The following is a 72,089-nucleotide window of genomic DNA, read 5'->3' on the forward strand; positions in this document are numbered from 1 at the left end:
CTTCCCCGCAGGCCCTCGACAAAGAAATTTTAATTTTTTTTAAAAAAAAAGTCTTTGCCGAGGGCCTCCAACCATGGCCCTCGGCAAAGAAATGTTCAAGAATTTTTCCAATGAATCTTTGCCGAGGGCAATGGGACGGCCCTCGGCAAAGGACCCTTCTTTGCCGAGGGCCTTGGTCATTGCCCTCGGCAAAGAGGCAGAATTTTTTTTTGTTTTATTTTTTGCATTCCATCGACACAAGCATTTCATATATATACATATATATATCAACCATCACATATATATATCACACAGAACTCATTTTCTCACAATATATCACAACCATAATTGTGAACCACAAATCACAATATATTACAACGACAAGTCACATGTTCATCATCATTCACATGTTTATTACGACAAGTTCATGAAATCCAAGCACAAGTCAGAACCATAAACCACAAATATTACAATAAAGTCCAACCACATCACCTAGCACTAGTCCTCATCAAGGTAGCCTATGAGACGGTGGTGAAGGAAAGGCGGGATCACCCGGTGACGCACTACTAGGATGATTGGAACCCGCGGACGGAGGCTGCACAAAGAAGCAGAGATTGCATGTGTGAGTAATCCGGGAAAACAGTTTTGGAACTTAGAGATTGCATCTAGTAATCTAGGAATACAAAAAGATTAGACTCAATTGAAAATTTCGGCAGCACCTCCCCTGCACGGGGAGGTTTCCAAAACCTACAAGAAACAACGGCATGAACGCCGACATCCACCAACACGAACACCGACATCCACAACGGCACGAACATCGACATCCACAACGGTACGAAGGCCGACATACATGCAAAGCACAAACAAAAAGTCAACTTTCATACTTACAGGAGTAGTTGCAGGAGTAGGAGGTGGAGAAGCTGAAAACTGCACAGGTACACCCGATGCTTGCCCAAGACTTTGCATGATCATCATCATCTCCGCTATCTGCTTCTGCGTGGCCTCGAACGCGACCTGCTGGGCCTGCAGCTGTGCGGTCAGTTCCGCGTTCTGCTCTTGACTTTGCCTTTTTGTTTCTTGCAGCTCGGCCTACAATATTTCACTCCAATGTATCAGTAATGCAAATCTAATTTAGGTGTGTAAATATCAACGTACGACGAATAAAACAGGAATTACCTGGAGTGCATGGACCTGCTGCAGTGCTGGAGAAGACCGTGTGCGTATGGGCTAGCTGGAGCTCGTGCTCCGTGCTCGGATAGCGTCGAGGGAGGGAACAGTGGTGGAGTCGATGGCGATGTCTGCAATCCACAGCCACCCGTGCTTCTTGCCTCCTCTGAGCCTCATGATCGTCTCTGCATCAATGGGCTCAGTGCGCACATTGTAATCTTCCCCATAGATCTCCCTTACCGAGGACGTGTACTCTTAGACTTTAGTGTACACGTTCGGGTCGGAGTACACCTGGGGCGGGGCAGTCGGGTCGAAGGAGACAGAGGACGACGCCCTGCCCATGTGGGACATAGCCCACGCAGAGAACTCCGAGACCTCCTCGCCCGGGTGCGCAGCCTCCTGTGAGAAAGACGGAAAGATGGTGAGAAATCAAGCAGAATTGAGCATCAAAATAAATAAAAGAAATCACTTATGTATGCTTGTTTGTATCCAGGGGAGGCTGCGGCTGCCTTGATGGTGAGTTGGACCTTGCCTCATCAGACGCTGTTCCCGCTGCCTCTCATGCGTGTCAACAAAGTCCTGTGATAACCACTTGTCCATGATCATGGCCCAGCACTCGGGATACGATCGGCACCACCAGGGAATCACCTACAAGTCATCGAGTATTTGACATATAAGAAGATGAAATTGAACCTACTTAATATCAAAACGAATCATTATGAATGTTATTCAGCCTACCTCAAGGTACTGGTCCCGGGTCAGCGTAATCAGTCTTGCTTGAGGCTTGGGGAGGGACTGCTTAAGTACCAACCTGTAGTAGTCTATGTGGGCTTGGACGCGCCCATGGTAGTGCATCTCGTTGACGTACTTCCTACAAGCTGCGGCAGCCGCCCGATCCGCCTGGGCCTCAAGTCCTTCTTCGGCCTTGAAAAATATTCTGCATACAAAACCGATGTATCCATTCATTATTTTAATAAAACATTTAACCAATGAATGAGATATATTAAGCAATGTTGTGTGAGAGAAACTTACCCAAAACTCCGCCAATACCCGCTCCTGCTTGTTGTGGTAAGTGTCATCCGTGACCAGCGCGTACCTGTCCCAGTTGGAGGCCGGCTCCCGCACCACCGGCTCTTCGGACAGTTGCGCAATGCCGGGGTACCATTTCCTGCACAAAACACCAAGGATGCTCGCGGGGGTGCGTGCTGGAGTACCTGACAAAACCAAACAGGCCCTGCACAAGTGATTAAGAAAATTTATCAGTTTCTCTTATGATTTCCAACATATCTTATGAAGTAGTTGTGATAACATCTATAGTTACTTACCTCTTTGCCATAGGCCGAATCACTGGGTGGTTGTGAGGAAGCGGAACCGGAGGGAGGCTCGTGGGACCTCACTCGTAGGGAGTCTAGGTAGCGGTACCCCCTCCCTCGCCCTCGAGCCCCTCGCCTCCCTCACCCTCGAGCGCCTCACCTCCCTCGCCCATCTGCTGACGCCTCTCGTCCTCCGACGAGGACGTGGCCATGGTCGTCACGTGCTCCTCCTCCAGCACCTCATCACGTGGCGAGGGAGGAGACCGCTGCCTCATGTGGCTGCTGCCCCTGGTCCTCCTCTCATCACCTCCTACGGACGCTGCCTCAGACGATGACCCCTCACCTCGAAGGAGAGGGCGGTCTCTCCCGTAAACAGAGGGTGTGTCACGGCATGGACGTCTGCTCGTCATCTTTGTTCAATCACCTGCAATCATAAAGAATGAACAAGACTAATTAGTACATATATTAGAAATAGATTCAAAATATATAAACAAAACACAAATTAAAAAAAACATAGTATTACATGTATTACGAATAATCTTCATGATTGGGATCATAGGTCTCATTATCACTGTCAAAATTGTCCAAATGGGCAACACTATCCGAAGGTTCTATGTTGTCATCGTAGTCATTGCCTAGAAGTAATCGCTCAAGCATTGCTATGTCCTTGCCATTTACCACCACATCTCCATCGACCTCGCCATCAACCATTTCGTTGTCTACTTCCATTTTGATTGCTTTGGGTAAGACTATCTCAAACATGCCTGGTAGCCCATCTTCTTGATAAACTATCCATCATATGTGTTTGCGTTGAAGTTGTAATCATCATCGTTTGGGGCAGGTAGTTTACCATGTGGAGATACCTGGTGCACAATAGCCCAACCCTTAAGATCCTCTTTGTCTTGTGGCATATCGAGTATAATACACCTGCACGGCCTGTTGAGCCACAATGTAGACATCTTTTCCAGGATAGATGGAATCTTCTCGAATCTCGACTAGCCCAAGATGAGGGGTTCGTCTCGTTGATCAAGGATTAAACCAGTGGCATTTGAACATGATAGGTTTAAGAGGTTTGTCTCCATGAAATGAGAGTTCATAGATTTCCTCAACTCTACCATGATAGTCGAGGCCATCAGTGCCGGGCGTACAAACTCCGCTATTTGTGGTTTTTTGTTTGGGCCGAATCTGCTCGTAACTTGTTGTGTGGAAGCGATATCCGTTCACGTCATAGCTGGTAAATGACTTCACCCTAACATCACAGTCGTTTGCAACCTGTTTCAACTCATCACTCATGGATGAACCGGTCTGGGCCTGCAAGGTGAAGCATGATAGATCGTTATATTAATCAAACGTACGATCACCTTGGATGATCGAACATACGAGCTAAATTGGACATTACCTTTTGTTTGAACCAAGAAATGAAATCAGGCCTCCTCGCTCCCGCACCCCGCAAAACAAGGGTGTCTTGTTCATGCGAGGTAGGATCCCTTGATTGATGCCAGAATTCACGAACAAATTCCCTGTCCAAACGAGAATCAATGGGGTTGGATGCAGAATAGTGATGGCGTATTGAAACAAGTTCGTTGCGAACTTACTTGATGAACGGTTGCACCTCGGTAAGGTTATTCAACACATATAGCACGATATTGCGCCACTCTTCATTTCCTAATAGCTTCGGGGTTGATCCACTTGCACTGCCGAGTTGGCCTTGGAAAAGGCTGAGGGTCGATTCATTTTCGCCAGCATTGTAACGAGGGAGTGGATTATGATTGCTAGGAAGGTTCGGCTTGTAGTATTGTGTTGTGAAGTTTGCCACCTCCTCCCGAAGGCATGCCTCTACAATGGAAGCCTCAATTCTGGCTTTATTTGTACATTTTTTGCGAAGAGTCTTTAGACATCTCTCGATTGGATAGCACCAACGGGCCTGCACGCCCCCCCCCCAAACATGCCTCGGACGGGAGGTGCACAATCAGATGCTGCATCAGCAAGAAGAAGCTGGGTGGAAAGATCTTCTCTCAGCTTACAGAGCAACACATGTGCCGCTTTTTCCAAGTCCTGAGTGACGGTCCAAGATATCTCCTTGGCACAAAGCTGGCAGAAGAAAAAGCTCAACTCTGCCAGCACTAGCCAAACATGCTCAGGGACATAGCCTCAGACCATCGCTAGAAGAAGCCGCTCAATCCATATGTGGTAGTCATGACTCTTCATCCTGTTGACTTGCAGAGTGCCTAAGTTCACTCCCCTACTAAGATTCACTGCATATCCATCTGGGAACATTAACGTCTGGATCCATTTTAGTACTTCCCTCCTTTGATCGATTTGCAAGACAAAATTGACCTTAGGCCTTTTCCAGTTCTTATTTCGGCCACTAGGAGGCTGCATCGCTTGATTCGGTCTATCGCACAACGTCGCTAGGTCCACTCTAGCCTTAACATTGTCCTTAGACTTGTCAGTGTCCTATGAGAGTTCCCCAAAGTGCCTCGACGATATTCTTTTCAGTGTGCATTACATCAATATTATGTGGCAGAAGAAGGTCATCGAAAATAGGGGAGCCTCGTCAAGCCAGACTTATGAGTCCACATATGTTCCTCACCATATCCCACAAAACCACCTTCTTCATTGGGCATGAGAGCATCTATCTGATCACGAACCTCGGCACCAGTCCTCAAGTGCGGTTTAGGGTCTGTCACTTTGACACCTTTCGTAAAGCTCTTGATGTCTTCTCTGAATTCATGGTCTAGAGGGAGGAACTGATGATGCTGGTCGAACGATGAATACTTGACACCCTTCTTCAACCAAATGAACCTCACAGCTTCCTTGCATATTGGGCATGGGAACTTCCCATGAACACACCAGGCGGCAAATAACCCATACGCCAGGAAGTCATGCAGGGAGTAGTGGTACCAAACGTGCATTTTGAAGCTTGTCTTTGTAGCTCGGTCGTATGTCCATACCCCCTTCTCCCAAGCGTGGATCAATTCATCAATCGCAGGCTCTATGAACACACCCATATTACTCCCCGGATGTCCAGGAATTATCAACGACAAGAATACGTTATGCCATTGAAAGGAGATGCCGGGAGGGAGATTGAGGGGTATAACAAAAACGGGCCAGCATGTGTATGGGGCAGCCATCATTCCATAAGGATTGAACCCATCTATTGCCAGCACGACACATACATTACGGGCCTCAGCTGCTTTGTCACGATGTTTGTCATTGAAGTACGTCCATGCTTCAGTGTCAAACGGATGTACCATCTTCCTAGGATTGTACCATTTGCCATCTTTGTGCCATGTCATCTATTTCGCGGATTCCTCGATAATGAATAGCCATTGGATCCTCGACAGGAAAGGAAGGTGCCGTAGCACTCTCGCGGGGATCGGAAGCTGCTTTTTCTGACCATCACCAGAGTCTACCTCTAGGTACCTGGAGGATTTATACTTCGGACAGTAATTTGCATCCTTGTGTTCTTTCCTAAATAGGACGCACCCCTTCGGACAAACATGTACCTTGTCATACGGCATCTTAAGCATACGAAGGAGTTTCTCTGCCTCGTACAAGTTCGTCGGCAAAGTGTGCTTCTCCGGTAGCATGGTGCCAAACACGGCCAACATCTTATTGAAGCCTTCTTGACTCAGGTTTAACTTGACCTTCAACCCCATTACGCGTCCAACCGCATCCAGCTGAGAAATCGTTGTACGCTCGTGAAGGGGATTTCTATGCCGAGTGCAACATTTTGTAGAAGTCCTTTGCGGATTCCTCCATCTCCTCCTTCTCACCTCGTTCAGCGAAGTGAGCTTGGTGAGTGTCATCTAGCATGTCTGCTACCCCGGACATCATCATCAAAAGCCTCGAGGCGTGCTCTCACCACCTCCGCTCTTATATGATCTGCTTCACCATGGTAGATCCACTGCTGGTAGCCAGGCGTATAACCATTGAACACAAGATGTCTACCCATGGTCTTCTCGTCTACCTTTCTCCTGTTGTCACATTTGCTGCAGGGATACCAAACTAGAGAATGTCCTCCTGCTCCTAGGCCAAATGCATGTTTCAAGAAACGATCTGTCCCCTTCACCCATTCATAGTCGTAGTCACTCCCGCTTCTCTAGCCCATGTACATCCACTGACGGTCCTCCATCCTTTAACATTTACATCACAGAGTATTGTGACCATCAATTGCATCTATGCGGTGTTCCTAATGTCTAATAGGTGAGGATAGGTCCTAATCCCACCCGCGGATGCGTAGATGAGGTCAGTTTCCAGGCTCCGCTCCTCTCCGAGACAGAATTTTGGTAGCACCTCCCCGCTGTTCTCCCAATACACGTCCTGCAAGGGAGAGTGTGTATCCGGAGAACAACAGGGAGGTGATGCCGAAACTCCGTCTCGGACCAGAGTGGACCATGGAAACTAACCCATCTATGCATCCATGGACTGTCCAAAAAACGTGGACAATCCAAAACAGATACAGTCGCAGATATGCAAAGATCCGCATACCTACGACCGTATCTCTTTCAGACGGGAGACGCCTAACTGGGTTACGCGCGGGCTACGATAGACATGTGGAAAAAGAGGTTATTTATACCTAGGGTGTCGGTGAAGTCAGGCTAGCGGGGCAGTGGTGAGTCGACGCAGTGGCGAGGCGACGCAGTGCAGGCAGAACCGCGATGCCGATGAAGACGATCGGGGTCCTCCGGGTCCCCTCCGATGTGCTTTTCTCTGGCATAAAAAGGCAATAGGTTATTGTTTGTTCAAAATTTCGGCAGCACCCCTCCTGCATGGGGAGGTTTCCAAAACCTGCAAAAAATAGATAGGATGGCCGACATTCACAACGGCATGAAGGCCGACAACCACAACGGCACGAAGGCCCTCATATCAATTTACGGCACGAAGGCCCACACAACCACATACGGCACGAAGGCCGACAATGAGAGTTTTACCTAGGGTTGCGGTGGAGTCGGGCGTCGCGGTGCAGGGGTCACTTTCTTCTCCGGCGAGGTCGAGCGGCGTCGGAGTACTCCTCTCCCGCTCTTCCCTTCTCTCTTCTCCGCTTCTCCTATTTCCTTCTTCTCTTTCTCCTCCTCCTCCTCTCCTTCTTCCCCTTCTTCTCCTCCTCCTCTCCTTCTTCCCCTTCCTCCTTCTCCTCTTCTTCTCCTTCTCTTCCCCTTCCTCCGTCTCCTCTTCTCCTTCTCTTCTTCCTCCTACTTCACCCTCTGCCTCCTCCCCTCCAACAGCAGCCGGCGACGGGGGTGGCCTAGGGGCTGGTGTCGGGGCGGGGAGGCCGGCGCGGGGGGCCGTCGGAGGGCCGGCCGGGGCGGCGGGAAGGCCGGCGCGGGGGGCCGCCGGAGGGCCGGCCAGGGCAGCGAGGGTGGGGCGGGAAGGCCGGCGCGGGGGGCGGCCGAGCTCCCCTTGCTCGACTGAGATGGGGAGGGGAGGCAGGGCACGCCCCCGGGGCGGCTCTGGGGCGGTGGGGCGGCGTCGGCGGGGCAGCGCGGTGGTGGGCGGCGGGGTGCGCGGCGGCGGTGGGCCGTGCGGGGCGGCGAGGCACGGCGCGGTGGCGGGGCGAGCAGTGACGGCGGCGTATGAAATGTGGGTGGCGATTTTGGGCCAGGCCGCTGGCCGATTTAGGGTTGGGCCCTTTGCCGAGGGCCCAGATCCAGGGCCCTCGGCAAAGATTTTTATTTTTTTTAAAAAAAATCTTTGCCGAGGGCCATTGGTCAGGCCCTCGGCAAAGATCCGGCGTCATAACTTGCTGGAAACCTTCTCAATTTTTTACCACGGCCTACACATGCGATAATATGACACCTCGACAAGTTTCGTGATTTTCGGACTTTCGTATGGATTTTATATAATTTAAAAACACTTTTTCGACAAGTTTCTCGTCATGTTACGTGAAGATGCCCGAAATATGATGCAAGTTCGTGGATAGGGACTCAACATACACCAAATGCCATGAATAACATTTTTCAAATCACTAAATTGCATTATTCCATCCACCTGCAGTTCAAATTTGAAATATTCGAAAAAAATCAACGAAAAGAAATAAATTAGGGAAATATATAAAAAAAGTCAAAATTGGCCCAAATTTTAAAATTGAGTTTTAAATAATGTATTATAGTATCACAAAAAACTGGGTTCAAAAAACCAAAAAAAGATCTTTGCCGAGGGCCTAGCCTGGCCCTCGACAAACTCTTGGCAAAGAAAATTTAAAAACAAAATAAAAAATCTTTGCCAAGGGTCTAGCCTGGCCCTCGGCAAAGGGGATCTTTGCCGAGGGCTTGACCAATGGCCCTCGGCAAATAAAATTTAAAAAAAATCTTTGCCGAGTGCCAGTGGCCGCCGTGACCTATTCGGCCATATTTGCCGAGGGCCAATTTGTCGAGGGCTAGGCCCTCGGCAAAGATTTATTTTGCCGAGGGCCGTTTCTTTGCCGAGGGCCTATCTTTGCCGAGGGCTCCTGGGGCTGGCCCTCGGTAAATAGAGCCTTTGCCAAGTGCCCGATATCTAGTCCTCGGCAAACCCAGAAGCCCTCGGTAAAGGATGGGTTTCCAGTAGTGGACGGAATTTGTAGCGCGGAAACGGTGGTGTTACAGGACAGGAGAATCTACTAGCCTGCGGTTTAGGGGCCAGCAGGATAGCCTGCAGAGTTGCACTGATGCTGCGCGCCACTGCATGGAGGGCCGGCGATTATGCGGGCAGCCGGACAATCATGAACAACTCAATACTATTAGAGCAAAGTTCTTCTGTCAAGACGGACGCACTTGAAAAGTTCAAACTCTATATGCTTTCTATAAAAGCCGGTAAGGTTTACCTCGGCCAAAAAATGAGAGCCGGCGATATGCATGTGTAGCAACTGACAGCTAAGTCTAAGGCTCAGAGAGTTCCACTGCCTATTTGCTCAGTGTGTCTTTGAGTTTGCTGTGGTAATCTTATGATTACTTGCGGGTCCTTGTATCTTGTCAAACTCTACTTTCTCTTAATGAAAAACATACCTCATAGTACGGCCAAGAAAAAGAAGAAACTTTCCTTTGTTAAGCCAATCCATGTATGCATTTTGATCGTGAACGATGGAAATAACGAAATTTGACCGGTGCACATATCTGTTAAGCAACGACGATACTTGCGTGGATGATTAGGGAGGAAATAAAGGGTAGCCTTATTCACGTTAACCCTTAGCGCGGTTGACATGCATGTATGTTCAAGATGTAGCTAGCTGACTAAGCATCGTTGGTACATTTAACGATCAGGGACGAATCTAGCGGGGGGCAGGGGGAGCCCCCCTACCACTACTGATCCTATGAAGGCCCCTAGATCCCCTTCAAGAATTTTTGTCATGGTTTTTTTTTTTTGAGGAAGCGAGGCTGGAGATTGAAGATGAACTTTTAGCTCTCTGAATTTTCATCTAATCCGTCCATGTTAATGACTACCGTCTACTACACTGATTCCAATTAAGTCGTCGCAAGGGGAAAAATACCAGCGACATTTGTTGTTCGTGCATGTTGGTAGCGTAGTGAGTGGTTTAGTTAAGTTTTTTATTGTTTCATGTTTAGAGTTTTGACCAAGTTGGCCTTTTTATATCCTGAGGGTGTAGGGGTGTGGATTTTGTTAGGTGGTTTTAGTCATTGTTCTGAAGTTGTAGCGCGGTTTTCGGACTTAGTTTTTACTAAGAAAAACTCAGTCAACATTCATCTTTGTTTTTTCTTCTTCTAATCTAACTAATATCTATATCTATACCTAATAATAAAGAGGTAAAATTTTTCTCCACCCATTTTTTTGTCCATCCATTGTTTTTTTAGTACGTCTCCCTCTAACTACCGAACAATGAAGGGCTTCTTCCATCCGGAGTTGATTTTGTGTGTGTGTGTATATATATATATATATATATGTGTGTGTGTGTGTGTCCGAATCCAAAACGTATTAGATCGCATATGTGACCCGAACTCATAAGCGGTCGGCTCTCCTATAATCTATATGATATATGCAGAGATCCGTATGATCTATAACTAACTTAAATAGGAATCCGAATCCTAATACAATGATCACCGTTACCACATCTGTTTCTTTCTGGGTCGAATCTTTCTTCCTTTTTCTTTAGTGCTTTCCGTCCGTGTGCTAATTTCTCGTTTTTTTTTTGTCTCCGTTTCCTCTTTCGATAGGTTTTGGTTTCGTGACTCTTTTTTTTTTTTGTCCTTTCTAATCTCCTTTTTCTTCTTACACAAACAGAAAAAATAAATGATAATTATACTGCTGTTGCGAGTCATTAAATCATTAACCCTCTCTCATAAATAAATATTTTAATTACTAATTGGCGATTTAATTTTGGTTAAAAATAAAATTTATCTATATATATTGCCCTGTTTGCTTGGCTGATAAGCCATAGCTGAAAGTACTGTTAACTAATTTATTGTGAGAGAAAAATATTGTTCGTTGACTGAAAAAAAGTACGGCTTATAAGCCAAGCGAACAGGGCGTATAGGGCCTGTTCGCTTGAACTTATCAGCTAGAATCTACAGTATTTTTCTCTCACAACAAAACAGCTTCAGTCGGCTTATCAGCCGGCTTTAATACCAGCCGGCTTATCCCTAATAATAAATAATTACAGCCTCAAATTTCGTTTGGAGTGAAATTTTGTCTAGCCTCCCCCAATAGTGATTATACCCAAAAGCCCCACCTCCGTGATGAACTCTCTTACGAAATCTAATACGACAAATCGAATAGAATACAAATATGGATCATGCGATTTTCCGAAACATCGGAGTCTCCTCGTCGTGGACTAGACAGAGAACCAAATAGACCGAGGCACAAGAGGAGTAGAAAACCAATCAAGGCCATCACGATTTAGATCGAGACCAAATAGAGTACAATACCAAATTAAGACCATCAGATATGTATACAAACCAAATTGAGACCAAATACACAGCAAATCGAGGCCACCAACTATGTAGCCAAAAAAAGAGCACAAACGGCCAGGCCTCACCCGACGTTCCTACCACAATCACCAAGTAGTCGCCGCCGCTCGCGCTCGTGCTGCCTCCCCTGCCACTCCGGGTTGGGGAAGATGAATAGCCGAGATGGGGAAGACAAACAACAGGAGTGTGTTGTTGTTGTTGTTGCCTCTGCCAACGCTTGCACTGCACACTGCCGCCAACGCTCGTGCTGGACACCGCCGCCGCCACTTATCCAGGGACTGCGCCGCACCGGAGTCCAGCGAAGAAGGAGAGGCGCAGGCAGCGGTCGCTGCTTGGGAGTTTGGCCTGGCCGCGAGGCCGTCTCCGGCCAGCCGCCGCGGCTGCCTGCTCTTTTTTTTCGAGATCAGGAGAGACCAATGCTCGTGGAAGTGGAATGAGCGGCCCAATGCTAGGTTAGTAGGTTACGAGATGAGGGTGGGTTGGGACTAAAACTAGGCTGCGCTAGGTCAGTTTTGTGGGCCGGCAAAATTTTAGCTATACCTACTTGGTTGGTCTGATCTGATCTCTCGCTTGGTTTCAATTTTTTATGGGTTTCGGATTTTTTTCGCTTATTATGTTTCTGATTTTTCTACTCAGTTTTGATGGCTCGTTGGGGTTTTTTATCTATCTTTTTTGGAAATGCTATACGTCAACCGTACGATTTATTTGCCACTGTCAACCGAATTTTCAAGCGTTGGATCTGACTCCGACCCGAGAGCTACCGCCTGCGTCACGCCGCCCCCGCCCTTCGAGCGTTGGATCTGATCGATCACGTTTTTGTCTTGTCTCTGGGTAGACTTGCAGATGCCACGACACGTGTGCAGCCTGGGGTATGGCCCACGCGTCGGCCTCCCCGCCACGACCTCGTCGGCGATGATGATAAAGCAGCAGCAACAGCAGATGTGGCAGTACCATATCTCGTAGTGCCAGACGAGGCCGGACGCTACGCCTTCCCCGGTGTCGGCGTCGGTGGCGGCAGCGTGGCACGGCATTTCGAAATTTTGTGAAGATTTTGTTTGTTTTTTTTTGAAATTTGTGAAGAATTTGGCATATATTTCTTTGATGTCTGGAATCCATAGAAATAATTTGTAATTTTTTTGAAAAATTTAACATATATTTGTGTTATTCCTAACTTACATCACTATGTCCAATAAATTACACTGAAGAAATCATTGTAAATATAGTAATAAGACTGTGTAAATATAGCTAGAAGACAGTGTAAGTGTATGTGAAAAATTCAGTTGACAGGAGAGACCAAAACAACTAAATGTCAGCTAGACAGATCCATCTTTTTCCGTCTGCTATTACTCACTCTTGTGGGTTTTCCATATAAACATGAAGAACTAATAATAGATACAAGTTTTACACCATCTGATATAGTTTTGATTAGAAACAAAACTTATTTTATTAAAATATGGATTATTCAATGGTATAACCAATTATTTTGTGAACTAGAATCTTGGACAGATTTTGCCTAATCAAGTTTAAAAAATGAATTTATGCAATTCCTGACGAGGGTTGCTGCGTGGAAATCGACATGGTCATAATCATATTTATGTGCTTTGCAACAAAAGAAAAAATATACCAAGGTGTATTTTAATTTTTGATACATGTTAAATAGGACATTGTTATATTATTGTCAACATTGCTATATTATGGATATCATTATCATCATAAAATAAATTATACAAGGATAAAACATAAATAGATATGTACCATTCACGTCATGAAGGTTTGATAGTTTTTTCTCCCGTTGCAAAGCACGGGCATATTTGCTATTAATAAAAAAAATTTGCAGCAAAGCTTTTGCAGTTGTTAAAAGAAAGTACCAGCGTTCAAAACAAGGTGACAATCAAGTCCGTGCACATTTAATTACTATGCAATAATCGAGAAAACAAAATACTAAGGTGCTGTTTGGTTCGGTCTTTTCAAGCCCGCAGCGATTCACAGCGCTAAGAGATTACTTGTATCCCTTTTGGTTGGGATGGTCCGTAATAGGTCACGCCGTGATCAGTTCCAGTCCTATAGAAGACCGTTGCCCCTCCTCTTCCGCCGGTATCTGTTCCCAACTCACGAAAAGAAATTAACGCGGCCGCCGCCGCGCGCCGCACCGCCCAGCAGTCTCGCATGCGCCGCCCATCCCCGTAGCCCCGCCTCCCGTACGCCGTCTAACCTATGGTGCGGAGGCTTTAGCATCGACGATTCATCGATCCACACGCGCCATCGTTCATGTTAGGTTGATCTCCACCAATTTGGCCCAACGGCCAATTGGTTCCTTGACTCGTGCCCTGATCGGGAGCGCCCAGCCGCTCTCCTGGCTGGTGGATCCCTGTCGCGCAGCGCTATAAATAGGAGGTGAGGGGTGGGGCTCAAGATACAAGGTTCACCGCAGCCACTAGCCCCTCACCGAGTTTCTTAACCCTGGTCCGATCTAGAGGGCGCGCTGTGAGCGGCGAGAAGCTCCACTGCTTCACCAGACCACGCTACTAAGCTCCACCACCTTCACCGCCGTCACCAGACCACGCCTGCACGACTGCTGCTACCTTCGACAACCATGCGGGTGCGTTAAGCTACGCTGGGCGCCATGGCCGCGACACCGCTCGATGAGACAAGGTATTGTCTAAGTCCAGTTCTACACCCTGATCTATGCCTAGATGAATCAAGATAACTATCAATGGTATCAGAGCAAGGTTTTCAAGTGTGTGGATCTAGATCAGGGCAGAAAAGAGAGAAGCAAATAGAAGGACAAGATTAACGCTAGCAAAGAAGAAAAGAAACAGGTGGGCTCACCTTGAACCTGCCACACCACTACCGCCGCCTCGCCGACGCGTGGGAAGAAAACTAGAAAGGAAAGGAAGGGGGTTTTCCTATCTGGGAACTACCCACACCATCACCACCGCCGGCCATCGCCTCGACGCCGCATGGGAAGACACCCCGAGCCGCCACGGGCGTGAGGAGAAACCCCTAACCCTAACCCTAACCCTAACCCTAGAAGAAAGGTCAGCGAGGGTGAAAGGTCCTAATGGCTAGAGGGGGTGAATAGCCTATTAAAAATTTCTACAACAACACTAAGATGAATGATTAGTCAATAAGATGACGAAGTGAATTTTGTGCTAGCACTATACTTGGGGTTGCAAGCCACCTACCCAATTCTATTTTATGTAATCTCTATCCACACAATGGCTATGTTGCTACACTAAGTTAGTGTGCTCTCAAAGGCTAACTAAAGAGCCACACTAACCAAACTAACAAGCTCTCACGACTAGCTACACTAAAGAGCTTGACAACTAGTTTGCGGTAATATAAAAAGATAGAGCAAGATGGATATACCGCCGAGTCGAGGAATGAACCAATCAATCACAAGGATGAATACTAATAAATACCAATCACTTCGGAATCAAGTGATGACATAATGATTTTTTACCGAGGTTCACTTGCTTGCCGGCAAGCTAGTCCTTGTTGTGGCAATACACTCACATGGAGGTTCACGTGCTAATTGGCATCACACGCTAAACCCTCAGTAGGGTGCCGCACAACCAACACAAGATGAGGCTCACACAAGCCATGAGAAATTTACTAGAGTACCTTTTGGCTCTTCATCGGGGAAAGGTCAAGAACCCCTCACAATCACCATGATCGGAGCCAGAGACAATCACCAATCTCCACTCGACGATCCTCACTGCTCCAAGTCATCTAGGTGGCGGCAACCACCAAGAGTAACAAGCGAATCCCACAGTGAAACACGAACACCAAGTGCCTCTAGATGCAAACACTCAAGCAATGCACTTTGATTCACTACCAATCTCACAAAGATGTTGAATCTATGATGGAGATGAGTGGACAGGCTTTGACCAAGATCACGAGGTTGCTATATCAATGTAAATGGCCAAGAGGGTGAGCTTGAGCCAGTCATGGGGCTTAAATAGAAGCCCCCATAAAATAGTGTCGTTGTACCCCTTCACTGGGCACTACTCGGGGTGAGCGGATGCTCTGGTCAGATCGACCGGACACACCCTGCCAGCATCAGGTCAACGGATGGCTGCCACATCATCCCTCTCTTCAAATACTAAGCGCCCGATTCCAACAGTCAAGTGATGACCGGACGTAGCACAGTGCCACGACCGAACACAAGGACCCCAGCGTCCGGTCACTTCCAGTAAGGTTGTAGCTGTGACCGGATGCGTTAGTTGGATCATGACCGGACGTAGGACCCCAGCGTCCAATAACTTCCTGTAAGCCTCCACTCATGACCAAACATATCCGGTCATGCCCGACCGGACTCACCCAACGTCCGGTTACTCACTATCTCCTCTATGCGCTACCACGTCAGCAGGACCGAACGTAGCCAGCCAGCGTCTGGTCACGAAGTGACCCAGCGTCCAATCAAAGACCGACGTCAGCGTCTTCACTGCTTCTACTAACCGGACACGCCAATCCAGTTGAGGCCAACATCCGGTCCACTCTGTGAAACCCTATCTTTTCTGTACAGGGTGCCGGTGGCACCGCCGGTGAAGTTCCGAACCCTTGCTCCCAAGTGCTAAACACAATGTGTATCACCTTTGTGCATGTGTGTTAGCATATTTTTATAATCATCTTCATGGGTGTTAGCACTCCACTAGATCCTAAATGCATATGCAATGAGTTAGAGCATCTAGTGGCACTTTGATAACCGCACTTTGATACGAGTTTCACTCCTCTTAATAGTACGGTTATCGATCCTAAATGTGATCACACTCTCTAAGTGTCTCGGTCGCTAAACCAAAAAGGCTCCTACCATTTATACCTTTGCCTTGAGCCTTTTGTATTTCTTTCTTCTTTTCCAAGTCCAAGCACTTGATCATCACCATGGAATTACCATCATCATGTCATGATCTTCATTTGCTTTACCACTTGGAGTAGTGCTACCTATCTCATAATCACTTTGATAAACTAGGTTGGCACTTAGGGTTTCATCAATTCACCAAAACCAAACTAGAGCTTTCAATCTTTCCCTTTTTGGTAATTGATGACACCCCTTACACAAAGATATGAATTGAAATTAAATTAAATCCATGTTGCTTGCCCAAGCATATTTATTATGTGTAAAAGAATATGGACAAGTTTCATGAACCCCAAATGGTAGCAATTGCTCCCCCTACATATGTGCTAAGAGTTTGGATTGTAGCTTACACATATGCTTAGATAGAAAATGTAGGAGACAATGTCTACCAAATGATGCTAAGGTATAAAAGATGGACCTTTGAAGCGTGATACCAATCGGAGTGCACCAATATACCATCCTTAGCACCAATAGTAACTACACATACACAAAAAAAAACTAGAATACCCCATGAGATCAACATTAGAAGTAAGGGTCTAGTTTTCATAATATGAGCATGAGTCTAGTTACTTAACTTATGTATGCTAGTTTTTTATTTTATCATTCAAAACTACAACTAGTATACACCACACAAGCATGGATATTGAAATTTAAAACTTGTGCCATGCAAGAAAAACATATGAAATGCATATTCAAATGCACCATACAAGTTCATAAGCTTGCTCCCCCTACTTGTGTGCTCAAAATTTTATTTGATCCCTTCCTTTGTCATCTCTCCCCCTATGTCAAATTCTCCTCCTTTGTTGTCTTTTCACTATCTTTGTACACTAATATCTTTGTTTTTCTCCCCATAGCACTAATATCTTTGTTTTTCTCCCCCTTTGTCATCAATGACCGCAAAGGTTCAGAATGTAGATAGGTTGAGATTTATCAATGTCAATCAATGGGGTGAGGATCATTTTCCCAAATTTGGTCCAATCTAGATCATTTGCCAAAGATATTTAACTCGGTTTGATCCAAGGACAAGCTTCTTCACACCTCCAAATAAGGGTTATCTTGTACCATATTGAGTTAAACACTTAGAGCTCATTTTCTAGATCAAACACTAGGTTTACAAGCCCACAAATATGTCATATGCTACCACTAGATCAAAATAAGCATAGAAACAGTAGTGGTACCATACAATCATCAAATTCATTTCATTTTCATGAATGGGCCTATTAAATATGAAAGATGTCTAGATGCACTAAACATGTCCTTAGCAAGGATGTATGCCATGCCAATCAACTTTTACCTTGGATTGCTCGAAGGAGAGGCATGTTATATAAGTGGGGGTGCATCAACACATATTTAAGAAATCCAATATATTCAACTCATTCCTTAGCTTGCAAAACCTTTTCTCATGCAATGGCTTGGTGAATATATCGGTAAGTTGATCTTCTATGCCCACACTCTCAATGCAAATGTCCCCTTTTTATTGGTAATCTCTTATGAAATGATGGCGGACATCAATGTGCTTTGTTCTTGCATGTTGAACCGGATTATTGGTTAACTTGATTTCACTCTCATTGTCACATAGCAATGGCACTTTCTTGAACTTGATTCCAAAGTCATTCAAGGTGGCCTTCATCTAAAGTATTTATGCACAACAACTACCGGCGGATATGTATTCGGCTTCAGTGGTTGATAATACAACACTATTTTGCTTCTTTGATGACCATAAAATAAGTCATCTTCCCAACAATTGACATGTGCCCGAGGTGCTCTTTCTTTCAACCTTGCATCCCGTATAATCCGAATCGGAGTAACCAACTAGCTCAAACTTTGCTCCTTTGGGATACCACAAACCAACATTTTGTGTATGCTTCAAGTACCTCAATATTCTCTTTGTAGTCTTCAAATGACCTTCTCTTGGTGAGGATTGAAATCTTGCACATATGCATACACTAAACATGACATCCAGCCTTGATGTGGTCACATAGAGTAGGCTTTCAATCATAGACCGATACAATTTTTGATCCATCATATTGCCACTTGCATCACTATCCAAGTTGCCATTTGTTCCCATTGGTGTGCTAATTGCTTTACTATCACTCATGCCAAACTTCTTGATCATGTCCTTGATATACTTGCCTTCACTCACAAAAGTATTATTCTTCAATTGCTTGATTTGAAGACCAAGGAAGTAACTTAACTCTCCAATCATGGACATCTCAAACTCATTAGCCATCATCTTTCCAAACTCTTCACAAAAGTCTTGATTGGTTGATCCAAATATGATGTCATTAACATAGATTTGCAACATAAATAAACTTTTTTCAATCTTCTTGATGAAAGAGTGGTGTTAACATTACCCATCATGAACCCTTTAGAGAGTAGGAAGTCCCTCAATCTCTCATACCATGCTCTAGGTGCTTGCTTCAAGCCATACAATGCCTTCTTCAACTTGTACACATGGTCGGATTTCTTGTCATCTTCAAAACCGGGAGGTTGCTCAACATATACTTCTTCATTGATGTAACCATTGAGAAATGCACTCTTAATATTCATTTGATAGAGTTTGATGTTGTGGGCACAAGCATAGGCTAGCAAGATTCTAATTGCTTCCAATCTAGCAACTAGGACATATGTTTCTCCAAAGTCAAGACCTTCAACTTGTATATATCCTTGTATTACCAATCTTGATTTATTTCTTACTACTATCCCATCTTGATCTTGCTTGTTTCTAAAGACCCATTTGGTTCTAATCACATTGTGTCCCTTTGATCTCTCTACTAATTCTCATACTTGATTTCTTATGAAGTTATTTAATTTTTCATGCATAGCATTCACCCAATCAACATCCTTTAATGCTTCATCTATCTTCTTTGGTTCAATGGATGATACAAATGAGAAATGCTCACAAAATGAAGCCAATCTTGATCCTGTTTGTACACCTCTAGAAATATCACCAATTATACTAGTCCAATGGATGATCCCTTGCAATATTTGTTGGTTGGAGCATTGAAACTTGATTGCTTGTATTTACTTGATCATTGGGTTGAGATGATGTACTAGCCACTTGATCTTGTTCATTGTCATGAGAGCCACTTGTACTAGCTTGAGTTGTATCATCTTGCACATTTGAGTTACAGAGCACTTATACTTGATCATCTTTATCATCATTCACTTGCCTAGGCCTTCAATTCACCAACATCTGTGTTCTTCATGGCATTTCAAAGTTGAATGCCTCTAACATCTTCCAAGTTCTCATTCTCTTCTTGTGAACCCTTGGTTTCATCAAATTCAACATCATGAACTTCCTCAAGAGTACCACTATCCAAATTCCAAACTCTATATGCATTGCCTGTAGTGGAGTAGCCAAGTAGGAATCCTTCATCACATTTCTTGTCAAACTTGCCCAACCTAGTGCCTTTCTTCAAAATATAGCATTTGCAACCAAAGATCTAAAAATATGCAATGTTGGGCTTTCTACTATTCAGGAGCTCATATGGTGTCTTCTCTTTCAGTGGATGACAATAGAGGCGGTTGCTACAATAACAAGCCGTGTTGATAGCTTCGGCCTAAAAAGATTGACTCACATTGTACTCACTAAGTGTAAACCTTGACATATCAATTAGTGTTCTATTCTTCCTCTCAACAAGGCCATTTGATTGTGGAGTGTACTTGGTCGAGAATTGATGTCTAATTCTAAATTTATCACACAACTCATCAATTCTAGTGTTCTTGAACTCACTATCATTGTCACTTCTAACTCTCTTGATGGTTGTTTCAAACTCATTGTGAATGCCATTGACAAATGATTTGAATGTTGCAAACACATCACTTTTGTCCACTAGAAAGAATACCCATGTGTATCTAGTATAATCATGCACTATCATAAAGCCATATTTATTTCCACCAATGCTAGTGTATTATGTTGTCCCAAACTAAATCCATGTGCAATAACCCAAATGCTTTACTAGTGCTCATCATGCTTTCTTAGGATGGGTGTTTCCAACTTGTTTGCTGGCTTGACAAGAGCAACAAAGCTTATCCTTTTCAAACACAACATCTTTCAAGCCTCTAACCAAGTCATGCTTAACCAATCTATTCAATTGTTTCATTCCAACATAACCAAGCCTTCTATGCCATAACCAACCCATGCTAGACTTGGTGAATAAACATGTAGATAATTTAGCTTCACTAGCATTAAAATCAACCAAGTATAGATTCTCATATCTAAAGCCTTTGAAGATCAAATTAGAGTCATCTACACTTATGATCTCTACATCATCTACCCCAAATATGCATTTGAATCCAAGATCACATAATTGAGCCATGTATAGCAAATTGAAGTTTAAGCTCTCTACTAGCAACACATTGGAAATGCTCATATCATTGGATATTGCAATCTTACCAAGCCCTTTGACCTTGCCTTTGCCATTGTCACCAAATGTGATACTATCATAACCATCATTGCCACTGGTGTTGATTGAGTTGAACATTCTTGCATCATCGGTCATGTGTTGAGTGCACCCACTATCAAGAACCCAATGCCTTCCTCTAGCTTTTTAATTTACCTACAAAAGAAGATCAATTCTTTTTAGGTACCCAAACTTGCTTGGGTCCTTGAAGGTTAGTCACTAAGCTCTTTGGTACCCAAATGGCTTTCTTCTTTGAGCCCATCTATGGTTTACCTAATGAACTTAGCCTTTATACCATTTGCACCCTTGGTAAGCATATAGAAAAAATCAAGCTTAATGGAGGATACATTAGCATGTGACTTCTTGTTCATGCACTTTTGCTCTACATGACCAACTTGCTTGCAATTAGTGCAAAACCGACCATTGTTCTTCACAAAACTAGTCTTGTGAGGAGCAAAGGCCTGCCTTGCCTTTCTTGGGGATATAGACCAATCCTTCTTTATAGAGAGAAGCTCTTTGGCTACCCAAGCACATAAGCAAGCAGTCCTCACCATCCATAAGCCTTAGCCAAGGTGTGAGTGAGCTTATTGACCTTCTTCTTGAGGTTCTCATTCTCAACAATTAGTGAGGCATCACAAGTGAAACCATCACTACTAGATGAGGTGGGAGTAGAAGTACTACAAGAAGGGTTAGCTGGAGGAACAATGATAGGCATAGATAATGATTCATCAATTATATCATAAGTTAAGCCTACATTGCAAGTCTCAACATGCTTCTTTTTATTTTACTCATCAAGCAAAGAGGAATGAGCCTTTTCAAGCTTTTTGTGAGCCTTGCCAAGCTTCTCATGGGCTTCCTGTAGCCTCTCATGAGTTGCTTTGAGCTCATCAAGAGCTTGCTTAAGGGCTTTTACTTCCTTATTCAAGCTCTTGCATTCCCTTCTCTTAATGTCAAAGTGTTTTTAGCATCTTCTAGCATATCAAATAATTCATCTTTAGTGGATTCATCATCATCACTATCACTATCATTTTCATTATCATGTTCCTCATCACTTCCATCATCATAAGTTTATACCTTAGTGGCCTTAGCCATGAAGCATGATGGAGTGTCGAAGAGAGAAGGCTTCTCATTGATAGCAATGCTTGCAAGTGCCTTCTTCTTGGTGGTCTTGTCATCATCACTTGAGGAAGCATCACTATCCAAAGTGACTACATATGAACCACCATTCTTCTTGAAGGTCATCTTGTCCTTCTTGTCTTTCTTTTTCTTCTTGTCTTTCTTCTTGTTCTTCTTGTCATCATCTTTATTACTATTGTATGGACATTGAAGCAACAAGATGATCTTTGCTTCTACAATTGAAGCACCTTCTTGACTCTTCCTTGTTCTTAGATGAAGATTTCTTTCTTCTAGCACAATAGCCTTTCTTCATCATGAACTTGCCAAATCTCTTGACAAAGAGAGTCATCTTCTCATCATCCATCTCATCAAAGCTCAAGTCTTCATCTTTACTTGATGATTCTTGCTTTACCTTGCCCTTTGATGATGTGGCCTTAAATGCCACACTCTTCTTCTTCTCATCCTTCTTCTCATCTTTCTTCTCCTTCTTTTCTTCCTTCTCATCATCATCTCTATATGTATCATCGGTCATTATATCTTCTAACACTTGGTTTGGTGTCATGGTGTCCAAACCACTCCTTCACTAGAATAGTGACCAATGTGCCAAATCTTGAGGGTAAGCATCTCAAGAACTTATGGGAGAAGTACTTGTCCTTCACCTCCTCTCCAAGTACTTTGAGATCATTGACAAGCACTTGAAGCCTATGGAACATCTCCGACACACTCTCATCCTCCTTCATCTTGAAGCTTGCAAACTTCTCTTTGAGAATGTATGCCTTTGCACCCTTCATGGCTTGAGTATCCTCAAATGATTCCTCCAACTTCTTCCTATGCTTCATGAGCTCTCTCAATGTTCTTGATTTGCTCAAATGTTCTCTCATCCAAAGCATCATGGATGACACTAAGAGCAATGTCATTGTTTTAGAGTAGCATCTCTTCGGCGGACGGTGGGAGCCTCTTCATCGTCAATCTCAATCTTGGTCTCCACCACCTTCCTAACCTTCCTATTGATTGACTTTATATATGCTTGTCATTTTAGCCTTCCAATAGGGATAATTTGTGCCATCAAATTGGGGTGGCTTCTTGGTGTCGTTGATTTGAGCCATTTTTATACCGAAGGTTGTTAAGCCTCAAATCACGGTGACCTCGGCTCTGATACCACTTGAAATGTCCTAATGGCTAGAGGGGGGTGAATAGCCTATTAAAAATTTCAACAACAACACTAAGACGAATGATTAGTCAATAAGATGGACGAAGCGAATTTTGCGCTAGCACTATACTTGGGGTTGCAAGCCACCTACCAAATTCTATTTTGTGTAATCTCTATCCACACAATGGCTATGTTGCTACACTAAGTTAGTGTGCTCTCAAAGGTTAACTAAAGAGCCACACTAACCAAACTAACAAGCTCTCACGACTAGCTACACTAAAGAGCTTGACAACTAGTTTGTGCTAATATAAAAAGATAGAGCAAGATGGATATACCGCCAAGTCGAGGAATGAACCAATCTATCACAAGGATGAATACCAATCAATACCAATCACATCAGAATCAAGTGATGACACAATAATTTTTTACCGAGGTTCACTTGCTTGCCGGCAAGCTAGTCCTCGTTATGGCGATACACTCATTTGGAGGTTCACGCGCTAATTGGCATCACACGCCAAACCCTCAATAGGGTGCCGCACAACCAACACAAGATAAGGATCACACAAGTCACGAGCAATTTACTAGAGTACCTTTCAGCTCTCCGCCAAAGAAAGGTCAAGAACCCCTCACAATCACCACGATCAGGAGCCGGAGACAATCACCAACCTCCGCTCGACTGATCCTCGCTGCTCTAAGCCATCTAGGTGGCGGCAACCACCAAGAGTAACAAGTGAATCCCATAGCGAAACACGAACACTAAGTGCCTCTAGATGCAAACACTCAAGCAATGCACTTGGATTCACTCTCAATCTCATAAAGATGTTGAATCTATGATGGAGATGAGTGGGAGGGCTTTAGCTAAGCTCAGTGAGGTTGCTATGTCAATGTAAATGGCCAAGAGGGTGAGCCTGAGCCGGTCATGGGGCTTAAATAGAAGGCCCCATGAAATAGAGTCGTTGTACCCTCTTCACTAGGCACTGCTCGGGGTGACCGGACTGCTCTGGTCAGATCGACCGGACGCACCCTGCCAGCGTCCGGTCAACGGATGGCTGCCATGTCATTCATCTCTTCAAATATTGAGCGTCCCGATCCCAACGGTTCAAGTGATGACCGGACGCAGCACAGTGCCACGACCAGACGCTGGACCCCAGCGTTCGGTCACTTCTAGTAAGGTTCCAGCTACGATCGAACGCGTCAGTTGGATCACAACCGGACGTAGGACCCCAACGTCTGGCCACTTCCAGTAAGCCTGCACTCGCGACCGAACGCGTCCAGGTCATGCCCAATCGGACTCACCCAGCGTCTAGTCACTCACTGTCTCCTCTATGCGCTGCCATGTCAGCAGGGACCAGACGCAGCCAGTCAGCATCTGGTCACGAAGTGACCCAGTGTTCGATCAAAGACCGACGCCAGCGTCTTCACTGCTTCTACTGACCGGACGCGCCGATCCAGTTGACGCCAGCGTCCGATCCACTCTGTGAAACCCTGTCTTTTCTGTACAGGGCGCCGGTGGCACCATCGATGAAGTTCCGAACCCTTGCTCCCAAGTGCTAAACACAATGTGTATCACCTTTGTGCATGTGTGTTAGCATATTTTCACAATCATCTTCAAGGGTGTTAGCACTCCACTAGATCCTAAATGCATATGCAATAAGTTAGAGCATCTAATGGCACTTTGATAACCGTATTTCGATACGAGTTTCACTCCTCTTAATAGTACGGCTATCGAACCTAAATGTGATCACACTCTCTAAGTGTCTCGATCACTAAACCGAAAAGGCTCCTACCATTTATACCTTTGCCTTGAGCCTTTTGCACTTCTTTCTTCTTTTTCAAGTCCAAGCACTTGATCATCACCATGGAATTACCATCATCATGTCATGATCTTCATTTGCTTCACCACTTGGAGTAGTGCTATATATCTCATAATCACTTTGATAAACTAGGATTAGCACTTAGGGTTTCATCAATTCACCAAAACCAAACTAGAGCTTTCAGAGGGGAGGGACCTACCCAGGTTTTGCCTCACCGCCGACGGTACCGCCGTCGTGCGGGAAGACCGCGCGCACTGGAAGAGAGCCACCGGCTCGCCGGCGCTCTGCGGCGCCGCGTACACGTGCGCAGGGCACAAAGAGCACCACCGCGGTGCCGCTCGACGGCGCCGCGCGCGGCTCTAGCCGCACGCGTGCACCGGCGAAGGGCGCCATGGCGGCGCCACCACTCTTCTCCAAAACAGCACGCCTCACCATCAAGCTGTACTAATTTTACAGCTCAACTCCAAAACAAACTTCACTACCAAATGTTAGCTAGCCATTAGCTCATGCAACAAATCAATTTTCTCTTTTGACAAGAACACCTCATCTCGATAGATACATGTAGATTGTAGATGCGCTTATTCATCTCTTATTACAAGATTATTTCTGACACCAACAAATCGCACTCTATATGTTGGCTCTCTTTGCAAAAAACAAAAGAAGAAAAAAAGAAAAATAATATGCACAGAGGTGCTATGAGACAGGGGGCTACTCGCTGCTTTGAACTTCAATTTCTAAGAAAATAATATGCACATTATGCGCTGTTGCAATGAAATTATAAGATGTAAGGCTACAGGTGTCTCATAAGTCAGAATTTGGAAGTGTTTAACAGGATTTGCTTCCACAATTGGGTTGGGTTTAGAAAGAGAGATGTCAAATTCTTTTATTAACAGAGAATATCAGCATAAATGCAAATTCAGTAGCCACAATTGGCAGAAAAATTCCTGATTCTCCAAATCCATAACAGAATCTTGGGGCTATAGTCATGAAATGCCTTCCTGTAATAAAAGAATTTCCATATAGTAGATGGTAACCTTTAACTGTTTGGGTGCATCCAGCCATCCCAGAGACCAAGACATCACTAATTAACAAAAGACCTCATAAACTCTTTTTTTTCAAACACGCAGGAGAGCCATACAACACACAGATTCACACTATACAATAAACTAGCATACACTGTCCTTTTGATACAAAGTAAACCCGACATCGACCAGGACACTAATGTTTATGCCATGCCAAAATATGGCAGAAGTTAAATAAGATGCACAAGTGCAAAATTAGTCAGATTCACAGCTTCCACCAAAAATTACTTTTCCCTGTGGAAAGGGCCTTTAGAAAGTTGGCATGACATAAACATTGAAGAGAAATACTGTTTACAGAGAGACTAGCCCAAGTCCACACATGGAGTTTGGGACCACTGTTTACAGAGAGACTGTAGAAATACTGAGATGACTAATGTGTGAAGATGTTAATTGACACAGGTAAGAAGATTTCAGCACAAGCATGTGGCTACCAGAATTCAGAACTCGGTCAACTCACTATCATCACAGAGACACAGAGAGCCGTGAAACTACCTACCTTCTCATGATGTCATCACTTCCTGAGCTCATAACCGTTCAGCAACTAATGGTAAACAACCAAACTTATCACAAGTCTGCTTTATGAGCCTGTGCAAGTCTCTGTAGCTGTGTATTTCTTTAGAAAGCAAGCTCCCCAACTACCCAAGACTTAGAACCACGGGTAAACTCTCACTGGATCCACGGGGGGCTGCGGCCCCCCCTCGTACCTTGATTTCAGCACTAAATCACTGTAGCAACAGCTTCAAATCACTATTAAATCTTCATTACAAATCAACATCCTTATTATTTAGCTCCCCTTGTCCCCATCCTGGATCCACCCCTGCCTAGGAGGCTGCGAACAAGTAGGGCCTATTAGCATAGGCACAAGTAAGACATTTTCAGTGGGTATAATTTATCGTGTCATGTGTGGGTATGGACGAGCAATGTCGAACGAGTTAAAAAAGTTGTACCAAAGTGAGCCAAACCTAGACACCTCCAATTTATAATTATGCAAGGCTAGACAAGTCACAATATAAGCTACATTACTTAAATACACTAAGGTCTACATATTAATCTAGGCTAAGGTGAGCTCTGCATGCAGTAAAATATATAGTCTATCACCTTTTCTCTAAAATGGATAGCAAATGTAAAAAGAACGAGTGGGGGTTAAATATTATTTATTTTTTTATGGCACCAGGTGCAAAGAAAAGCAAATGGTGAAAAAAGATTTAGAAAGTGAGCCTAGCTCAATTGGTTGGATGAGGGGTGTGATCCTGCACCCACCACCCAGCTTTAAGTTCTCTCTCAGTTTAAATTTAGGTGTCTATTTCTCTTCTTAATTAATAAAAACCCACCTACTCACTCTGTCCTGTGATATAGTACATTCTAGGAATTTTAAGACAAATTAAGAGAGAACATAAAAGACGTATGTACCCTCATTTTATTTCCTAATCAGACGCTATCATCAACGTGATTAATGATGATTGGTTTATAAATGAAAAGTATTTAATACAAAATTGGTTTTTTTCTCAAGAATGCATTATATTGAGGACAAGTTTTGAATGCTAGAATGTACTATATTACAGGATGGAGGGAGTAATTCTTTATGGGTAGGATCTCGCAAAGAGTTTCTAAATTAGCACATGTTGTCCAATATATTGCGCCTTGCTCTCCTCTCTCGTCCTTGCACTTCTTGAACCTGCCCTAAAATAATTGGATTTTATAGCTAACAAATAAATTATTAAGTGATACGTACTCCCTCTGTTCCAAATTATAGTATATTTTGGATTTATTTTAAATCAAACTTATGTAATTCCAATCAATTTTTTAGAAAAAAAAACTATTGACATATATCGGTTTAAATAAATACACTATCGAAGAATTTAGTGAAACAAAATTTATGTTGGTGTATTTTATATAATTTGGTCAAAGTTAGGAAAAAACAACTTAGAATAAATTTAAACTAGATTATAGTTTAGAATGAAAATTGGTAATTTCATAAATGCCTCAAAATCCATTCTAAAAGAAATTTCGTGTTGCCTCCTTTTCTAGATAGGGCAATTTCGGTGAATACAACTATCTCTATATATTATATGAATCCAACGACCAAAATCAGGTTAATGAATAGTGCCACGCCGTCCGTTAGCTCAGCCATTGTATCAGGTGAACACAAGATCTGGTCCGTCGGATGTGGATCGGTTTGGATCTTCTACTTGCTTTATCATTTATCCGAGCTGTCACAAAGCTTCACGGGCCAAGTGGCGTTGCTTAGAATAGATAGGAAAAAAAATAGTACAGCTATGAATTGATAAGCTCAAACGATATCTGTTTTAGACCGAAGAAAGGAAGTTGCCAGGTTACTACTACTACATCGTTTTAACGGATGCGCTGAGTGGATGTACTAAAAACTACATTTTTAACAGATAATCAGCTTGTACGTTTCAGCTGGATTGACTTATAAGCCATGACTGAAAGTACTGCTGGCTGGTTTGGTATGAAAAGAAAACAATAGTTGGCTAACTGATAAGCCTAAGACTTATAAGCCAGATACAGGCTAACGAACAGGCTGAATAAGTGATGAATTATATAGTGATTGTATCGTTTTGTTCACTTACAACAATGCAGAATAGCAAAATGAAAATACAACCATACATTATGCATACAATTGCTAATTTATAGTGACAAAAGTGAGAGAAAATGGTGACATGTTTCACTAGATCCTCCAGAACTGAATCCCTAATAACTATTAATTAATCCACATGTCAATACCGATTATTAGGCTCAAAATAACTCTTTTATCTCTCTTTTTTTACAACATTGCACCCCTCGGATGCCTTTGTCTCGCCCTCTGCTCTTCCATTTCGTTCATCCAGTCAGAAAGCCAGAATATACCTTTCCACAGCAGGTACAGACCAGCAGCAACGATCATTGACAGCAAAATAATCAGTAGCACTCTCAGCGCGTAAGTCTTGACTTCCTGCAAAATATAGATACATTATAAGGACCGCGAGTTTCAAAGAAAGCAGCAATTTGTGTACATCACAAACCTGGAATTTGGAGATTTTAACTTCCTGTCCACGGTCACGCCGCTTCCTGCGTTTGGGCACATTTACGACTTCCACAGCAGGGCTCTGATTATTTGAAAGCACGGGAAATGAGCACAGATGCACCAAAAGCTTGGATGTCCAAAACATTTCCAAAGAACAACAGAGCATATTAATTTTTGTATTAATATTAAAAAATGGTAAGACTCAGTACCTTGTTCTCCTGACTTTTCCGGAGATGCAACTCTGAGTCTAGAGCCTTCAGCTTCTTCTTGCAGTCTTCACCGCAGGCAAGTAAGCCAACTCCAAACTGACTTTTAGGTACTTTTGGATCATGACCAGACTTGCGGTATTCCTTGAGGACATCTTGACATAGCCACTCTTGTTTCAGAGTGCTGCATGCACAACGAGTGTTAACCTTGATAGATAAAGCATACAGTTAGTATAGTATAAATAAGTATCATTAACAGAATATAATTAAATCACAAATTCAAATTGTAAACAAACTTTCTATTAAGCAAAATACATAGTCTCACTATACTACAGTTACAGCAGAAAGCTTGTTAACATCACAGATCAAGCATTGGTGTACCACTTCAACATTATTAGTTATTCACTTATTCTACAGTCTAAATGCCTGAGTATGTATGTCAGAGAGGACAGCCTCAGACCATACCTTTTTCATGCACTGATCAACCCCCAACTTGTTTGGGACTTAAAGGCTTTGTTGTTGTTGTTGTTGGGTGACATACTTCTGAGCACAGATGGGGGCAATTTGGTAGTTTTCTGTACAAAAAACATGTTCAAATGCTTGGTAAAATCAATTAAATGGAAATTTGTGATCGAATTTAGTAACAACAGAGAAGTTGCATCAATTTCAATACAAAACAGTTAGGAGCCAAACTGACCTATGACATGGGCCACCACACGTCCTGACTTTAATCTGTCCCTTTGCATTTAAGTTGTTAAAATACACACACTCAAAAGCATGCACCATAGCACCACAATGGCAAGGTCTTTTAACAAGGACTTTACAAGATGGACAATCACTCAGATGGCATGGCAAAGGGCAGGGATGTGAACAAGGAGGCTCCCTAACCTGAAATAAATATTAGTCAATATCCTGCAGCCAAGCTTAAAATTATACGAAACCACAGTAGCTTCTTCATATTAAGCTTTGTAAAACAAACTAAACTAAAGTTCTAGGAAAGGAAAAGAGAGTATCTAACCCTTTGACAAGGAAGATTGCATTGTTCACAAGGCTCAGCAAGTGCGTTCGCTTTACTGATAGATGCTATACGATCTCCTTCAGGTTGATTCAATGGGACTTCTAACACATGGCAAGATTTTGTACAATAATGGTTGCCACAGAGGAGAGGATTCCCACATAAATTTTCACAGGGAAAAGGCCTCCATTTGCAACAAGGCATCTGCAAGAAGTGGAAATGAAGTATATGTTTTCTGTAGTCAGATTTTTGCACATTCCACACATGGGAGAGAGAAGCCACGTGGTAACAAATAGACCAAAAGATTGTGTTGTTCCCAAAAACTTACAGCGCATTCTTGGCCAAGATGCTGCCCAAAGCATGGCACCAAAACCACCTCTTTGCATGGTGGGCATGGTGTCCCGGGTGTACATTCTATGTGCTTTCCCATTTTCTTTTTTGTCGGTTTCAGTAGTGAACTCGGGGTTTGGAGGAGAAATAGGGCCATGACACCTGGATAGTGTATGAAGATTGTTAAGATAACAGAGGTGGTAATCCTTGATAGACAGCCAAGTGCAAACAAGATTTAATTACACATTTCTTGTAGTTCAAATACAAACCTTTCTTTACACGTGTGGCCACAAGAAAGTTCTTCCCCGCAGGTCAGCTTGCAAGGTGGGCAGGCTCCATAGTGGCATTTGTGGGGCTAAGGAAAGGAATTAAATATCACATAAATTCAGAGAATCCATTTGTAACAGCAAAAGCAATTGAACCTACCAGGATAGCTTCCTTACAAACAGAGCCAAACAACTCAAATATGGATTAAAGTAAAACTATATATAACATGAATTCAAATGCATATATATTGTAATTATACACAGAAAAATATTGAGATCTACCCAACGACAGGAAAAGAAGACACAGCAGATTACCCGGCATTCAAGCTTGTGTCGGCAAAGGCAAGGTATACTGCATTTCTTTGAGCATTTGGGTGGTTTCTGGTTCTTCTCAGTCCCACAAGGAACCTGCAATAGGTTTATGCATATTAATCTTGGTAATTAAATTAAAACTTAGCAACAACGCTACAACTATTCAACAAACTATACAGAAGCTGAGCCAGGAGACACTTTTATAATTTTATTCTTTTTTCTTCTTATGATGAGCAAGTATCTTGTGTGCATGATGGACCAAGAAATAAATTTTATTTAGCTGAAAAGAACCTGTCTAATGAAGCATACAGCAGGAAACATAACTTATACAAGGAAAGAAAAAACAGAACTGAGAGTCTACCGAATTCCACCTCAAAACATGTTTTCCCACAGGCGCAAGAAATGGTCTTCATCAGAGGACAAGGTGAACAAACACCTCTGCCAAACAACAGGAGATATGTTAAAGAAGAACCTTGAAAACTTGGGCATTAAGAAGCAATATCCAAAGACAAATGTAACAATCTCATGTATCTATTATGCACAACAGTAGGGGACAATCCAAATATTGGCATGTGCTACAAGCATATGCTTCAAAATGTAAACAATACATGGTAATCCAATGTGTATGTTTGATTTGGAGTTCAGACAGTACCTGTGGCATGGTGAGAGGCATTTATGGTTGCCACATCTGAGCTTCCTATCACAAGTCTACAAAAAGATATATCTATCTTTTAGCTCTCGAAAAGAATCTAAAACCATGGCCAAAAAAAAAAGAAAAAAATGCACCTCAGAGCAGGGTGGGCAATCCCCAGCACAGCAACGTCGTTTACAAGCATGGCGACCACAGTTTCTCGAACGTTGACATTTTCTTTCACACGTCAATTCTTGGTAGCACGGCACCTGATGCAGACATGCAATGCATCACATGAGCATGAAGGATTAAGAACTTGCATCCTGCTAACTAATAGCATAGAAGTATACATATGCAGCGACAGCACTCAATGTTAGACTAAGGATTTTTGCACAACCTAATCGCCAAAACTCGGGGAATAAAAAATGAGAAAGCACTACTTGTTGCTGTGTCAGGTCATATTTGCATATTATAAGGGTAAAAAGCTCAACAATACAAACTAATCTAAAGCACAGAGGCCTCCAGACATCAAATAGGTCCATGGATCTTAAAGAAGTATGTAAGCTATATACAAGATTCCAAAGCATTGTCTTTTGATGTACGCATTATGAGAATTAATTGCTAATAGTGTCTCTAAGTTGAATTTAGACAACCAGATAATTCCTCTGTTCGATTTATCCACTTACATGGATTGATCCATCACAAATGTACTAGATAATACTGTACCTCCTTCTTCAGACCCCCACAACGGCAGGCCTTTGTGATCACAAGACGGCAAGTCTATCACATGGACCACGATGGCACCGCTCTGGGCACCTGTGTCGTCCACACCCAAGCACCTTCTCACATGTCGATCCACATGTGGCAGCCTCTGCATCACACTCCAACCTTGGATAATCCTTCTTCCCACACGGGCAAGTGCGACGACCTCGGAGTGGGCATTCCCCACACTTGCCCCCATGGCACCCCCTCTCACACCTATGCTTCCCACAATCTAACATCCCACCACACTCCCTCTTGCACTGGAAAATCCTTTCAAAGCACAATTTCTCCTCCGTTGTCTCTCCACACTCACATTTGTGACTCCCCAGAACTGCACAAGGCGGGCAGGGGCCATCATGGCGATCCACTGGACAACGATGGAGTCCACAGCTAAGACGTTTGTTACATTTTCGCCCACAAGAGTAACGCTGATGTGCGTAGCGTCGGGGCTCCCGGTGTGCTCCACAGAAGCACCGTGCGTTAGGAACAACGGCTGGGCATGGCGGGCACGGCCCTGGATGGCACAGCAGTAGGCAGGTATGCTCACAGCCAGAGTTGAGATTGGCATCAAGACTGCGGCCACAGACGTCGCCGCAAGAGTGGGGGAGGATCCAGGGGTCCGGAGCCGGGTCTACTGTCTTGGAGCAGAAGCAGACGTAGGAGGAGGGGGTCTCGGACTTGGGGTAGGCGAAGCGGCATTTGGGGCATCCCCAGGTTGGGCACGGCACGGCGGCGCCGGATGCTGACTGGTGAGCCCATGACTATAAGCAGGGGAGGTGGAGGATGGCAAAGCAGGAGGAGGAGCATGACCACACTGGGTCGGAGGGGCGGATAGGATCGAAGCAGATCAAGCACGGCGGCGATCGGCGGAGGAGAGGAAAATGCCAACTTTCGAGAGGTCGGCCCCCTCGCCAGCAACCGAGAGGTAGGCGGAAACAACAGAGGCAGTTGCGGAGTCGGAGGCGGTGAGATTGGCCTCGTCTGCAGAGGAAGATGAGTAAGAGGAGGGGTCGGAATCGGAGATGACGCTAGGGTTCACCGCCGGAGGAGCGGGTGCCGGCGACGGTGAGGGTGCTGGTGCGCGAGGAGTGGATGCGGCAACGTTGGAGGTGCGATTCGGCTTGCGGGAAGAGGATCCGGCAGCGGCGGCGGCGTAGGAGGACGGCATGGCCGGCGGCGTGGTCGTCGCCGCAGACGGCGGTGGTGGTGCGCGCGTGAAATGTGAGGAGTGAGTGGCCTTTTGCAGGTAGATCCACGATATTTTCCTTTTGGTTTTTTTTCTAAAATCGGCGCGGATATTTGTGGGCTCTGAGCACGGAGCCCACAGTGAACCTGGGCCGAGGTAAATTTGTTTTCCTACTTTTGGTCACGATTTTATTTTTCAAAATATACACATTTGCAATTGTAACTTACACGATTTTACACCGAATTTAAGTTTTCAACTAAGAACAGATCCAAATATTCGTAGTGGAACCTATTACCTGAGAGACTAGAGGTTAGGGTTGTGGGCATGTTTTTGTTTGGCAGCTATAATAAATAGGCCAATTCTTCATAAATAAATAAATAGGCCAACTGTTGAGCTGGATTTTGAAAAGTTGGAAAGCTAATTTGCTGATGAAATGAACTAAAAGTTAAGAAGCACACTGAAAGCAGCTTTTCTGGCTCTTAATATGTCGAGAAGCTAAAAAATTGTTATAAAAGCTAATAGCAAAACGCCATCAAACAAAAAAAAAAGCCAAAAAGATTGGGTTTTGGCTTCGTTCGTTTCGCTGAAAAAACAAGCCGAAACACTGTTCCAAAAAAGACAGATTATAGCAAACATGGCCTTTGAGTCGAAAGCCTAAAAACTGTAGCTCAAACAACAACCCTTAGCATTGAGCCGACTATGTAGGAAGTAAACATGTTTTGAGAAAAAAAAAATGCCCAAAAACGACCTGTGGTGATGATATTTTTATGCTACTCTAGACTCTTGATCAATTTCGGCCTCTGCATGGTGGGATTTTTTTTTTTTTTTGGTCATAGCTAGAACCTGAAGATCATGGTGTGACAGCATTGCATGGACCATACTGTTTTCCAACGTCCACTTCTTTTCTTTACCTAACTATGGGGCTTAGAATGATTCGGCGTATGGGATATGCATAGATCCTAATAAAAGGCATTCCTTCACTACAGACCATGATGGGATGATAGAGTGGTTTAGAAAACACAATAGAAACTTCAAGGAAACAACTACTAGAGATTTATTATCCCTAGTTTGAACTGAGGATTCATGTAAACATGACACCTAAGTGACTCTAACCACTTCTACACTGCCGCGGTGAAGTCAAGCCAGATTATTTTCATTTCACTGCTCCGGCATAGCAGAACCTTACTGAAATATAACAGCTCTACTACTCAGTACGGGAGAATTAATTTTTTACCATTATAACGGATGCCGTGAGATAGCACTCTTACGGTTGTCGCTACGCTTTTGCCAGAAGAGAGAGAAACACGATATGAAATTGCGACTTTTGCTCACGTCGCATGCCAACACCTCACGCCAACACGTATCCAACCCTTCCCCTGGCGTCTTTCTACTCTCCCCGAGGCAGGGCAAACCGCAAAAGGGTTGGATGCCAACCGCATAAAGTGTTGGACGCAGCCACACACGTTTGCTCCATCATGATAGTGGCGTGAGATAGCACTCTTACGGTTGCCGCTATGCTTTTACCAACAGAGAGAGAAACACAATATGAAATTGCCACTTTTGCTCACGTTGCACGCGAGCACGGATCCAACCCCACATCTGGCGTCTTTCTACTCCCCCCTGGGCAGGGCAGACCGCGAATGGTCTAGACGCAGCCACATATGTTTACTCCATCGTGACAGTGGTGTGTGACAACACTCTTACGGTTGCTGCTACGCTTTTACCAGCAAAGAGATAAACACAATATGAAATTGCCACTTTTGCTCACATCGCATGCCAGCACCTCACGTCAGCACAGATCCAACCCTGTACCTGGCGTCTTTCTACTCCCACCGGGGCAAGGCAGACCGCAGGAAGAGTTGGATGCCAACCGTGGAAAGTGTTGGACGTAGCCACATATGTTTACTCCACCATGATAGTGGCGTGAGATAGCACTCTTACGGTTGCAGCTACACTTTTACCAGTAGAGAGAAATACGATACGAAAAATGCCACTTTTGCTCACGTCGCACGCCAGCATGGATGCAGCCCTGCCCCTAGCGTCTTTCTACTCCCCCCGGGGGCAGGGCAGACCGCGGGAAGGGTTGGATGCAGCCACATACGTTTACTCCATCGTGATAGTGGTCCTGTGAGATGGCTCTGGGGGGCGATGTTGTCGGCGGCGGTGGCGAGCAGGCAAGACCTAGCTCGTGCGGAGCAGAGAAAGAAGAGGACGGAAGAGACGAGTAGGCCACGCAGGAAAGTAGGAAGACACCAAGGGCAAGGCGGTCATTTCACATGGGGTTGGTGACTCGGATTTGCGCAAGTATAAGGTGCTCACGTGCCACTCGAGCAAAAGTGACAATTTCATATTGTGTTTCTCTCCACTAGCAAACGCTCGTGGCTATACGAGTGCTATCTCATGATGCGGCACCTGTTATAATGGTAAAAGTTAATTCCCCCTCGATACCATACTACTCCCAAACGATACGAACAAGAGCACAGTTACTCCAAAGACAGACATGGCACGACTGCACAGTGCACACAACAGACAACACCTTCAGGCACAGCAAGAGGAACAAATGTTCAGAACCTTATCGCGACAGCGCGACGTCACGGCTACGAACGCGCGCAGGCGCAGCCATGCGCCGCTTGGAACAGAGCCGCCAGGCTGGCAGGCAGGCAAGCCCGTTACCTTTTCACGCGTCAGCGTCACACCGACGGCGCGGCGGCGGCGGCGGCGTTGCCGGCGTGCCCGTCCTTGCGGCGCCCGAAGTCGTGCACTGCGAGGTGGAGCTCGGCGGCGGCGAGGAGGAAGTGCACGGCCTGCGCGGGGCGGAGCAGCGCCACCACCTCGCGTATCGTCTCGAGCCGCAGCCCGTCCGCCATCTCCAGCACCCGCCTCATCCCCTCCGCCTTCGTCTGCATCTCCCGGTCCATCGCCCCCGCGTCCAGCCCGCCGCCGCCCGCGAGCTCCACCATCGTCTTTGACGTCAGCGCCTCCTGCACACGCGGCCCTCGTTGACCTCACGGGATATTTTATTTCGTGAAGGGGGAAAAAAGTGCCGCTGATTTTTTTTTCTCGCCTTTCTTACTCACCTGTGCGCTCGCGGCTGTTTCCTCGATCTCGCGCTCCCTCGTGATGGTGCGGTGCTGCAGCTGGTCGGCGGCCTTGAGCTCCGCGGCGCTGAGGTCGCTCAGGTCGTCCTTGAGGCCGCCGCCGTCGAGGAAGACGGGGAGTTGCTGCTGGAGCTGCATCGCGGACTTGGTGTACAGCAGCTGGATCGTGGCGGTGGGGCGCGACCCGCCGCACCAGAGGTAGAGGTTCTCGGTGGTGGAGGTCCAGGACGAGGTGAACATCATGTTCACGTCGTCGGCCGCGGCCGCGGCCTTGGTGCTGTAGTACTGCGCGTAGTGGCCCAGCACCTGGTCAACGAGGCGGCGGAGGTCGTCCTCGGGGGCGGCCGGCTCCGCGGACGCCGCGGCGCGGAGCTCCTCCAGGTCGCGGGACTGCTCGGCGATCCAGGACTCGAAGAAGTTGGAGAAGGACTCGTTGGAAGACATCGGCGGAGGAAGGGTGCCGGTGCCGTTGCCCCCGCCGTGAGAGGGAGGCGCCGGCGGCGGGAAGGTGGCGGGCATGGCGTCGATGTGATGTGGTGGTGCTGGGCTGCTCTGCTGCTGGCGGTGGGCGTTGTGGCTTGTGTGGTGGTGGGAGGGGCCCGTTATAAAGGTCGTCCATGTCGGCCATCGCGTGGGCCCCATTGCTCTTTTCTTTCGATTTTACTTGCTTTTGTATATTTTTTGTGACATTTTTGTTTCAAAATTATTTTCCTATAGAAAACCATGTACAGAGTAGCAGCTTCTAGGAGAAAAGTTTGTGGTCGGCAACGCTCCATGTAAGCATGGCCATCGGTGGTCGTCGAGTGGGACCCACTCAATCTTTATCTGTGAGGTCCGTGCCTCGGTGCATCACGCCTGGGTCTGGTGCTGTGGACCTCTCAGCAGGATGAGCTAGAGTAAATACTCTTCGTGAGTATATAATTTTTTTTACAGTAGACATATATAGTAAAAAAATAATCATAATCACTTCTACTCCGTATTAGTAGAATAGATAGATAGATGCGGCTGCAGCTATGGCAACGCGGCTATAGTATGTGCACTAATAAGTAATAATAATAAATGAAGAGATTGTTTGTTCCCCGTCATCATTCGCCACGCCACGCTCGTGGCTGTTGCGGTACGTTGGCCGCTGTTTGGATTGCGTGTACATTGAGACAGGCGTATCTGTGCGTTGGTTTTCCCCGCAGGTGTGGCGGCCACTTTCCACGCCACACGACGCCATAGATTCGGTGGCCGCGCCACACCTCTATGTGGCGGGCGGTTTTGGGTTGGCATTGATTCTACGTCAAAATTTATTTAAAATCGAAATGATGTCTAAAATCTATTACCATTATCTTTTAGAAAGCTGGGTCATGTAACGTGTCAGAATCTCTCAGAATCCCTCGGAGACCTCCCCAGGGGGTCCTTGTCTCATTCGGCGCGTTTGGTTCCTTGCGTAACCAAGCCTGGCTCATACCTGCAGCACCAAGCCCTTGCCGGCCAGGATCAACGCATGCATGGGTGTTTGTTTGGTTGCTATCTGTGTTCAACCAGAATATAGACAACTGGTGATCGATTGGGCAGTTCACGCGCACGCCTGCTTTCTCACGCGTCCAACCTAGATGTGCCCAACGCACGGCGCCAGCCAGGCCGCGGGGAAACGAAGCCCCGCTATGTTTTTGGCGAGCCAGGCTGGGAGGGAGCTTTTACGTCAGGCCACGTTTAGATCGCAAAAATTTTTTGGCTTTAGGCTTTTTGGAACTAAACGGCATCCAAGATTTTTTGGCCAAGTGCTGTTCATGGTGCGGTCGCAGGCCTGGCATCGTGCGGCTTGGGAGGCGTGAAGGACGCGTGGTACCCCCACCCACCCCTTATCCATTCACGCTCGCCGCCGCCGGTCATCCCTCCCACCGCCCCCGGTCTCCCGCCATCCCACCGCCGCCGCGCAGATCCATGAGCTCCGCCGCTAGATACACGCCGTCGGAGTCCGGATCGAGGACCACCTTCGCGCGTTCGGTGATGGAAGGACACGACGGCAACGACATGAACGGCGCCGGCTACAATGGCGACCACGGCATGGATGGCGCCCCCCACGGCAACGATGCGCGCACCAGGGATTTCCTGGCGCCCGCTAATCCCTGGTGCCATGCCGGCGGTAGCGGCCTCTTCCCCGACGCGGCGCAAACCTTCTCAGGTTCCAGCAGCTTCAACCAGTCCCCGCTGGGGTTGGAGTCGCTGGATCTCAACTCCGGCGAGGACTGGACGTAGATGCAGGCCTACACGGGCTACATTCAGGGGGAGAATGAGGTCCCCCCCCATGGCTCCCACCCACATCCGCGTGCCATCCCGCAACAATGCGCGCAACCTCGGATCGAACACTAGCAGCGCCGGTGGAGGAGGACAAGGAGCAGGCATGGGTGGAACATCCGTTGGAGGAGGCTTCGTCCCTCCTCTGTCTCGTCCACGGGGAGGCGCGTCCGACCGTCACAGGGGCCGCAGTGTGCGTGTACGTGGGTCGGGGCCAACCATTCTTGATGACAACTTCAATCAGGACGACAACACGCAAACCCCGCGAGTCCCGGTACAAATCCCACACCCTATCTCCTACATCTTCTGTTTAGTAGTAGATCTGTTGAGTTACATGCATATGTGTTCGGTGCTATATGTATTATTTACTTGCTGCTGCTATGGGTGTGTTGTGATACAAATTTAAGCTGCAACAGTTGTAGATATTGATTAACCTAGCTTAAGTGTTTACCTAATGCTTTAATCTCTGTACATGTGCTGAACTAAAACTTGTTCGACGCCATTTACCATGTCCTATTACAGAACTGCACGAAAAACTAGGTTGCATTTTGTTTTCATGATTCCTGGTGTTGTTATGCATCGTTTAGGCTACCAAACACAAGGCAAACTGGACTGTACCGAACACTCAGATTTTCTGTGACATATGGTGCCATGAAATTGCCATTGGCAATTGTACCAAGGGAGTGATGAGCAAGACTGGGTGGAGGGACCTCTTAAGGAGGTACCAAGCAGCAACCGGTTTGGTCCATGACAGGGAGCAGATTGCTAGTAGGCTAAGGCAGCTGAAGGCCCAATGGGCATTCTATAACAAGCTCCGCTACAGCTCTGGCTTAGGCCGTAGCGATGATGGAACTGTTGAGGCCACTGATGCATGGTGGAAAGCAAATACCAACGTAAATGGTCTATCTATCTCTTTTGGGTTTCAACACTTACTAATTAAAACACTGCATAACAAATGGTTTCATATTGCAGGGGCAATCGGATTTGATGAAGTTCAGGAAAGGTTTGCATGAGTACTTAGATCAAATGGACAAAATATTTACTGGAAACACAGTAGATGGCTCCACCTCCTTTGTTGCTGGTGAAAGTGGTACTATTGACTTGGATGGTGCAAGCTCTGATGAAGAGGCAGCAGATGAGCAGGATGACCAGCTAACCCCACTTAGCATTGACAACAAGAGGGCCAGCAGCACGAGCACCACTGCCTCCAGCCCACGTAAGAGGTCCAAGAGCCCAGCACTGAGGGCAATGGACAACAACATGAGGACACACAATGAAATTGCCAACCGTAGGCTTTGCCTGATGGAGAGCATGTTTGAGCACAGGAAGCAAGAGGACCAGAATTCACGGTCGGCCCTTAGCCAGAAGATAGACAGGGTCACCCAGATAGCAAAGGAGATGGGTATAAGTGCACAGACTCCAACATTGTTCAGGGGGGTGTACAACATCATCCACAATGAAAGTGATATGGACTTCTTCCTTGCCAACGGCCCTGAAGAAAGGATGATCATCATCGAGCAAGCTGCGCCGGTCGACCCATAGACCATCTTATCTTATTTCATCTATGAATTGAAGTTCATGTCGTAATGGTGTCCTGAAACAATGTCAGTCATGTCCTATGTCATTTGAACTAAGTCTGTAGTGCATGAATGTGTGTTACATTTATGTTTGTGATGTTTCTTATTTCAACAACTTGAATGTAGTAATGTTTGGTGAACTTCAAGTATGGTGACCATTTGCACTATGTGATGCATGGGTGAGAGTGACTGGCACATGTCAGTGAACGTAGTCATGCATGACATTGATTTGTAATGTGATTCATGATTGAGTTTACTCCTTGTTTGTTTTGACAGGTTGATGTTGTATCAGCAGCAACAACCCTTTGTGCAGACCCTTGGGATGATTTAGAAGAGATGATAATGGCTGAGTTAGAGCATGATGAAGATGATGATGCTTTTATGTATGGTATGTACCAGTATGCCCTACACATTGACAAGCATTTGAATAGGGCTGAGTATAGGCAACCTGCCATGACTGGTTTGGAATGGGTACAGAGGAAGCTTGGGGATAGCAAGGCCTGTTATACCATGTTTAGAATGAGCCCACCTATGTTCCATAGGCTGCATGATCTTTTAGTACAATCATATGGCCTCAAATCTAGTACTAAGTCCACCTCGGTTGAGGCTCTAGGGATATTTCTTTAGATGATTGGGGCACCACAATCTGCTAGGCAAGCTGAGGACAAATTTGAGAGGTCTCTAGGGACTGCCTCCAACATGTTACACAAAGTTTTGAAGTGTATGGTGAAGCTTGCTGCTGACATCATTAAGCCTGTCGACCCACAATTTAGAACAATGCATCCTAGATTGAGAAACCATAGGTTCTATCCCTACTTCAAGGACTACATAGGGGCTATAGATGGGACTCATGTACCTTGTGTAGTGCCCAATCATAAGTTTGTGCAGCACTTGTGCCGCAAGGGCATGACTACACAAACTGTCATGGCTGTCTGTGACTTTGACATGAGATTTACATTTGTTCTTGCTGGTTGGCTAGGGTCTGTACATGACATGAGAGTATTCAATGATGGAACAACAACATACAGCCATGTCTTCCCACATCCACCTGTAGGTACACACCTATCTGATAGTACATTTGGTTCGTTGTTGTTCGACTACTTGAATGTAAAATATTTTTTTGTTGATGTAGGGAAATATTACCTTGTGGACTCCGGGTACCCTAACTGGCTAGGTTACCTTGCTCCTTACAAGGGAACTAAGTACCATCTGCAGGAGTATCGAGACGCCCCAGAACCCCAAGGTAAAGAGGAGACCTTCAATTATGCACATTTATGTCTTAGGAATGTCATTGAAAGGTCATTTGGAGTTTTGAAAATGAAGTGGCGCATCTTGCATCAGATCCCTTCGTATGCACCTCATAAACAAAGCCAAATCATAGTTGCATGTTGTGCTCTACATAATTTCATTAGGATAAGTGGCATAGGGGATAGACACTTTGCAAGGTGTGACCGTGATGATAACTATGTGCCGCGACAAGCGTCTGACAATCAGCCTGACCCCGAGGAAGTTGAGGATGAGTTTGATCTGATGAATGAATTTCGTGATTCGATTGCTTATGCTTTGCTAAACCATTCTTGACAGTTTTGTGTGTTTGAGGACATGTATGTATACTGCAGTTGTACGGTTGCTGTTAATGGTTGACGACAGTTTGTGGATGAATTATGCATGATTAATTGTTCAATACATCTGTTGTGTAATTGTGATAAAACATGCATGATGTTGATTGAGAGACAACAGCATGCATGCATTTGCAGCTACATCATGCATTGGGTGCATGCATGTGTTTGCATGTTGCATGAGAGACAATTAATGCAGACAATTCATGGTGTAGCTGGCTGGTTTGCTTGTCAGGTTTTTGGATGTCAGGTTTTTGGCCAAAACCTGCATCTGTCAGGTTTTTGGGTCAGGGCAAAAAATTTTGTGATCTAAACGCGGCCTCAGCCGAGATAGGCCCAAAGCAGCATGCAGGGAACCAAACGTGTGGAAATTGCATCAGAGGAGCCAAACCGGGGGCGCATTCAGGGTACCAATCACGTTCATAGTCTCTATGAGATTGTGAGCCTAAGGACACCTGCGTTAAGAAAACAACCAAGAAGTATCTAGAAAAATTTCCATTAAGCAAAAAAAAAACATCACTCATATTAGAATCGAAGATTACTCGAATATGGGTGGTATGATGCATGATCTAACTTTCCGTCCCAGCAAAGTTGAGGTAGGCTTATTTTCTCACATTTGCCAAGTCAGAAGTTTCACATAACAAAACAGCGTGGCTAGTGGCTGGATGCTAACCCCTCCCATAGCCCGAGCCTGCCCCGCGCCTGCTGCTATTACGCATGCCCACCTGCTGCTTCGCATGCTGCTACACCTGTGTGCGTCCTGCCCACCTCCTCCTATTACGTATGCTGCTATGCGCCCGCTGCATGCCGCTGCGCATGCATGCTGGGGACATCCTGCGCCTGTGTTCACTTTCGGTGCCTACTAATGAAAACACTTGCAACATGAAGCACTTGCTGCAACATACGTATGAAACAGGTGAAACATTTGGAACATACGCTTAGTAACATATGTGTATAGCCACTACAACATATGCAACATCGAGGTAAAACACTTGCAACATACGTCTAAAACAACTGAAATATTTAAAACATACACTTCCAACGTACGTGTATAACCATTGCAATATATACAATATCAGATCTACTTTGCAATATCCATATGAAACATATGAGCTCAACACTGGCGCAGAGCTCGATGCGACGGAGTGGCGCGAAGATCACCGATGTGGAGCTCATCGCAGCGTGGACCTCGACAGGCTAATGGAGTGCGGTCACGGCCGGAGACGCGGTGGAGACAGTGAATTCGTGCGAGCCAGGTGCGCGGCAAGCGAAACGGGCAAGGGGCGCATAGCCTGGGACGGTCCGTCTTGATGGATAGACGTTCTCAACCAAGCATTATCGATAACAAACATTACTTTAAGTCAACATTTGCAATGAAATATTAGACCCCACCCGCAACGTCCAGTGCTTCAATATTATATGAAAATATCTGGGTTATAGATTATATATTATTATACGCATATAGAAAAGTGACATTTAATTATTTTGTTGAAGCTGCAAAATAAAACACTTCTTTACTCCTATATTTTGGTTTTGCCATGCTAACTTATTTGGTGAGAATGGCGGGCCCCTTTTTGGATGCCGTCTGAAGGTGTTGATTTTCAGTGGTAGTTTTTTTTTTGAACTGATTTTCAGTGGTAGTATTATTTACCAAACCTCTTTGTTTATAGCTATAGTTGAAATTTTCATTTTTTGGTCAAAATAATATTGGACTTCCTCCTTTTGTTGATAAAAATAGTTGCATTATTGATGAGGGATTTTCCTTTTGTTTCTCCTCATGCAAGTCTATTTTAAAATTTAAAATTTGTGAGGTGTTAGCTAACATCTTGATTCATGTTAAAAATACATATTTATTATTATTTTGGCAGGCTAGGACATATGACTTGTAATTTGGAATGGAAGGAGTATAATCTCCTGCCACGTGGTACTGAGTAGTTGCGGGGTATAAACTGTACGTTATCTTGGATGGAAGTCGAGGCCGACTAGTTTAACTGGTACGTAGATCTCGGACTTAGCCAAGTAAGACTTACCAGAAGGATATAAGGGGCTCAAGATAAAAATTTGAAAATTCTCCACCTTAGGCAAAGTGTAGCCACTTAGACTCCGTTTGTGAGGAATCATCCATGATTTAGTCAATAAGGAGGGTAAATCAAGAAAAGAGCACTACATTCACCGCTGGTGAAGTATAGCCACTTAGTCCACGAGCTGGAAGATGAAGAATGAATCTTGTAGCAGAGTCAAAGAAAATAAATCTGAAAGCTTGTCGACATCATCTGACATGTGCGTATCAAGACCCAGACGTGCTGCCCAAGATCAGCACCCTAATCCAAACAGCATGGAGCAAGTTGATAGCACACCAATGAGAGATAGCAAGATCCGATCGTCAAGGGAGTCCCCAGCTTAGCTGGCGACTCTTGCACGAAGAATCCGAACGCTAAGTCCCTTGCTTAGCTGGCGATGAAGCGACGAATAATCCAAACACCGAGAAGTTCCTAGCTTAGCTGGCGATGAAGCGACGAACAATTCGAATGCCGAGGAGTTCCCAGCTTAGCTGGCGAGCCCCCAACATAGCCAACGATGAAGCGACAGATAATCCAACCAGTTGGTTGGCGAAGAATCGAGCACCGAGCAGCCCAACCAACTGGTGGGTGGCGAAGTGAGCGCCAAGTAGAAGTGAGCTCCGAACAATCTGATTAGTTGGTTGGCGATGAAGTGAGCCCAAACAATCCGACCAGCTGGTTGGTGATGAAGTGAGCGCCAAGTAGAAGTGAGCGCCGAACAATCCAGCCAGCTGGTTGGTGATGAAGGTTATGAACCTAGCGGTCCAGAGACATCGACCTTAGGTGAAGTATACACACTTAGGCTTCGTTGGTGAAGTCAGATGATCATCATCCATGACTTAGTCAAAGAGGATGTTAGTATTGATACACGCGCCGCAAGGTGCAATGTATACATTGCAGTCCCTAAGTCTGACAGTAGGTGAAGAATACACCTGGTGTCAGGATCAAAGAATTCCAACGATCACTTGTCAAAACAACCAATTCCTAGCTTAGCCGAGCACACAGCTAGTCCCTAGCTTAGCTAAAAAACCAGTAAGAAGAAAAAATAGTACATTCACCGCAAGGTAAAGTGTACACACTTAGTCCCCGAGCCTGCTGTAAGATAGAGAAACATCTTGTAGCATGATCAAAGAATTAAGTGTAAAGGACGAAGTCCCCGTACTTAGCACTGGGCATATGGAGTAAAACTTGATAATATCGAGCAGTAAAACGTGGAGAAAACGAAAAGTGCTAAGCACTAGATTGTTGCGATATATATACTTATCAAAGCCCCTGACGTGCTGCCCAGGATCAGCACCTTGATCTGGACAGCATGGAACACCTTGATATCACACATGACATGTAGCGTCTGCAAAATGTAGTAAGCCAACAAGCGAATCGATAGACGAAGTCCTCGTACTTAGCTGGCGAGCCCCCAGCGTAACTGATGATGAAGCGACAGACAATCCGACCAGTTGGTTGGCGAAGAATCAAATACCGAGCAGCCCAACCAACTAGTCGGTGGCGAAGTGAGCGCTGAGTAGAAGTGAATGCTGAACAGTCCGACCAACTGGTCGGCGATGAAGTCATGAACCAAGCGGTCCGACCAGTTGATCGGCGGAGAAATCTAAAGGCCAGATGGTGTGACCACCCAAACGATGATCCTGCAATACAAATATATAGGATGGGTAGTACATGATTTAAAAATAAAATATATGAACTCGGTGATAAAGAAAACAGAGCGGAGTTTATCAGGAGCAATGTATCGGTGGATTTTATATCCTGCAGAGCAGTTTATTCATATTTGTATAAAGGACAAAATCCCTGTGCTTAGCACTAGACATATGAGTAAAAATTGGAGAGTGCTAAGCACTTAAAAATGGAGAGAGTACTTAGCAATTGACCGTGGCGAATTTTGGAGAGTGCTTAGCACTATACCATGGCGAAATTAGAGAGCATGGAGAAATTTGGAGAACGTGGAGAGATTTAGAGAACATGGAGAAATTTGGAGAGTGCTTAGCACTTAACCATGGCGAACATTGGAGAGCATGGAGAGTGCTTAGCACTATACCATGGCAAACATGGAGAGCATGGAGAGTGCTTAGCACTATACCATGGCGAACATGGAGAGTGCTTAGCACTATACCGTGGCGATGCTTAGCACTATACCATGGCGAACATGGAGAGCATGGGGAGTGCTTAGCACTATACCGTGGCGAACATGGAGAGTGCTTAGCACTATACCATGGCGAACATAGAGAGTGCTTAGCACTTAACCATGGAGAAAATGGAGAGTGCTTAGCAATATACCGTGGCGAACGTGGAGAGTGCTTAGCACTATATCATGGTGAACATGGAGAGTGCTTAGCACTTAACCATGGAGAAAAAGGAGAGTGCTTAGCACTATACTGTGGCGAACATGGAGAGTGCTTAGCACTTAACCGTGACGAACATTGGAGAGTATGGAGAGTGCTTAGCACTATACCGTGGCGAGATTGGAGAGTGCTTAGCACTATACCATGGCGAATATGGAGAGTGCTTAGCACACTTAACCATGGCGAACATTGGAGAGTGCTTAGCACTTAATCGTGGTGAACATTGGAGAGCATGGAGAGTGCTTAGCACTATACCATGGCAAGATTAGAGAACATGGAGAATATTGGAGAACATGGAGATCATTGGAGAGTGCTTAGCACTATACTGTCGAGACATGTGGGGCATTCTGTCCTAAGATTCTTATACATGCTTAGGAATATGGGCATCGTCGACGAGCCATTGTCGCCCGTTCATGACGTCGGGTGCTACTGCTCATGCACGTTTAGGTGCTAAGTCGAGGACAAGGCTGTTTCTAGATAACGCAAATGAAAACATGACTGATCGGCGGCGATGAAATTGCCCAGCCCTCGAGCTTTTCTGGCATGTCGTCATGACGACAGTCGCTGTTGTCATAATGCCGTTCTTCACGACAATCATCATCGCGGTGTGACACGGCTTGCTTATGACTCAGGCGGCTCACTTAGCAGCTCGCTTGGTGGCTCGAGCGACTCGGGCTGCTTGGCGGCTCGATGGCTCGGTGGCTCGCGGAGTCGTAGGCAAGCAGGTGTAATCAAAGCCTGACGAAGTCAATTCATGTAGGGAGGCGAAGCCCTTGAGTGTGTCCAACTGAGGTGAGGGCATAGTTTGATTTTGAATGGCGATAGTATGCGTCATCTTAAAGATGTTTAGCATGGAGAAAAACAAAAGATAATTAGAGGAAAATTATGGAGAAAACAACAAACGTAGAAAACATCATGGAGAAAATCATTATTGAAATGCATAAATACATAAGGGGTACATATCTTAGTAGGACGTCTCAAGGATGGAAACACTTGAGGTGTTCGATGTGCCAGGAGTTGGGGATGTCTACGCCGTCTTGATCACAGAACCTATATGACCCTGGTTGGGTCACAGCCTTGATGATGTATGGACCTTCTCAGAGTCAGCGATGTGAGCCTCCATTCTGGCTGAGATGTCCATTCTTCGACGGTGGCGAGTCCTTCTCTTTCACAGTCATAGTCGGTAGAGACGTTGGCATGTAGGGTGAGAACGCCCTGTTCCATCAGGATCTTCAACACTAGGTAGACATAATGGGGCATGACCACGAACTTGGCGAGAACTGGTTGGCCAAAGATGGCGTGGTAGGCGGTGTCGAAGTCTGCCATGAAGAAGTTCACGTACTCAGTACGGAAGTGGTTGGCGGTGCCAAACTAGACTGGCAAGGTGATCTGCCCCAAAGGTTGGGATGCTCTGTCGGGTATAATCCCCTAGAATGGAGAGTCAACAGGGACGAGATCGTCCTTTGTGAGGCCTAACTCAGTTAGGGCTCCGGCGAACAGGAGATTGAGGGCACTCCTTGCCAGTCAATAAGGACCTTCTTCAACCGCACGTTGTTGATGATTAGATCTAGCATGAGTGGGAGACGCCCTAGGTATGGGATATCTACCCATTGGTCGACCCTACTGAATGTGATAGGATGCTTTGACCAGTCCAGATATTTGGGATCGGCGACCGTGTCGTACTTGGTGATCGACATGACCTGCCGAGCGGTGAGCTTCTGCTAGCGTTTGGTCTCAGAGGCGGTGTACCCTCCAAAGATTGTGGCGACAGTCTTGTTGGCATCTTGGAAAGCGGGTCATGCATCCTTAGGACGCTCCTCCCCCTTGCCGTCATCTGACTCATTGTCCTTGAGCATCTGCCGTCTCTGTTCCTCATCGTAGAAAGCTTTGGTCATACCATAGCATTGCCGCATGGTGTGCTTGCTGTTCTTGTGAATTGGGCACGGACCGTCGAGGAGCTTTTCGTAGGCAATTATTGATGAAGTTTTTTGGTCGGTGGCGACATCGTTGTGCAGCCCTAGATCTCTTTGTCCGATCATTATGACAGCGTTCGCGATCATCGTAGCGCCTGTCGCAATCTTCATAACGTCGTTCTTGGCGACGATCATCATCATGACGTGGGTGGCGATCTGAGCGGGAAGCACAAGCAACATCATCCTTGAACTACTGATTAGCTTCTTTGGAGTATGCGTACGAGTTTGCAACCATGAGGAGTTCGCCGATGGTCTGGGGCCTCTTGTGGTAAAGTTTGGAGCGCAGCTCCTGATGGTGATGGAGTCCTCTTGTGAAAGCGGAGATGGCCTCACTATCCCCAATGTTGGGGATGGTGTTCCTTGTTTCTGAGAAACGCCTGATGTAGCTTCGTAGAGGTTCCCTAGAGGTCTGATGGAGTTTTTTGAGATCATATTTTGTGCCGGGCTGCTAGCATGTTGCCATATAATTTTCGACGAAGACTTTCTTGAGATCATCCCAAGATTCGATGGAGTCCTCTCTTAGGCCCATAAGCCAATTGTTGGCTGATTGGGAGAGCATGATAGGTAAATAGTTTGCCATCACATCGGTGTGTTCCACCGATGGCATGTACAACAATCTCGTAGAGCTACATTCACTGCTCGGTGTTAGCCTTACCGTCGTAGGGATTGACCCCAAAGATCTTGAAGCATGTGGGCCACTGTACAGCTCGTAGCCTTGCTGTGAAGGGGTAGGGTCCCATCAACTCGATAGCGAGGAGTGGTAGGAAGCTGATGAGGTCACCGTGTTGTTCATCGTACTCCTATCGGCGTTGGATTTCTCCCTGATGTCACTGGGCACGACTGTTCTTGATGCCATTACGGGCATTGAGATTGGCCTTGATGTGATCGTGGGCGTCACCGCCCAAGGGATGATTAACCTCCTGGTTGGCGTTACAAGCTGGTCAGCCACGCTGATTTCGTGGTCCTTGTGATCCAGGATTGATGGCAACATTACCCCTGGACCCCCCTTGGATGATTTGTCCGCTATTGTAGCGACTCCCCCCATCATGGCGAGAGCCACGAGGGTTACGACTGCATGCGGACGCTATCGAAAAAGACAGAGCTGGGTTCTGGATGTCGTTGACGTGGACCTGAGCTACTTTAAGCACTGCTTGAATCTTGAGTACCTCCGGCGTTGGTGGGAGTCTAGCCAACTCGTCGGTGGCCACAACCAGATTGGCGCTCGACGTCTGCTCCACTTGCTGGTTGTTCACCATGAGGAACTCTTGTTGGAGATTACGAGTGAGAGACGGCGGGTCACTTCTGGCAGCTTGGGCAGCGTTTTCTGCTTCTTCGTTGTGGCGGTGTTGGCGATCAGCGTTCCTGGCTTCACGCTCATAGCGCTGGACACTGGTTTCTCCATCGATAGCAACGCTGTCGTGGCTAACCATAAAAAACTCTCTCCCAAAGCCTAGAGGGAAAGGTGGGCAGTTGCTAGTAGAGCCCTCGGAGTATGGCTCGAGGCTTTCCTCCAGGATTGTATGGAGCGTGCCATCCGAAAGATCTGTTCGGATTTGCACCATGTTTACCATTGGCGCAGGCTGATTGGCCTCAGGGAAGTCGATCTGATAGAGGTCGTTGACGTGGCTGCGCTCAGCGTGGTCGGCGAAAAGATGGTGCACGGCGTCCTAACATATCGGACCCGCACCCACCAGCCCAAAAGAATAGGGCTTCAGCATGCTCTCCGTCGGAGCGGGGAGTGGTCAGCGTTGGATGGTACGCCCTTTCCAAAGTTGCCGTGATCACCAAATCTTCATCTTGCCACCTCAGACGACGTGCACGAGCAGGGTGTTCGACATTAGTGGCATGGTGACCTTAGAGTGTAGGAATTTCATCGCTCGCTCTAGATTGATCTAAGACCGAATCCACGAGGAGCTGGCATTCCGTTAAGCGGTCTGTGACCCGATCGATGGATGCGATCATATCGTCATTGCTGATGGATCTCCTAACCCAGCGGCGAGGCGCCGAGATCGGAGATGTCATTGTAGATGTTGGCACAATCGGCGTAGGGTGATTCTGCACCGCCTCCATGATTTCCTCGACGCCGTCGGTGCCGATGACCCAGGTCATAGATCCGACCGTGAAGGTCTGACCTGGCTCGGGAAGGATCATGGAGCTCAAGAAGCGGACCATCTTGCTCACCATGGAATTAGCACACACCCCCCTACCGGGCACGCCACTGTCGATGAAATATGGTCGACAGTCTACCGAGGGTATGCCCATAGTAGTAGATGAATCGGTGGAGGTGCACGTAATAGAAGCCGGATGGTGACACAAGCACAGAGACATGATTTAGATAGGTTCAGGCCGTTTGATCGACGTAATACCCTACGTCCTTTGTCTTTGGTGGATTGTATTGAATATGTGATGATTTCGATGGGGTTCCTACCTGCCTTATATAGTCTGGAGGTTAGGGTTACAAGTCGGTTTAGGTCTAGATCTATCTGGTTATATGGTAAGGATTTACAAGGAATACGATATCTATCATATTCGAAAAGATCTTCTTTCATCGTCAAGATGTTTTCTGATTGTCTTGCGGTGTACACCGACCAGAGCCGAACACCGTAGGCCTTAATCTTATGGGCTGGACCTCCCCTGATTATGCGGTCCATGTCCAATCACCATAAGTATCTAGGGTTGTACCCCCACAATCGCACTCATCAAGTCATCGTCATAGAAAAAACAAAGATCCTTTTCTCACGGCCTTGTTCGCAACTCGCGCCGTCATAGGGACACAGATAGAGGCGGACAGCTAGCCGGAGCCGTGCCCATTTCCCGGTGCGGCGGCGTCTTCCCCCGGCCATGGCTATGGCCCATGAGCCCATGACGATGCGTATGCATGCACCAAAAGCTCTCCTTTGGCTAGGCTCTGGATCACTCGTCAGTCGTCACGTTGGCTCGAAACTCGATGGGCTCCGAGGAGGAGGAGGAGGAGGAGGACCCCACATGTAAGCGATCCGACGTCCGTATAAAATCACCAACTTGGTGCACTTGGAGAAATCGGATAGCCCCGGGAGTCTAAAAATATGTACGTACTCCGTACTATATTTGTTGGCGATCATTGGAGCAGCAGCAGCTGATGAAGTTGTTGGTTGGAGTGAGTTGTGACTTGTGAGTGATACCACGTCCGTTCAAAAGAAATACGTGTATAACTCTAGATCTACTTAGAGTTAAATCATTTCAAATTTGAACAATTCTGCTAAAGATACTATCAACATGTATGACTCCAACTGAGTGTACTATAAAAACATACTATTTTCATGATTAATTTAATAAAATTTAATTTAGTATGATATGGAACATTAGTATTTTTTTTGTCAAACTTAAGAATTATTAGGACAGAGGAAATAATAGAGGAGCCGACCTGATCAAATTAAAGAAAAAAAACATAGAGGAACAGGAACTGAAGAGAGTCCACTCAGGCGCAGGTGAACTGCACTTGAAGTGTGGTTTGGTTTCCTTACGTCCATGTTTAGCTCCAACCCAAAATCCTCAAAAGTGCTACAGTAGTCATCACATCGAATGTTTACGGCCCGTGCATGGAGCATTAAATGTAGACGAAAAAAAACTAATTGCACAGTTTGGTGGGAAATTGCGAGACGGACGTTTTGAACCTAATTAGTCCATGTTTGAATACTAATTGCCAAATAAAAATAAAAGTGCTACAGTAGCCCAAAATTCCAACTTCCTGAAACTAAACACGGAGGCTTGGGACCGAAGGAACACGGGAAACAACAGAAGCAAACCAGCGGCAGCATGCAGGCACTACAGGAATAGAAGGATTTGCCATTCTTTGTCGAGTGTATTTTATTGGACACTCGGTAAACTATCTCTTTGCCGAGTGCCAACACTCGACAAAGATTCTGTCACTCGGCAAACTGCCTTACTAAAAAAAACACTCGACAAACATTCTGACACTCGGCAATTCTACTGAAAAACACTCGGCAAACTCTGGCACTCGGTAAATATGGGAAAAACACTCGGCACATTACGACACTGGGCAAACATCGCGCTACGTGTCCCTCCATTGCCCTTTTGCCGAGTGTCCGTTGGGCAACACTCGGCAAACAATTTATTTATTTTTTCTCATTTGACCTTGAAACTTTTTTTGTACTCAACAAACAATATAGCATAATCCATGTTAAAATTTAGCATTTTTTTGGATCTGTTTGCTAGTTTTAATTCATTAAATGCATTCTAGGAATTTAATTGATTTATGTCAAATTTGATCTATAAGTGCATGAAATAATAGAATAAAATGGGTAAAAAATCATATTCATTTTGTCAAGTCTATTTTTTGGCCTTACCAAAGAAATGAAAAGAAATTTGAAACATCTAGGTGCCAACACTTGACCATCGACATGTAGCTTATTGGTTTTTTAATTATAAAAAATTCAAATGAAGTCTGAAAAACATAGGACTTGCCATTGTATCGTGATATGATACGTAGAGGCTATGGTAAAAAGTTGAGAAGATTTCGGAAAAGTTGTAACGTACATTGCTTAGAAACCGAAGCATCTCTAAGGAAGAATTGTGGTATCGAGAGAGAACGGAACAGGTTTGAAGGCGAAGTGACGGTTCAATCATCGTTTGACCTTGAAACTTTTTCTATACATTAGATTGAGCTCAAACTTTCTGAGTTTGCTATTTTTCCCTACCATGAAAAGAGAAAAATAAAAAAATAAAAAATAGGGTTTTTGCGGAGTGTCAAACAAAAACACTCGGTAAATAGGGGGTTTACCGAGTGTCACAACAAAAACACTCGGTAAACAGAGAGGTTTGCCGAGTGTCCCAAAAACAACACTCGGCAAAGAAAAAAATGACCCACCCCTAAAATCTCCCACCCGCCCCTCCCCTCCCTCCCATCCTCTCCCTTGTGCGACCGGCGCCCTTCCCTCCTCCCGCCGGTGGCCGGCCCCTCCCCTCCCTCTCTTCCCCGACGCCGGCCCCTTCCCTTCAGATCCGGCCCCGCCGCCTCCCTCCCTCCCTCCCTCTCGGATCTAGCGCCGCCGCCTCCCTCCCTCCCTCCCGGATCCGGCCGCCGCGCTGCTCCTTCCCTCTGGATCCGGCCCCGCCGCCTCCCTCCCTCCTCCCTCTGGATCCGGTGCCGTGGCATGGATGGTGGCATGGATGGAGGCGGAGGCATGTGTGGCTGTGGTGCGGCCCTGTGCGCGCTATGCGTAACGATGGCGCTTATGCACACGACCTCGAGTGCGCATGGCCGGGAGGCGGCCCAAGGTCGCACGGCGGCGATGGCCAGGCCTATGGCCGCCGGTGAGATTCTTTATCGTAGTCTTAGGTTTAGAGTTCGACAGATTTGGAATTTGGGCATTTTTATTAGGGTTTATAATTTTGTCCAAATCCTCTCCCTCCTCCAAATCCGGCCGTCAGCGCCTCCCTCCTCCACACGGAAGGGCACCATGTTGGCCTCGGTGTGGTTGCCGCCAGCGGGCGAGGAGAGGCAGGACACGGTGCCCGTCCGTCAGGTACCGCCGCCGCCCTACACCGGGCTTCCCATGTCTTCTTCGGGCCCGTTGCCGGTGATGGGAACCCACCACACCAGGTATGCCCGCTCCTTCTCTTCCCTTCTTGCTGTGCCAAATTGAGCACTGGAACCCTAACTTGAGCTATTTAGCTATTTGTATTCGGATCTGATGTAATCACAAGTGTGTACATGTAACTTTGATATTTATTTTATCACCCATGTCAATTGGGTCTACGGTTTAGTGATCTCTCGTTAGCTATTAGGAGTTGATTGAACCTAAGCAGCTTGAGTCAACACATAGAGCTGATGTCCTTCTCTATATATGCCACTATGCACCAAATGTTTAGTTTTTTATATTTCAGTATCAATAATCAGCTAGAACTGCCGTAGTTTTTAGTCTATTCATTTGCGACTCGTGTTTGTTTGTAAGACTTCCAAATCCTGATACATTTTACTATTGTTACTGTCTGACCATAGACTGCTTAGAAGAACTATGAGTGACCTCACCTGCTTATATTCGGTAATGAGCAGGTCACCTATTTTTTGATTGATGTGTGGCATCTTGTGTTTAGTTTCTAAAATGATGGAAATTGATTTTACTCAACACTTTTAATCTGTGGTGCGTTTATGGATTAGTAATGAGAAATATGCTACAACAGTGCTTATAGAACTATCAAAATCCTATGCATTTTCAGTGAAAGAAGGCTTATCATCGGCAGGTAATGAAGATGGACCGCTCACAGATTCTCATCCAGGAGCTTGGTAAGTGGGAAAAATTGTGATTTCTATCTTATGTTTGGCTTCATAGAGGGTTATATGCAGAGAAGAGGTAGCTTTACATCTAGAATTTGCAGTGCATGTGACTGTAGGGGCTGAGATAGTAAGAGCCTCTTTTTAGTGCTTTGTAATTTTGCTTATCTGTACCCACTATTTAATTATGAGTTGCTAATTTTGTCTCTCACTATAACACAAGTATAACAAGGCCATATTGCTAGCGCAAAGGTAAATATCTCTTTCCAATGTTTTATCTCCTTTTGAATCTTACCATACTCAGTAGAGTAAATCTCAATTCACCTTTTTTACATACTGAGCCAAATTACTTGGAAGCTTTCATGATGAAACAACCAAAGCATGGTGATTGGTAATGGCCTTCTCAGTTTGCTTTGGAACTTCTCAAATACATGTTTAGCTTGCATATGCCACATTCTTATGTAAATTTGTTTATTTGCTCGGAATTTACGTTTTGAAATTCCATCGATTGAGACTTTGTCAGCACATACTTATTCTTTAATCAGTGGTTGACACTTTAATTGGGCCAATGCTAGCTTACAACAACAATAGCTGTATACCCTGTATTCGGTAGAGTATATATCATAGTGTTATAAGATTTGCTTCTTCTTCTTTTTTAAATGTTTTAGTGACTGATACCATTTTTGTCATGCTGCTTGTATTTCTAATTTTATGATTAGTGATTACATGCTCAAGGTAATTATACCCTGGATCATTAGCATTCATTATGTTGGCAAAATTAGCTACCCAGCCTATAAGTCTGTACAACATGTATATCATTTCAGTGGCCTTGTTACCATTGATTTTGGACTAGCTTGCAGAAAAGCTATTTTTTCTAGGCAGCTTGTAAGATGTTTCTTTTCAAGTTTGGATAAGATTAAATTTTCTCTTGAGTTGTGAAGCAGGTGCACAGATATGCTGAGAAAAAAATTATTATTTTTTCTTTGGAAAATATGTTTGCCGAGTGTAATTCCCAAAAACACTCGGCAAACAATAATGGTATGCTGAGAAAAAAAATATTTTTTTTCTTTGGAAAATAGTTTTGCCGAGTGTAAATCCCAAAAACACTCCAAACAATAATGGTATGCTGAGATTTTTTTTTGAAAAATAGGTTTGCCGAGTGTAATTCCAAAAAACACTCGGCAAACAATAATCGTTTGCCGAGTGTATTTTGAAAAAAAACACTCGGCAAACCACTTTTTTTTGTTGACAAACCATTTGTCGAGTGCGCGATAAAAAATACTCTGCAAATAGTTGTTTGCCGACATTGTAGATGCTGTGTTCTTTTTACCGAGTGTTACACTCGGTAAAGCCTTTGCCAAATATTTTTTGGTCTTTGCCGAGTGCCTGTGGCACACGGCAAAGTTACTGTTTCCGGTAGTGAGTTGAATGCTGCTCAGCAATTGCCCTATCCTGAGGGCATCGTTTGGCACGTGAGGGGCATAATTGATGTGCACACGCCTAGGAATTGCGTGTGACGAGTAGTTGTGGTCCGATCTTTTCGAAGGATCTATGAACTTGATAACTATTGCTGCGTGACCTGATGATGAGGCAGTGCACCACGAGTTCTACACACGCAACGAACTACCGAGACAATCACACTTCCACACACCAAAGATGCCAGCCCACGCAATCATGCCATAAAGATGTGAAGGCACAAACTGGGTGAACCACAGATCGACGTTCTACAACTCCCTCAGGAATCGAAAGAACAAGTTTTGCAAGCCTCTCAAGACTCACGAGTGGTTGTTCTGAATAGAACACAAGTGTTTACACAAAATTTGATAGCCAAAAGGTCCCTCTCATGTTCTATTACAATCATACTTATAGTTTAATTGAGTGCTTTTCAGTTTACACTCAAACATAAGTGATAACTGCTAGTGGGAAAGTAAAACAGCATGACTGTTGGCTTCCTGAAGTGGTTGGGCTTCCTAGACCTGTAGAGTGACGTGAACAGTAGTATATGCTCTCCTTCCATCTTCTTGGACCTAATTAATAGGTGGCATTGACATCCTTGATTTGCATTTGAGCATAATTCACTGTTGCCGGTCCTCTTTTAGCTTTTGTCTTGATTGAACATAGTTGCATATTCTTTCCTAATACTTGTAGCAGCCTTGCACATCCATGAATTAAGTGGAATCTAAAATAGAAGTGAAAACACGATATAACAATTCAAGATGTAAATCGTAATATATATTTAGGGATAGCTTTCACCTTTTTCAGCCCTGAATTTTGCACTTGAAGAATTCACTAGAGCAACACTTGTGGACTAAAATTATCATCATCCCATGCACTTTCATATGCTCCATCATTCCTAAGAATAATAAAGCAACAACTTGAATGCATTGATGAACCTTCAAAGGTTAGCGTTCACCTGAGCATTTATTTCCTTCTCCAACTGTTTTGCCCGTTGTCTTGTAATAGGTCCAACAATATCAATAGCATTTTGTTTAGATGTGGGAGAAGTGTCAACACTGGCCCTCTTGAGAGGGAGTCGTCCTCGACTCAAACTCACCCACATATGGAAGTAAGTCTTTAATGTTAAATGTCGCACTCACATTTGAGTATTCAGGTAGCAGCTCTAGTATATACTCCCTCCGTCCCGTAATTAATGTCATCCTGGCACCGGTTCTGAGTGTCTAGGTTCATACAGCTGATGAAGCATCCAGACAACCTCCCATCCAGGTGCAGGCAATAAACGGTGCATCTCATTGATAGCCAGAATGACATATATAAAGGGACAGAGGGAGTAGGCATTATCATTTACTTTCTGTAGCACCTTGAATGGCCCATCTCCTCATGGTGATAACTTACTCTTGCGCTGTATTGGAAAGCGGTCCTTGCGCAAATGTAGCCACACAAGGTCACCTGGCTGAAATAGTACTTGTTTCCTACCTTTGTTAGCTTGCTTTGCATATTGTATCGTCTTAGTGTCTATGTTCTTTTGTGTTTCAGCATGGAGTTTCTTGATCAGCTCAGATCTTTTGGCGGCGTCTAAATCAACCCTATCCTGCAATGGTAAGGGCAAAAGATCCATGGGAGTATGTGGTTTGAAACCATAAACAATTTTAAAAGGACAAAAATTTGTAGTAGAGTGGACTGCCCTGTTGTAAGCAAATTCGATATGTGGAAGACATTCTTCCCACATTTTAGGTTCTTTTTCAGCATAGCTCTCAGCATTGTAGATAGAGTACGGTTGACAACCTTAGTTTGTCCATCAGTTTGTGGGTGACAAGTGGTAGAAAATAACAACTTGGTGCCAAGTTTTCCCCATAGTGTCTTCCAAAAATAGCTCAAAAAAATTGTATCCCGATCTGAAACAAATCTTTAGCACTCCATGTAAATGAACTATCTACCTAAAAAATAATTCAGCAACGTGTGAAGCATCATCGTTCTTATCACATGGAATAAAATGTGCCATCTTTGAGAAGCGATCTACAACAACAAAAATGGAATCCCTCCCCCTCAGGGACCGAGGTAACCCTAGAATAAAATCCATGGATATATCTCTCCAAGGTACATTCGGAATTGGTAGTGGAATATATAGACCATGGGGATTAAGGCGGGACTTAGCTTTCCAGCAAGTTATACATAGCTCAACATGTCGCTGGACATCACATCTCATATGTGGCCAAAAGAAATGATCAAAAGCATGTCCATTGTCTTTTTTACACCAAAATGACCAGCTAACCCACCAGCATGTGCTTCCTACAAAAGAACATTGCGAATAGAGCAAGCTAGAATACATAGTTTGTTAGTCAGAAATAAGAATCCATCATGCACATAGAACTTGTCCCATCCTTTGACAACAGTGCACTTAGAAAAATGTTCTTTAAAATCAGAGTTATTAGCATAAAGTGTTTTAACTGATTCCAATCCAAGCACTTTTGTATCTAGTTGTGTAATCAGACCACATCTTCATGACAAAGCATCTACAACAATGTTATCTTTACCACACTTATGTTTGACAACATAGGGAAATGTTTCAATGAACTCAATCTATTTTGCAAGGCGACGGTTCAATTTTCCTTGGCTTTTGAGATATTTCAAAGCTTCATGATTAGAATGAATTATAAATTCTTTAGGTAATAAGTAATGTTGCCATACTTCTAATACTCTAACTAAGGCATAAAGCTCTTTATCATAGATAGAGTAGTTCAGATATGGACCATTTAGTTTTTCAGAAAAGTAGCCAACAGGTTTACCTTCTTGAAGTAGCACACCTTGAATGCTAATACCACTTGCTTCACATTCTATCTCAAAGGTCTTACCAAAGTCCGGTAGTTGTAGCAGCGATGCTTCACAAAGCTTTCTTTTCAACTCTTCGAAGGCTTGGTCCTGTTCATCTCCCCAATTTTTAGGAGTAGGCCAATCATTTATCGCTTTAATCTTCTCTTCATCAACCTGGATGCCATCTGCAGTCACAACAAAACCAAGTAAAACAACACGATCTGTGCAAAAGGTGCACTTAGAAATATTTCCATACAATTTCTCTACTCTCAAAATAGCAAGGACTGCATGGATATGATCAAGATGTTCATCAAATGATTGACTATAGATCAAGATATCATCAAAATATACAACCATGAATTTTCCAATGAAAGCTCTTAAAACATGATTCATTAAATGCATAAAAGTTGAAGGAGCATTTGTCAAACTAAAGGGCATCACAAGCCATTCATATAAGCCAAATTTGGTCTTAAATGTTGTCTTCCATTCATCACCAATTTTCATGCAAATTTGGTGATAGCCGCTGCGCAAATCAATCTTGGTAAAAATAGTTGAGCCACTCAATTCATCTAACATGTCATCAAGCCTAGGAATGGGATGGCGATGTCTAACAGTTATAGCATTGATTGCACGACAATCAACACACATGTGCCAAGAGCCATCTTTCTTAGGGACCAAAAGTACTAGAACAACACTAGGTGATAGAGATTCACGAACATACCCTCTGTCCAAAAGCTCTTTTACTTGTCGCTGAATTTCTTTTGTTTCTTTAGGATTGGTGCGGTAGGTTGGACGATTTGGAAGAGAAGCACCAGGTGCCAAATTAATTTGGTGCTCAATGCCGCTGATGGGGGGGGGGGGAGACCAGCTGGCACCGCATCCAAAAAAACATCCTCAAAGTCCTATAACAAATCAAGAATAGCATGTGGCAGCGATGAAGGTAAATCGTTAGTTGAAAATAGGACCTCCTTATGCAGGAGCACAAAGAATGGGGCTATGGTGTTCCTCACTTCTCTCAAATCACTCTTGCTCACAAATAAACACTCAGTTTGTCGTGGTAGTCTTGTATTTTCAGGAGGCTGTATGTGGTTGGATTGTTTAGAAGTCTCTCCCTTACTATTTTTGGAGGTCTCACATAATTTTCTTTTCTCACTCTCCTCCCTTTTCATGCGAGCAACATCAGAAAGAATGTATGTCTTCTAGAGATAATGGAACAAGAACCACCTTCTTCTCTTTGTGAATAAATGTGTATTTGTTTGATCGACCAAAGTGCATTGAATCCACATGGAATTGCCATGGACGACCCAGAAGTAAGTGGCATGCTTGCATAGGAACAATACCACAGTCAACCTCATCATGATAGTCACCAATTGAGAACGATAAGCGAACCATGGATGAAACCTTCACTGTCCCTAAATTATTCAACCATTGCATATGGTACAGGTGTGGATGGCGATGTGTGGGCAGACCAAGCTTTTCAACAAGCAGGGCACTAACAATATTATTGTAGCTCCCACCATCAATTATGAATCTGCACACCTATCCTTTCACTTTGCATCATGATTGAAACAAATTATGGCGCTGCCCTTGCTTAGTTGTAAATAACTAAGTAGAAAGAACTCGCTAAACCACCAAAGAATGATCTGGTGCATTCAAAATATAAGCACTCGAAGTGGAACTTGTAGCAGACTCAAATGAACTACCATGTTGGAAAAAAATAAGAGCCGCCAAATTATTAATATCAGCAAGCAAATCATCAAAATCAGCACTTGTGATTTCCTCTGGATTTAGAGGAATAACAACTTGTGATATGTCACCCAGAGCAACATGTGGAATAGACTGAATGGCCAAACAATTCAAGCCCAGCTCATATTCACCATCCTCGGCTTGATACAAGTTTCAAGATTCTCATCTGCTAATGCCACGATATTATGCTCGTCCTCCTCTTCACTTTGAGAGTCATAAGAGCCATCAGCAAATGCTATAATAGCTTGCCTATTGGAGCATTCAGCCTGCTTATGCCCATGACCACCACACTTAAAACACTCAATCTTACTTGTCTTCCTTGAGGCTACTATAGCGGAGGAGTTGGACTGATTGGAACTTACAGCTTTGCCTTTCGAATCAAATTGTTTGGCAGAAGTCAAAACTAAATAAGAAGTTGCACGAGATGAAGGTGTGTGCACCCCTAACCCTTGCTGTTGTGAATGGCGCCATGGAGTAGAACTATTATGAGCTGAAAATGAAACATGGTTCTTATAAGATTCAGCAAGCTGCCTTTCCGTCCTTTTGCAAAATGAACTAATTTTGTTAGATTTGTGTAGTTAGTCATGTCTACTTTATCAGCAATTGGTTTATTCAGACCAACCAAGAACCAAGCCATTGTGAATTCCTCATCCTCAGTGATTCCTATATGGAGTAGGCACATTTCCATCTCTTGAAAATATTCATCAGCGCTATGAGTACCTTGCACAAGGCGTTTGAGCCGCAAATGTAAGTCACGAGAATAATATGCAGGAACAAAATGACATCGTAGTTCCCTTTTCATTTGTTCCCATGTAATATGGTGATGTCCAAATCATTGGTATTCTGCATGAATTTGATTCCACCAAGTTAGAGCATAACCTTTAAACTCAATGGCGGCAAGCTTTGCCTTCTTTTTAGTAGGGTAATCATACAAATCAAATATCTAGTCCACCTTGGTCTCCCATTCAAAGTAAGCATCGACATTCTCCTTCCCACTAAAAGGAGGAATGGACACTTTAACTTTACCCAAACCATCATCATCTCGGTGGCGTGCATGATCACGACGACATCGATCACGGTATCCATCACCCTGTTCGCCTGATCGTATCATCCATGCTTATCAGCCATGATACAATGTTTTTCTCTCACAACAAAATAGCATCAGTCGGCTTATAAGCCATAGAAATGATCAAGCGAATAGGGTGCATCATGTCCGCCAATCATAACCACCAGGGTGAATATGGGGGCCTGCTCCCTGTTCATCACTAGAATTTGAATGATCATCAATATCAAAATCTACAACACCTCCAATAGGAACACGCCATGCATGACCAAAAAATTTCGGCCTCCTATTAGCTCCACCAAAATTACCAAAGCCAGCATCATGCCCTCGGCCACCACCATCACCACCTGCAGCAGCACGACATGCGGCCTCAGCCGAAGATGTGCAACTTTTGCCTCCAATGCAGTAGGATCATCATCCTCGACATGGTCACTAGCATCATGCAGAGGCTCAGCGTGTTGTTGCTATAGAGATTGTTGAAGCGTGTGCATCTCTTGCATCAGTTGATCCATTTGTGCATGGTGTTGCCTAGATATCTTGAGCAGAAATAGTGCTAGGAGTAGGGTGATTGTCTCCTGACATATTAGTAGAGAGGAAAAAATAATAGGACAATATATATGTGTGGAATATATGTGGAATCACCCCCCTCACCACTTACTCAACAAGCTCTTTGTCTCCCTGAAGAGGAGAACCGAGGCAGCAAATTAGTGGTGGAAGAACGATTGTATCAGAGATGTCGTATGCAGCTCGCAATGCTTTGGGTGGGGCTAGGTGGGATGTATCATCACTGCAACCTGAAACTTTAGTGATGCAAAATCAAATAATAATCCAAGTGAACCACAAGCCTAAGTTGTTGGTTGAAGGAAAAATTATGTGGATGGAAAGAACTTGAGAGAATTCCTTATTTGACACTGGGAAAATGAATCGTTCTTTTCTTGGCCCTGAAATTTTCTTCGTTCCCTATTTGACACTCACTTCAACTTTCATCCCTAATTTGACACTACCATCAAATCCGTTAGCTAACGGTGTTAACTGGCTGTTAAAAAGACGTTTTTGCCCCTAGAAAAAAAAGCGACGAAGCAAATTTGAGAGGAAAAAAACCTGTGCCCGCCTCTGATGCATGCGCCCAGCTGCAAAAAAAGGCGCAGGTTTTTTTTCCTCTCAAATTTGCTTTGCTGCTTTTTTCTAAGGGTAAAAACGTCTTTTTAACAGCCAGTTAACACCGTTAGCTAACGGATTTGACGGTAGTGTCAAATTAGGGATGAAAGTTGAAGTGACTGTCAAATAGGGAACGAAGAAAATTTCAGGGCCAAGAAACGAACAACTCATTTTCCCAGTGTCAAATAAGGAATTCTCTCAAAGAACTTAGCACCCAAAATTAGAGGTGACACACTTTGCATCAACTAAATCGCAATCCTAACACCTTCTTTTTTCAATACTTTTTTCAGAATAGAAACATTTCCTTTCTGTTTTGTTTTTCTTCTTTTTTTGTACCTCTTTTTTTTTACTTGCTGCAATATGGATGCAGTACAACTAAAAAATTGCAGGTTGAGGTATGTCAAACAACAAAGGAACTTGATGCAAAGCATTTCGCGAAAAGAGAAAGTAGAGGACTGAATGATTAGGTTTATGTATTTGGGAACAAGGATAGCGATGCACAATCGCAAGGAAAAAAATTGCAGCATATAAATGATGTGATTTATGATCAACTGCAGGAAAGAATAGAGGAGAACCAATAACTAGACAAGACTCAATGGATTCAAACTCAAAGCTGCAAACTAAATTCAGATGCAAAATTGAAATGATAGGTATATAATTTGCTAGTGGTGTGGCTGCTTGTGGACTATAGGAAAAGGAACAAACTATCCTACCAAAATAAGAACAATCCTATGGAGTAAATGGAGGGTCTGGTACCAAATGATGTGCACATGCCTAGGGATTGCGTGTGACGAGTAGTTGTGGCCCAATCTTCTCGAAGGATCCACAAACTTGATAACTATTGCTTCGTGACCTGATGACGAGGCAGTGCACCGCGAGTTCTACACATGCAATGAACTGTCGAGACCATCGCCCTTCCACACACCAAAGATGCCAGCCCACGCAATCATGCCGTAAAGACGTGAAGGCACAAACTGGGTGAACCGCAGTTTAGCGTTCTACAACTCCCTCAGGAATCAAAAGAACAAGTTTTGCAAGCCTCTCAAGACTCATGAGTGGTTGTTCTGAATAGAACACAAGTGTTTACACAAAATTTGATAGCCAAACGGTCCCTCTCACATTCTATTACAATCATACTTATAGTTTAATTGAGTGCTTTTTAGTTTACACTCAAACATAAGCGATAACTACTAGTGGGAAAGTAAAATAGCAGACTGTTGGCTTCCTGAAGTGGTTGGGCTTCCTAGGCCTATAGAGTGACGTGAACAGTAGTATATGCTCTCCTTCCATTCTTAGACCTAATTAATAGGTGGCATTGACATCCTTGATTTGCATTTGAGCATAATTCGTAGCTGTCGGTCCTCTTTTAGCTTCTGTCTTGATTGAACATAGTTGCATATTATTTCCTAATACTTGTAGCAGCCTTGCACATCCATGAATTAAGTGGAATCTAAAATAGAAGTGAAAACACGATATAACAATTCAAGATGTAAATTGTAATATATATTTAGGGATAGCTTTCACCTTTTCAGCCCTGAATTTTGCACTTGAAGAATTCACTAGAGCAACACTTGTGGACTAAAATTATCATCATCCCACGCACTTTCATATGATCCATAATTCCTAAGAATAATAAAGCAACAACCTGAATGCATCGATGAATCTTCAACATTGTTTATAATGAATGAAAGGTTAGCGTTTACCTAAGCATTTATTTTCTTCTCCAACTGTTTTGCCCGTTGTCTTGTAATAGGTCCAACAATGTCAATAGCATTTTTGTTTAGATGTGGGAGAAGTGTCATCGCTGGGGATGTCCTCATCAATAATCCACAGAGGAAACCAACAAACCATTCAAGGGCCAGAAATACTCTCCTCGAGGCGTCCGACGCTCCGGACGCGCTTTTCCTGGATCCACGGAGCCTGCTCCTGGCATCTCCATAAAAAAATGTTGATTCTCCATTCTTGCCCATCGGGGACTTCTTTCACCGCGTGTGTGGCAGAACTGCCCAAAATAGCATACTTACGGAGGCGCTCGTCTTCCACCAGACACTAAGCACCCCGAAAGCAAGCTACAGCGAGCGGTGTCCGTCGGGCACACCCCGAGGGAGAACTCGAAAGATCCACATTTTTCCAAGGATCCAATAATGAGAATGAGTTACAACACAAGTACATCTCATACATTATAGTTTCTTAAAAAGTACATTGTGACAATACCAAATACCAGAGTTCGGAATGATAAACAACGGAATTTAAAAATAACATCTAGCAGTAGGGGCGAGGATTCCGTCTGAGCCCACCAGAAGGATCCTCCACACAATGGTACTCTTCAAGCATCACCTACAACAGGGGGTAAATAAACCCTGAGTACACAATGTACTCGCAAGACTTACCCGACTAGTGGGAATACTTTCTCGACTCCAAGGGATATGATAGGCTTTATGGGTTGCTGGTTTGCTTTAGTAGAAAGCAATACTAACAGTGAGTCCTTATTTATGTATTATTATTATCGGTCGTATTAAGTGTTCATCTAGTAAATCTATATAAGCACCTATTCTACTTTCAAGCAAGGATTGGGCAATCAGTTTTGTTCCTTCTCCTTTTCCACTTTTAGTTCTTACTATGGTGCTAAACCACAGACAAGCCGTACCAGATCGCCCGACGATTCACAAATCAATGTGCCTAGTTGGGTGCCTCGAAAACACAATCGCCGCTTGTACCCAGGCACAAGCAAGACTAACCCACCACTCTCCTACCCCGGGTGTCTAGGTCCCCATCCAAACTTGGACTCCAAGCCCCCACCCTTGAGTCCCAGATTCAGTGTGGTGCAAGGACCTCCACCACCTTCTCTTCCCATCAGTCGGTCCGGAAAGAGCTAGATCCACGACAAGAGAGCAACAAGCCTTCCCTATGCCCATACCCAAGTATGCGCTCGGGACAATAATCTGTGACTTGTCTAGAGTCATATGCAACAACCAGTCCTTAATCGACACAGACAAGGACAAAGTGTAACTGAGCTATGCCCTGTTAGCCATAGGACACAACCCTTTACACCCACCAATACCCAAACCCTTTCTCTGTCCGGTCTCCATTTACCTTTCCATCATTTTATTATGAGTGATCACATTATATCACCTACGTGCGAGTAACGGTAGGTTACTCATGCTACCGATATCCTGAGCATAGCAGCTACTCGGCCTATACTAGTAGGACTCATAGGTAAATATATTTATGCATGTGGTTTCCATAAAAATGCCTATAACTTAAATGCACATCATATATATACATTTAGTGATCATAAAAATATGGGTTATGCACCAAGGCTTGCCTTGGGCAGGCGCTGGGTCAGTAGGGTCAGCACCAACAGGCTCCTGAGCATCCTCCTGTGTGAAGATCTCCTCCTCGTACTCCTCGATCACCTCGTTGTACTCCGGCTCGCCGACAGGCATGAAATCTACCAGTCCATGATCTACATGAAATGATGGTGCAATGCTTAAGAACATAACATCAGCAACTTCTATAATAACAGTACATTGATTTTACTACTAAGCTATTGCTATTGACAACAAGCGTAAAGTATGGCATTCATCATTATTATAGCCACTACCGGTATTTCTACTCCTAACGTTGATTTATGCTATATACAAATAAACAAGGGTAATATCTACTCTATTTAACAACCCATTCTAAGACCATAAAATTCACAGCAAGTACCTAATAACCTAACAAGTCTACTGTAAAATTTTTATGTCAATAGTTATCACCAATTTCCCACAAATATTCCTACAAGTATTAACCTACCTACTATTAGTACTCTAGTTTTGAATTTATGACCCAATACTCGCTGCAGCTAATTGCATTCTAACTATACTAATAAGTAGATGGTACTTTTATGAACATAACAAAATTAACCTCACCATTTTTGGACAACTACGCAATTTACTACGATTTATTGAAGTTCAATCCATAACTAAAATAAATAGACAATTCTTATTTACTAGAAATCACAAAAACTGAATCCTACTCCTTTGGCCCACTCGCGCTGGCTCGGCCCACTCCGTCTTCCCGCTCGCGCACGCCAGCAGACCACGGTGTGGCCCCCATGGGGGCACGGCCTAACCGGCCAATGACCCACGACGAGAGAAAGGCCCGCACATGACGGCATCATGCAAAAATGTCCCCGCACTATTTGGTATTTGCTACAAGCTCTACAATACTATTTTGCTAGTCTACAGTTTTACATCTGCACCCTTGGAAACTCTTATCCTCTCACCAGTGACACTCCTACGGCCAGGTGTGCGCACTGGCATGGTCGCGCTGGCACCGGTGACCCACGCCGGCCACAGCAGGCCCTCCCCGTCTCAATAACTAAGCCGACACATACCTAGGAGCGAACGCGAAGCGATTGGCAGAGGAAACGCGAACTGGGACGTAGCAGGGAGGTCGGACCATGACGGCGGCAAACCTGCAGTCACGGCGGTGCCATTTCAATGAACGTCAGCAAGGCCAGGGCAAACCAAGTAGCAATTGAGCACCAGTGACTCACCATGAAACCGAACGACGCGATGACTCGACCGGAGATGGCTCAAACCACGTTGGCCACGTGCGTGCGATGTGGAGCGGTGGTGCATGGCGATGGCACGGCTGTGCCAGGGGCTACTATACGGTGGTAGGGATTAGGTTATGGCGAGCATGTTGACGACCAGTTGGAGGAGGGGCTAGGAGAGCAAGGAATTGGACCAGGATGCTATGGTCGTGTGGTTAGCCGACGGCGCAGGGCACCCTGGTCTTATGGACCCGATGACGCGGCATTTCTAAATTGAAGCATGGTACGGAGCAACAGGCGGCAATGTGAGGTCGGTAGGGCTATGGAATACATAGCAGAGTCGAGGACATGATCAATTTGTAACCCAGGACTGCTACCACAACGAATTCAAAAGAAATTTCTCGGAGGCCATGGAGACAACGGAGGCAGGGGAGGTCCTAGCATGGCTTGGCTCGGTCCGTCTATGGCATCAACACTACGAGCCAACACACAACATGTCAGGGGAGAGCGGGACGTGCCCCAGATGGCTGTCTGCACGGCCGTTGCTGCAAGGCAATGAGGTGGGCGCGATGTCATAGCGGGCAGTGCCAGACAAAAGGGCACATCGAAATGTGACATCGAGGTGGTGGGGAGCAGGCCGGCGTCCTTCACGCGAGCGGCCAAGAGAAGTCAACGGAGCAGTGAAGGGCATGGCTACTGGTGGCGTGTAGCGCGGGACCCATGCGCCTCTGACCAAAATAGCGCACGACGTGGTATGGCGTGGCAGAGCTTGATCGGTGGTTCGGATGTAGCGTAGCAGGCATGGTGAGGCGACACGCGCACCAGCGTGTAGCGGTAGGCAGCCAAGGCAGTAGCACCATGCCCTGTGCACGTCGCTTTTACAGCGGCCCGAACACGTGGCATGCGCATTGGCGCGCTAGCGAGCCAGCAATGGCGGTCGGCGAGCAGCAGCGGTGGCAGGCGGCCAAGGCTCGTAGCACAAGTGCCGTGCACACATGCACATGCCTAGGCGCAGCACTAGGACACGGCCAGCGTGGTAGTGGAACGCGGCTGGCGTGGTAGTGCGCTGGCAAGCCAGCAGCGTGCTAGGCCGAGTGGTGACCACGCCCAGCGCCAACTCAAGTGTCGTGCATGCTTTTTAAAGCAGGTGGAGAACTTGTTCGCAAATCTCTAAACACCAAACCAATTGTTCGATGCGCAAGAGGGTACATCAAGCTATCAATTGAAGTCGTGACATTGTGCTATTTCGTAAGCCCATCATTCTACGAAACTGGCCAAAGGTAGCTTCGTCGACCTTCTTTCAAGCCTACGTGAACGGGCGTCATTCTGAACGGTTTCACGTTGAATCCCAAATCCGGCCTACTCGATGTACTAACTAGCTCTCCTTGTCCACAATCGTGCATATTTCAACATCATTAGCCCAACGTTCTATAGTGTTTTTATTTTAACAACAATTTGATTAGAATACTAAACAATACTATATTAAACGTAACCTTTGGCTCATGTTTCGTATGAATGTTTCAAGTGTCGAACATCGATTTATAATTCATGTTATACACATATGCACATAATTATGATGCTCATGAAATGTTTAGCAAAACAGTGCAATGTAACACCGAGGGTGTTATAGCGTGCATACGTCTTCCTCAACTGACTCCACCGCGTTGCCCACTCGCCGCTCACCTCCTAGCGTGGGGGACCACCAGCTCGCCCTATTGCCGAGAGCCACGCAACCGCTCATCGGTGGCCGCACAGCCGCTCGCCCGCTGGCATCCCCCCTCCCTCCCCCATGCCACACCACGACATTGAGCTCCGCGTCGACGAGCCTCCATTCATCCAAATAGTAAGCAGATGTTATGCTGAAAGCACATGTTGCAAGAGTATGTTTCCCGTGTTTCATATGTATGTTGCAAGTGTTGTACATCGATGTTGCAAAAGTAGATCGGGATATTGCACATGTTGTAATGACTATACACATATGTTTTAATTGTATGTTCAAAATGTTTCATCTGTTCTAGACGTATGTTGCAAGTGTTTTATCTAAATGTTGCAAAATAAGATCTTGATGTTGCATATACATGCATGTTGCAAGGATATGTTTTAAATGTTTCATATGTATGTTACAAGTGTTTCATCTGGATGTTGCATATGTTTGCAATGGTTTCCAAGTGTTTTATGCGTTTTTAGGCATTTTCACTAGTGTTTTAGACGCTTGTTTCAAGTGTTTCATCTGTCTTCTTTTGTATGTTGCAGTTGTTGCATCTAGATGTTTCAAAAGTAGATCGGGTGTTGCACATGGGATGCGCGTGGGAAGCGGCTAGCAGCATGGGCAATGTTCAGAGCGGCGTGATTGATGTCCGAGGAGGCGCAGGTCCACTGCTGGGGCGCTCGTTCGCTCACTGTGCGGGCACCGTCTGAATGCTAACGCCCCAAATCAAACGTCTAGCAAGACCCTTCAAGGGTGGATCATCAGGTGATCCCCTCCCTTATCACCTATCTTAATCCCCTTCCAGTTGGGGGTCTAGTCCCTTAATTCTCATGGAACAACTTGGAATCTTTGTATGCATCGTTTATTCATGTGTATGATTACTCTATTAAACTGAAGCAAATCTAACCAAAGTTAATAGTTGAGAACTTTTGGGATTATTGCTTATATTAGTTTCCTCCCTTCCTTTCTTTTCATAAATTTCTACATTTTTTGTTTCAAAATTCCTACTTCTTTAATGATGTTAGAGAAAATTAGGCGGAGCCATGGGCGCAGGTGTGTGGAAGAGGGAGGTCACTACTCACAAAGACCAAGCGTCAGTGACCACATGACGATGACGCAAATAGCGTATACGCTTCAGAAATCCCGAATGAGGGCAAAATGTTTTTTTAATTTGGGTGGCTCTACAACTGAAAGGACCGAGGATGCCACTTAGAGGGGGGTAAATAGGCGTTTCTAAAATTCAACCCTTTAAAATACGGAAACGATTAGTATTGGAGTTTCCAAAAAGTGACGTTTCTAAAATTACCCTATAAAATGCGGAAATGATTAATGTTGGAGTTTCCAAAAACTTGGAAACTCCAAAACAGAGAAATTAACTTCTCACAAGTTAGCCAACAGAGAATACAAGAAATATAGAATAAGTTTAGAAGGTATATCCCTACAACAAACAAGTTAGAGCAGCAAGTATACAAATTTTGCGTAGGGACCAAATACTGGACACGTCCGATATTGATACCGGCACGTCCGGTATTCATGGGTTTGCCTGACCAGCTCTCAACTTGCTCTGATTGATTTCTCTTTTCAAACCAAGTTCTAGACCACTATTTGTAACCTGCAGACAAGTTCAAACAACACACGTAGATCACAAATGCCAAGTGAAAAGAGAGATCGAGACACAAGAATTTTTTTGCCGAAGTTCGGCCTCCATCGAGACCTACTCTCCGTAGAGGGGTGTTGCAAGCGACCCAACAAAGGTTAGCTCTAGAGAACCATGAAGCCACTCTAACCAGAGTCTTTTCCAACTCATTTTCATCCTTCCACTAGATGATCCCTTCCCTTGCGGTGGTGGAATCGAACCGTTACAAACTTTCTAAGGCACACTACAAGCTCTTGGGTGCTTTCTGGCGACGCCTAGCCATCTAGGACCAAAGAGTCCAAGAGTAACAAATGCAAATCATGAGATCGACAAGAAATGCACAAGTGCTCAAGGGTGGCTTGCTCTTAATTTGAATCTCACTCAACCCACAAGATGGATTTTGCAAGTTTAAATCAATCACTCACTAAGAGAGGGTTGGAGAGTGTTCTCAAGGCTCAAAAATGTGTCTAGAAGTTAGCAGAATCATTAGCCTCCGAAGGTGGAGGCTAAGGGTTATTTATAGCCCCTTTGAAAAACTAGCCGTTATGTAGCTGTTGGCGAATACCGGACACGTCTGGTATCCGGTATTGCCCATACAACCCCAATGATCACAATGTCAGTAAAGCTACGTGGCATCGAAACTCCTGATGATTGCTAGGACTTTCGACTCCCTAAACTCCTGACTCCTGTCGGAACTCCCAACGAGCCAACCCAAGAAAACCAAGAAGGTTACTGTACCTGGGCAAACACAGGACATGCCCGGTATCAATACCGGACACGTTTGGTATTCCCAAACTCAGCAAAACGAGTTAGTTCTTTTAGCTCTAAAAAACACTCGAACCTCATATGGGTTGGCTTGAGCATTTATGAATAAATATCTATCAACATGATGCATACCTATAAACTCAAGATCAATTGAAAAATGAAATTTAAAGCACTTGAGTTGATTTCCCTTGAACCAAAATATCATATACTTCAATGATCATTAAGTGAGGGTGTCAATCATGTCGATCTTAATTTTCTCCTTGAGCATAGCCATCTTGAGCATGTGACTTGGTTGCATTCAATAAATGTGAGTTTACTCCAAATGTATCAAGTCACTTTCCACTAACACATTCAAGATTTGATTCTCCACTTCAATGTGTTCGTCGTGATTTGATTAGTACCAACTAAATGCAAGTACTTCCTTCTTCACCCTAGC

General features: G+C 44.9%; 1 protein-coding gene and 2 pseudogenes across 1 annotated transcript; 1 reads left to right on the top strand and 2 right to left on the bottom strand.

Moving 5' to 3' along the window:
* Positions 1–28,334: 28,334 nt before the first annotated feature.
* On the bottom strand, positions 28,335–33,898 carry LOC136449581 (NF-X1-type zinc finger protein NFXL2-like; annotated as a pseudogene).
* Positions 33,899–35,988: 2,090 nt separating this feature from the next.
* Positions 35,989–37,289, bottom strand: LOC136451609 (protein DOG1-like 2). The gene is made up of 2 exons (XM_066452301.1): positions 36,602–37,289; positions 35,989–36,505 (listed from the first exon to the last, which is right to left on the bottom strand). The coding sequence occupies exons 1-2, from the start codon at positions 37,262–37,264 to the stop codon at positions 36,215–36,217; spliced, it is 954 nt and encodes a 317-aa protein (XP_066308398.1). The 5' UTR covers positions 37,265–37,289; the 3' UTR covers positions 35,989–36,214.
* A 1,629-nt stretch (positions 37,290–38,918) lies between these two features.
* LOC136454305 (uncharacterized) lies at positions 38,919–42,066 on the top strand (annotated as a pseudogene).
* Positions 42,067–72,089: the final 30,023 nt, after the last annotated feature.

Source organism: Miscanthus floridulus, chromosome 5 (genome assembly GCF_019320115.1).
Source record: "Miscanthus floridulus cultivar M001 chromosome 5, ASM1932011v1, whole genome shotgun sequence".
NCBI lineage: Eukaryota > Viridiplantae > Streptophyta > Magnoliopsida > Poales > Poaceae > Miscanthus > Miscanthus floridulus.

Excerpts from the sequence above, each read along its gene's own strand:
- LOC136451609 (XM_066452301.1), bottom strand. The coding sequence starts at position 37,264 with ATGGGGCCCACGCGATGGCCGACATGGACGACCTTTATAACGGGCCCC. Across the intron at positions 36,506-36,601 it reads AAACAGCCGCGAGCGCACAG|GAGGCGCTGACGTCAAAGAC; the intron begins GTGAGTAAGAAA and ends CCGCGTGTGCAG.